Raw genomic sequence first — 66,945 nt, 5'->3', positions numbered from 1 at the left:
AAGCTATACGAAAGACACCTTTAGGAAGAACACGGACTATTTACCTCGTTAAACGGTAAGGAGAAAGTTAGGTTCGACTTACTAGTTAGCGATGACTTAGGAAAAGAGTAGATTCTCGTGGTAAGGGCAGCTAACGAGAATGTAACACGATCTAAGCCCTAGCGTCAACATTATCAACTACGGTGTTTCGTACACTAGTTACCGTATAAGGAAGACGACTATATGTAATAATAGATTCCGGAGCGAGCGGAAACTTTATATCAACATCGACAGTCACTCGATTTAAGATAGCTACTCGATCGAAAGAACACGGGTATGAATTAATGGCTATAGACGGCTTAGCCTTACCCAGAGTTATAAAGGAAACGGTACCTTTATAGTTAGTTACCTAATCACACTATAAGGACATCATCTTCGACGTCGTGGAAATGGCCAATTACTACATCGTCTTAGGAATGCCCTAGTTAAGGCAACATAACCTAATAATTAACTAGAAGTTATAGGTATTAAGGTTTAAGGAGTACGACTATATAGTCGGCTTATAGCCTACGTATTAGTAGCGTTCGATAGTAGATAAGAGGAAGGGTTATACTAAGACTAGAAAAGCATTAGTTGCTATTACCTCGACTAAGGCATTATTAAACAATTATAATACTAGCTCCGTAGGCACCGATCTTAGAGGTTAGACGGGCTACGAAGCGAGAGTTAGTAAAGGAAGTTACGTACCTTCTAATATCCCTAAGTAATATAGTAAATGGAAACGCTTATTTTAGAAAGAGGAGAACGCTAACGCGTTACCTAGGCATTAGCCGTAGGATCATAAAATACGACTTAAACTAGGGAAGTAACCTACATTTAGACCTATCTATACGTTATCTAAAAAAGAACTTAAGACGCTTCGAGAATACCTAGATAAGAATCTAGCACGAGGATTTATCCGTAAATTAGAATCCCCTATAGGTTACCTAATTCTATTTATACTAAAGAAAGACGGTAGCTTACGACTATACGTCGATTACCGAAAGATTAACGATATTACTATTAAGAATCGTTACCTATTACTAAATATTAAGGAACTATAGGATCGCCTATCTAAAGCGAAATGGTTCTTAAAGATTAATCTTAAAGGAGCCTATAACCTTATTCGTATAAAGGAGGGAGAAGAATAGAAGACAGTATTTCGTACGCGCTATAGGCACTATAAATACCTAGTTATGCCATTTAGTCTTACTAACATACTAGCTACCTATTAGATAATAATTAATAACACGCTATAAGAATATCTAGATATTATAGTTGTCGCATACCTAGACGACATTCTAATATATATAGACGGAGACCTAAACTAACATATTAAGGATATATAACAAGTTCTTATAAAGCTATAAGAACGGAGACTTAAGGTAAACCTAAAGAAATGTAAATTTTATATTAAGGAAACTAAATTCCTTAGCTTTATTATTAGAGTCGACGGCATTCGGATTAATCCTATAAAAATCATATCTATTAAAGAATGGCCTACTCTAAAGAATCTTAAAGAAGTATAATCGTTCCTTAGGCTAGCAAACTATAACCGAAAGTTTATAGTAGGTTACTCCTAGATAGCGTTACCGCTTATAGAACTTATAAAGTAAGATACTCCATTTATATAGAAAGAACGGTAATAGAAAGCTTTCGAAGCACTTAAATAGGTATATATCGACGGACCGACTCTAAGAATGTTTAACTTAGGAAAGCTAGTCTATATCGAGACCGATATATCTAACTAAGCGATTAGAGTATGCCTTACGTAAGAGTACGAAGGGAAACGACACCCTATAGCTTACTACTTACGTAAGATAACACTAGTAGAACAGAATTACGACATCTATAATAAAGAATTACTTACCATCGTTACCGCCTTATAACACTAGAGAGTTTACGCTAAAGGAGCACCGTCTCTTACTATTCTTACGGATTATAAGAACCTCTTAACTTTTATAACTACTAAAGTTCTTAACCGAAGATAGGTAAGATAGTCGGAACTCCTTAGATAATATTAATTTAAAATCTAGTACACGCCTAGTAAAGATAATGGCTAAGTAGACGCGCTTAGTAGGAGAATTAACTATATAGAAGGTAAAGAAGCTATCGTATATAGCATCTTATAAATAAATAAGGATAGAACACTTAGCGTACGGATATATAAGTTTAATGCCGTATTACGTATTATAAAGGATGATAAAGAGTAGTTTCCTATCTCTTACGATAAATACTAAGTGTCTAAACGACATTAGGAATAGTGCATTAAGGACTACTACGATAACCTAACATATAGTTACCCTAGTATTACGAAAACCATTAAGAACATATAACGTAACTTCGCATTCCCTTAGATAAAGGCAAAGGTTACGGCATACGTTTAGAAATGCCTAGATAAATAAGTCGTCTCGATATACAAAGTATAGCAAAATCCAATTTATAGACCTACCGCTATAGCCTTAGGACAAAGTCACTATAGACTTTATAACTAGCTTACGTAGTTTAAGCTCGCTAGACGACTTAAACCTACGTTAGTAAGATAATACTATAAAAGGATTACGTAGTTTAAAGAAGAACTTAAACTCGAAACTACGTTAGCAATAATACGACTCGATACTAGTTATAGTCGACAGACTTACGAAGTATATATACTTTATGCCCTATATAAAATTAATCACTATAGAGGAATTAGCATACTTAGTTCTAGATAGACTAATTAGGTATTACGGGATCCCTAAGTTATTTATTACGGATCGTAATAAGCTATTTACGTTAAACTACTAGAAGACACTCGTCTCTATAATGGGTTTTAAACATAAGCTCTTAACTGCTTACTATCTATAGACCGACGGTTAGACCGAAAGGGCGAACTAGACGCTCGAGGCTTACCTACGACATTACGTTAATTACGCTTAAGATAACTAGGTAATTTACTTACTAATGGCATAACTAGCGCTAAATTAACAGATTTCTGCTATAATAGGAGTTACGCCATTCTATACTAATTTTGGAAAACATCCTAATCTATTTATAGAGCCTAAATTATAGCACCTAAACGTAGATAAAGCATTAGTTACTAGCGACTAGCTAAAGGACTTATATAAGTAACTACGATAGAGAATACTATTATCCTAAGACGGTTTATAGAAGAGTCGACAAAAATTAAAACCGGATCCTTAGCTAAAGAAGGGAGATAAGGTATACTTACTTATAAAAAACTTACGATCTTAACGGACGATAAGGAAACTAGATTATGTTAAAGTCGGACCATTTTTGATTTTAGAAGTTAGAGGACTAGTTAACTATAAACTCTAACTCCCTAACGATACGAAAATATACCCGGTGTTCTATATATCGTTATTAGAACTAGCCGACCTAGAAACTCCGTTATAGATAACATTCTATTTCTAGACTAAAGAAGAAGACGAATTCGAAGTCGAAAGGATACTAGAATAATAAGGTTAGCGATACCTTATAAAATGGAAAGGTTACTTACCTTCGGAAAACATATAGGAACTAAGAAATAACCTTAGGAACTGCTAGAAGCTTCTATAGCGGTTCTAGCAGAATCGACATTCTAGAAATCGAAAGACAAGTTAAAACCACTATTAATAGCATTCTAAGTCTCTAGACCTAGCGTTAAGCTAGGAGTATTAGTAGAGAACTTAAGTAATGCCGCGTTAACCTCTTCTTATTCGATGCTAGCGTACTTAGTAGCTACTACTTCCTTCTCTTTCTTATCTAGAAGGTCTAGCTATTAACGAAGGCGTATCTTACGAGCAAACGCTATTTATTATCGCTCGCGTACTATATCCGCTTCTTTCTAAGCCTATTCTTACGTATAGTACGCATCCTTAATAGCGTCGCGTAAAGGCTTACGCTCTTATTTTAGGCGATCCTATTTAGATTGCGACATACGGATATCGTACCTCTAATTACGATAAAGACATTTACTACATTTCCTAGACCTAACGTAGACCCGATAAACGCGGCCGTATTTCGAACATATGGCGTAGGGTTTTACTATAATAGTTCCTTTAGATTCGATATATTTAGCGAGTCTTTTACGACGTTTAGTACTAGTGTCTTTAGGCATAGTGGAAAAGGTCAATTACTTACTAAGGTAGAAAGCCGGAGGTAGCAGCTAATTATATACGTTAGCGTCGGGACGACGCTAGTATAGAAGGGGATAGTATTACGATCCTACTAATAATAGGGTCGTATAGCCTACTCTATTATTCTCTACACCTTAGTATAATAGAGCACCTTATATAAAAACGCTATATGCTCTGCTCTACTCTACTACTCTACTCTATAGAGCACTATAGAGCATACGGAGTAACGTACATACACTTATTATCTATTAGGTATATAGGTAGGCAGGTCTTTACTAGGAAGTCCTACGTTTAACTTAATTAGTTATTCTAACAGTCCCTTTAGTATATACTACTACCTATACCTACTTTACTACGCTTAACACTCCGCTTTACGAGTCTAACCCTATAACTAGTTATTCTCCCTAGAATAGTTAGCTATAACACTAAGTAGGATCCGTTACTAGATGTACGGCTATAATGGGCGTACGTTTACCTGTCTAAAGAATTATAGGCGACATTATAAGTAGAGGGATAGCGGATTTGCTAAAATAGTGTATCCTCTATATAGATAGCAATTCTTACGAAAAATAGCGTAAAGGGTCTATCTTTAGAGAGCGCGATATAAGGTCTTTAAGTTAGATATAAATAGAGTAATTTTTAAGTAGTCGCTATACTTAGAGTTTCTAGAGAAGGAGAACGGTAATTATAATAGGAATTACCCTTTCCCTCTTTCCTTAACTAACTATTAAAGGGTTATTACTCGAATAGTATTAGTTAATATAAGGAAGTGTATGCTATAAGCTTAACGATAAATGTATACTTAAATAAGTCGATACGGTAATAGTAATAACATGTTATAGATATTAAGGCATCTTAAGAAAGACTAATAGAGCTATAGTCTAGATAAAAAGTGCCGCTAGTTAGCTACGATACGCTAAAATAGTCCTAGTTTTTAAGGATAGTAGATCGGCATACTAGAGCAAGCTAGAAAACATACCTACCCTTAACCGTGCTAGATAACTAGAGCTTAAGCTATATTAAGTAATCGGAAAAGATAATATATACTTAATTAACATTCTAAATAACATAATACGGGTATAGCATACTTTCCTAATTATCGGGGGCTAATTCTACTAGTAGCTCTATATCTCTTATCTCTTATTATTTCGTACTTCTAGCTTAACACTAATTACTTTACTTAATTTCGAAATTTACGATTTATAGTGCGTGTAACTACTAGTATTAGAGTAATAAGCTCTAGAACTTAATTATGCTATAGTCTTAACTTTAGATCGATAGCTATACCTACTCTTATTTCTTTTTGCCTAGGCCTTAGTAGAATAGGGGGACTAGCACTTTACACTATATATTACATCTAATTTTCGAATATTCGTAAGAGCTATCTTTACTCCTTAATACGGCTTAATATAAATAATCGCGTGCTTAGGACTAGGAAGTAATATACTAAGTTATAGACTAGAGCCTATCTAGAACGCCGGTAGTAAGCTTACTACCCGGTCTTAATAGGAATAACTTTCTATAATGCGATAAGGAAGGCGGTACGCTCTAGAGACTTACTATTAAAACATGAAATGCGGAGCTAGGAAATAAAAGCATATATAATCCTTCTATACCGATCTATCTCTAGATCCGACTATCTTAGGTGCTAGTCTTTTAAACGGTAGTATAGACGACGATTATATCTACTACTATAATACTTAATTAATTATCCTTACTAATGTAGTAGATACGTGCTCTAATAACGATTAAGTTAGTAAACCTAGAATGGAAGCAATTACTATAGATCGTATAAGCTTAGTATTACCTAATAGTAAGAGCCCTTATAAAACTAACACGACGAAGTAAAGTAGATCCTTACTGCTATTATACTTATTTAACGTAAGGTCGTAAAGACGGCTAAGCTCCCTACTATATAAGTAATATAATGATCTAGTTAAGCCTATTCGTTGTAGCTAGAGATAGCGGAGTGTTACCTAATTTATCGACTGCTATAGGATCTAAACTATAGTATAAAAGAATCTCTAACACATCCTACCTACTATATATAACGGTTAGATAAGCTATAGCACGTCCTTATACATCCTTAGTATCTATGTCTACTCCTAGCTATAGAAGAAGCTCTACACACTCTATATAACCATTTATAGATGCTATTAAAAGGGGGCGATAAACTTTCGTTAGAATTATAGACGTTTAAAGGTTAATTAGATCTAGAGCGTTCGTTATATAACTACCCTAGGGTTTTAGACCTAATAAAGCTATATATTAATAACTAGGCTTATACTATGCGATAGTTAGAACTAGAAAATCGGTAAGCTATATAGCGAAACTTATATAAGCTATAATAGAACCTTAAGGTAGAAAACCATTATTATCTAGACTCTTAAAATAATCTAGATTATTATAAGTTTCCTTAACTTTAGTAATATAACGTCTACTATACCACTTTAAGGTTTATTAGGCGTCTTACTAATTAAGGACGTTACATATAGTATATATGTATTAAAGTAGCTTATAGGACTTACTAATTACGATCCACTAAAGGATTATAATGCCGGACTACCATTACGTAACCTCTACCTAATAATAGAGCTTACTATTAAATCTTAGTAGCTATATCTATTTATAGGAAAAGTTTCTAGCTATTCCTTATTTAAGTTTAGTAGTGTTATCTTATTAAGTATTTCTAAGCTTATAATGTTAATCGCGTTTAATTATGTTTCGCCTTAGGGCCGCTAACTAATCCTTAAGTTACGTTCTATTTTAAAGGTTAGTTAGCTTTTAGATTAGGTAGAAGCGTAATGCTCTAAAGTAATCTTCTCTTAGCGAGTTAATACTAGGACCTGTAGTGTTCTCTATAATTATAGTAAAATCCTATGCTTACTACGCACTAAGCTATAAGTGTAGGGATCTTCTATTAGATAAGAATAGTAGGATAATCGACTTGTTTTAGAGACCGCGACTACCTACTAAGCTATTATCGTAATAGTCTATTTTTATATTATTGTTATCTATCCTATTATCGGCCCTCTAGGTAATCCTATACTAGGCGTTCTTTTCTAACCCCGATCTATACATTTTATAAAAGGTTAACTTTATTATACGGACGAGGATAAGGGTATTAGGACGTAGCCTAGGCCACTAGAGGTAGCGTATAAATCTCTCCGACCTATAGCTTCTAGGCTAACGATAATAAAATGACCCGCTACTTATAGTGCGCCTAATAAGGGGGCTTTATAGTAGGGCTTTATAAAGGACTAATTTTTATTACATATAGTAGGTATAATCGAAAACACTAACTTAACTACCCGGAGTTATAGGATCGCTATCACGTCCGTTACTAGTATATAGCTTCTATAAATCCTTTTCCTAATACGCGATATAAGACTTTATAAACTAGGCTAGTAGCTAAGGTCTAATGCTACTTAACGATTTATAGCATATAGACTATTTATTAATTCTTTACGACTTGTAAGTTAGAACATCACTATAGATGTTTACCTATAGCATGTTTTTATAGGCGTTTAACGATTAAGAGTAAAGGTTCCTACCTAAAATAGATGAACTAACTAGGTAAGAAAGAGAAAGACATTATTTAAAATACCTTAGTCTTATCTTATCTTAGTATACTAATAAAAGCTTAAAGGTTAATGTCGTTACTCCCTACTAGAATTTAAGTACTCCTTTATTCGGTTCCTTTATTCGACTCCTTCGTTTAACTCCTTCGTTCGACTCCTTTATTTAACTCCTTCGTTTAACTCCTTCGTTTAGCTCCTCTATTTAGCTCCCTTATTTAGCTCCCTTATTTGGCTCCCTCGTTCGGCTCCCTTATACGACTCCTTTATTTATCTCCTCTACCTAAATACTTGCTTATATGTATAGAAGTTTGCAAGATGCTAAGCAACCTACTAGCTATATAAGACGGATATTTGCGTTTAAGATTACGTAGAACCTAGCACGTTTCAGTCTCTAGTCTACTCTACCTAAGTCCCAATTCTGTACACCTCGTCTCTACCATCTCTTCTTTCCTGCGCTTCTAACATGAAGTCTGTTATATCATCCGATATGCTGATATTCATGCTTGGCGTAAGAGGCATGTCAACTCTAGTTGACGACAGCTTAGTCAGTGGTGATTATGTTTGTTAGCATGCGTAGTAGCTGACTGTTTACAGGCCAAGACCACCAAAACCTATGATTGCGTCCACGCACCGCCATCTGCGAAACTCGCAACAACCAGAGCAGTGTACACTTTCCCAAGCACGACAATAATCTCGACCAGAACCTTCCATACACCCTAGAGCCCTGTCCAAGACTCCACCACCGCGACGCCCTCACATCGACCGATTCTTCTGCACAAGCTCACTTGTTTACAAGGAGGAAGAGTTGGAGGAACGCGCAAGGAGGCGAATTTGGAGTCCGGTGCGGATAAGAAAGAAAGAGATGGGAAACAAGCGATGCTCGAGAGCAGGCCCAAAGGGTGACAGACCACTTGAGAAAGTTTCAAGATCTCTACGCCTGGCTGGAGCCCTACATGTTGAGTTCTACCAGCCTCACTGACCGGGCCCAGATTCGGCAAGAGATAGGGCTTTCGCTGGTACGTCAGACTCTCTGCGGTCACCATACTCCTCTCATCTCACTGACACTATCGAGTCCCAGTCCACAGACGCAAGGTCCTCGCTAGGCTACCTTAGCCACAAGCCCTGACACGTCCACGCCTCCTTCGATGAGTTTGGGTACAGTCCGAGACGGTAATCAAAAATTTCTGTCCAGGCCGCACATACCTCTCCATTGTTCAGTCAGTATCACCCCGAGGTCAGCGATAGCCTTTCCGCGAATCCGCGCTCCAGGGCTAAGACCAGAGACAGCCGTTCAACAGGTTCCTGCACCAAGTGTCTCAGTAAGATCTTGCAGCAGGTCCTGGACCACTCAGACAGCCCGAGCTCTTGAATCGCCAAACCGGGCAGAGAATGGAGAAGAAGATCAAGGTGGAAAGCACCAGCTGGTTGTTCAAGAGGCGCGTGAATGAGTACATAAGTGTGGACGATTGAAGTCAGGATGGCGACGTGGCCGCTTTCTGAGGTTTGACTACTGCTCTTGCGAAGTGGGACCTGTGGTTGGAGAAGACCTTTGTCAATCTACTGCTCATTAGACATCTATTGATCGTTCAATACCACTTCTTCATCGAGTCTCCCGCTCTATCACTTGGCTGTCCATGCCTTGTGACCCCGCCTCGACTATATTATGCATATTATAGCGTTCTGAACTGTCTTCCATTCTTTCCATTTACACATAACGGTCTCAGAGCTCCGAGCTAAGGTCTTGTAAGCATCCTTCACCTTCGTATTGGTCAACGGCCGACCAGCGGAACCTTAGAAAGGTACATCTGTCGATTGGTACACGAATCGAGCATTCAACCATGCTCATGACCATGCACAAAAGAAAGAAGGCCGCCGTGCCAGATTAGAGGTCAGCAAGATGGTCGAACCAACTGTGCAGAGATTCAAGGCGTGACTGTCAGTGGATATCACCGTGATCATATGCAGCTGCTTGCTGTCAGAAGTGACATTCATTCGGTCGCAATGGAATGAAGCGTTGGGCACGAAGGCAGACGCAGGGACGCCAGAATGAAAGGAAAATCTGCAGTGTTCGTCATGCCCCATTTTGACCGTTAATCGCAAAGGATCAACAGCTGTCTACAGAGACTGATTTTCTCAAAAGTCCAAGTTTTTGCTTAGTCATTTCTAGCATGAAGGTGTTGAGAAGAAACGATGAGCTGGCGACGACGGACGATCGAAGGTGGACACTATCGCTCATGAAGAGGTATCCGATTGATAGCGGCGCCCCCTAAGCGTACGACCTCCCATACACGACCTTTGGACCACGTTCATCTGCGCCTTGCTCTAACTGCTCTCCTGCGTCCATGATTGCCCTGTGCAACAACCATCGGCGCCCCTCCCCTTGCTCACGCTCCTCTCGCGTATCAGCCATCACTGTCGCCTCGAGTCTTTGGTCCCTAGCTGGGGCCGGGGACTCCGAAGATAAAATCCATCTCTCGCGCCATGGAGCTCTTCATCTGGACCAATATCGATCCATCGAACCGTCCACCTCTCGGACATCGGAACGCCGTCTCAGAAGTCCTCGCGACACAAGCAATCTGGTCCCAATAACTCGATTTCGAGGATTTCAGAGACCTCTATCTCAATGGACATCAGCGCTACAGTCGCGTCCGTCAGCACTTTGCTCGTTGCAATAACAAGAGTTTGACGACCGTCGCGAAGCACAAAAAGCACAACAATACTGTCCTCTGACGACCCTCCTACACCGTCTCCATCTGCCCACCTTCTGAATACGCTAATCGTCATCACACGTTCTTGACATCAGTCTTCTTGTGTCTAAAAAGCCTTTCCTCGACATGAATATTCAGCTGTTCAATGTGGTGCCCGGATGGAAGCACGACTTCGGCCCTAGCGAGCAAAGATACAAGAGCCAGTATAATCACTTCCAAATAATTGGTCTACCACTCCACCACCCATGGCTTATGTTGACAATGTCTAGCCTACCATCGTTGGAGACTTCTGTCTTGTTGAACATCGTAGGGACTCCAGGCTGACGTTTCTGCTCTTATCCAACAGCACGACCAGTCCTTTGCCAACTTGTTTTGCGGGTCAAGAACTGTTCCATGTAATGAATCCGGTGATTATCCTGTGTCTACCCTGTCGATCGTCTCCATTGCTATATACTCGACGACTACGTTGACTACAATCTCCCGTTTGTCGCTCACAGTGCTAGAAACCCGAGATCTTGACTGGCGTTCGTGACTCTGACCTTGCCATCTACCTTCCACACGAACAAGCACCTGGACCAAAAGTATTACTGCCGGTGTCTGGTATAGTATCCCTCACGGGAACTTCAGCTATGACCTGGCTCTGGGATATACTCGTTGCGTCTCTCGGTTAATGATTGCCTGGAGCACCGCTTTTGAATCGACAACGATAGGGTCGATTGCAGCAAAGACAAGACTGCTCACAACGATGAGATGTGCTTCATCGTGCGCGATGAAGAATTGTACGACATAAGACTCTAAAAGAGCGCAGCAGCCCTGAACAACCTCGAGGAGACAACAGCAAACCATTGCTCGTGTGGCACGTTCGGTTTCGGGCACGGCGAGGTGGAACCCTCTGATTCAGTAGTCGAGATCGTAGTTGTTGGCGCTCGGTGCCAGGTGGGTAGGTAGGAGGGCGTCGACTTCCGTGGTAGACATGCTGTCGTCAATCGGATGAGGCAACCCTCGACGCCGTGGTTGATATATGATCTCTCGGGAATGTCAACGAAGTTTCTGCATCAAGCAGTCAGGCATGCAGAGTATTGCATATTGAGCACATGTACCATTGAATGCTGCCAGCTGATTGGACGGCTGGACGAGACGGAGTTAATCTGGTCTAGATGCCGGATGGGAGCCAGCAGATAATGATCGATTGTGCTCCATACCTACAGATGGACGAGTAAACAAGTGGGCTACTGGTCGGTAGACACCGGACTACACATGAGCAATTGCAACCACAAAGGGATCAACTCTTGGCGTTGGCGTTGGCGTCGACCACATCTATGCAGAGCGAGAATTGTGGGCTGATAAGCGCCCTGCACCCTAGCCTCTTTGCCATATTCTGCAACATAAGCCATATATCTGCACATTCGAAGCAATTCTCTGCGACCGGCAGTGGCAAGATCATACGCCCTCGGATGCAACGATAGATTCGACGATGGACAGGACTACATCGTTTGTGCATGACAGTACGATAGCTCGGGACTAGACACAGGCTTGAGCGGAATAAGGACAGGGACTCAAGTTGGTATCATCGCTCTACACAGCCTTTGGTGATCGAAGAAAAATCGATCTATCTCAGTCCTCATGTCTGTCACTGCCTCAACGCTGATTGAGACTTGATCAACATAAAGACCACTACCTGCTAGAGTCCCAAAACAATGAGCATACCCAGTGCATAGACGGACAAAATGCACTGAGTGCCTCGCAATCATCGTTCGTTGGTTCTTTCTCTTGGTCACCCGAACCCTCAATGTCAAATCACCGAATGTATTTGACCTCAATCTTCCAAAACCAGAACACAACCTCACCGGCATAGATTCTGTCGTTGTTCTTCGGTATGCCCTGATCAGCGCCAATTTTTGCTTCTTGGCTACAACCATGTGTCCCCTGATGTTGTTGTGCCTTTTACTACTGAATCCAACCCAGAGATGTCCCGAACTTATGCTGCTGTGAGTTGAAATGCGGGATCCGCTCGTGGTACAGACGCATTGATGATGATGCACGTGCACATCGCTTTAGGTCATCAGTAGTATTCACTGTGTGGAGGGGATGGATCGACCTTTCGGTAATTGGCGTTGGTTTCACCGCTCTTTCTCTGGTGATGTCGGCAAGTGACAATTGTTGATCGACTGTTCGTTCATGCCCAAGTCAGTGGGATCGTTTGAACGAAGACTGTTCTATTACGAGAGTAGAAAGAAGGCTCTCGATAGTCCGTCCGTACGAGACCTTTGCATTGGAAGACGTTGATTGGTTTCACGTGGAACACGTGTGTAGTTCCGTGAGAGCCCAATATACCATGATTTGTGATGAGGGACCGAGTAGCCTTCGCGCCGACGCATCATTCATATACACTCTCTTGATCTCGTCCGATATGACCCACTCCGAATACGACAAGACGACACTATCGACCCACGTAGATTCCATCACACAGACTGTACAACAAAGACAAAGCAACGTTGATGGTGTGACAATTTACTTGGTGGCTAGCAGACCTACCAACATCATCCATGCCGCGTTGTAAGTTGGCGAAGAAATTACACTATCTCCAAGCCACCTTCTGATATCCCGGGACATGGTCATCTAGGAGTGGTAGTGTACTCCCGGTCCACTCGTCTCTGACACGACAGAGTCTGTCTGCGTCGCCCCGTCTTAGGGACCTTCCAGGAAAGGAAAGCAAAGCCAACCGTGAGACGAGATCACCCAACCAAAACTTGTCGTAACCGGATCCAGTTGATAGCGGGCAGTGTGTTGACGTTCCGTGATTCTGCGAGATTAGATCTTCTGTGAGCCATAGTCTTGCAATGCATACGTATACCAGTATCATCAGCATATCTACTGGCTTCATAGATTCTTGTCTCGACCGTCTAGAACATGTGGCGCTGCGATTCCAGCTTCCATACTTTAATCCTGTGTTGATATTTAGAATGAGGCATCTCGATCAAGGGGATAGGATCATATTGACGTTCTACTTCTCTTCGGCAGTAAGGTATTCTCCCGATCCGCAGACTACATGGGGTAGCCGCTCATCGTGGGTGGTTTCTTTAGCATACTCGGACACACCACCCCCGATAAGTTCCAATAATATACATGTGCATGTGTCGCCGAATCTTATCTTGCCATAAGGACAACTCTTGCCGACACCTTGATCAGAGCATTTTCAGCAACCTTCGCTAGCATTACGAACTCCTGTTGCTGTTTCAACCCGCTCTGAGCAATCTGAAACGTCCTCTCTCTGAACCTCTTGAATCTTGTGGTGGATCGAAAGTGGTAGAGCCAGTCTATGCAGACAGTCTGTCTTGAAGCTATGACGTTGGAATTATATCAGCGAGCTTGACGCACCTGTCGACAATCTGTACCACACCGTCAATTTCCTGCATTGTCATCGCATGGAGTTCCATCACATAGAGGAGATCTCCTAGATACTCTAGGAGCTGAGTCTGCCCAGCAATCTGGCGCTGGAACAAGAGCCAAGCCGTCCTTGCGACGAGGTTCGCATTGCCAGCTGCGAAATTGGGATTACCCGTCTCCCGAATTCGCCGATGTATGTAACGCATGTGCAGAAGATCCTCTTCGTCCAGAATCAGTTTCTCGAGAAACTGTACGCATCGTCCACACGCATAATTAGAGTATTGTGTCCTGTATTCCTCGACCTTTTCGCAAGTCAGTGTGGGATGGTGGAACAGATCTCGAATTCACTCACGCAAGACTTTAGTGCCTCGTTGCCGTGATATGTGGTCAGCAGATGTTGCTACCAGTATGTAAGTATTCAAGTGTGTTTGGTCCGGGACACAAAGTAACCTACGATGAGGATGAAGAACGATCCGAAAAGCTCATCCTCGTAGACTTTCGCCTCTTTCAAACAGCCTTCGTAACCGAAGATTCTCAGTGTGCAGAGACTATGGAATGCTCTCAACCCTTCATTCTAGGCTCATTAGTCCAAAGCGCTTTTCCATCCTTTCACCCATACCCGGTGAATCCTGGTGGGCTGAGTGTGCCGAAGAATGAATATGACACTTTGATACGATCAGACCATGATACGAAAGGATTTGATCAGCATCTGTGCATTGCCCACTTCAGACGGACCGCGCAAGGAAAGGGAGCGACGCCAATGTCAAGGACATGTTATCTGACCAACAGTGGTTGCAGCTCGAACATGATTGGTCGTTGGCCGGCCGGTCAGCGTTTTGTGATTCTGCAAGAGAATATTGTCTGCGAGCCACATTCTGGCGACGCATAAGAGTATCAGGTTTACTAGCATATTCGCTTACTTTGTAAACATCTGCACCTAATCCTACAATTCTGTGGCCAAGCGATTCCTAGCGTCTCAACTCGAAACCATGTTGACAATTGAGCACGAAGCAGTTCAAGCAACGAAGCAGGATCACGTCGAAGTTGCGTTTCTCTCTTGCAGTATACCCGATGCTCATACCCACATGGTAGCAGCTCACCAAGGGTGGTATTACCGGCATATCCGGACGCACCACCACCTCTGAGGTTCGATAACATATACGTGCGCTGCTTGTCATAGTATCAGCGCGATACAGCATCTGCTGGATCAGTAGTCCCACTGTCTAAACGACATGTTGCACGAGCCGAACATATGACAACATTGCATAACCATCCACCGGATTTAAGAAAAAACAATCCACTGACCAAAACAGTATGAAGAGAGGATGACGCTCATTGATTCGAAGTATCGTGAGCAGCATTATACCGCATTCTGTCCCTAGCTACATGCTCTATTACATGGGCCCCTTGCGACACTTGATAGATCATACAGCGAATAACCGCTAGCCCCGTACATGCCTGCTTATCATTCAGGACTTCAAGCGGAAGATCCGATATATATCCGTCCTGCCCCCAGAAGGACTGCTCGAGTCAGCGCTGAAGCGAGAAGAGACTTTCTTAGGAGTGTCAGTTTCGATATCTTGGAGGGTTTGTTCTAGACGATATACCTCTGTCGATGCGTCAAACATAGAGCCTCCAGCATGAATAGATTCCTTTTCTGGCTTGGATGAGGGTGGGCCACAGAAGAAGATGGACAGGTCGAGATGAAGTCAGAAAAGTTGCATGATGTTTGGTCGAGTCTGTGAAGTCCAGCTCCAGAAGAGGCAGAAGAGCATTTTATGTTGAGTTTGCCTGCCCAAGTTCTGCTATCGCAGTCTGAGAATCAACCGCAGTCGCTCAGGATCTGTCTTTATACCTGGGGGTGTTGGAACTATCGCTATGCGGATGCACCTATTCGCTTAACTGCAGGTACTACTGAACGCATGCAAAGACTCCACAAACATAATCACTACAGATATAACATTCACACTAACATGAGGCGAGTGACAGGTAGTGATAGCTACAGGAGACAAGGCGCGGGACGTTCGAAATGCCCGAGGCGAGGGTCTAATCGTATTCTTGCATGCGGTCATGAGCACCATCAATCGTGGAAGAATATCTGAGCTGTGCCAAACTTGGCTCAGAGTGTTCCGTACACCAGTGACTAGCTACGCGTATGTGATTGACTGTAGTGATGGGACCAATGCCTGGTTATCACATCTTATCTATTATAGCCTGGTTCATGTGACCCGTCAAACATACCATTGCTAGGTCAGATACCCCACCCCAGAATCGAGCATGTTGGGATCGCCAGGGTAATAAAACTAATCTTGAACACTTCTGAAGCAGTACTGTAACACGACAAATCCCTGGAGCAGAGATCCATGTTCATGATAGAGCCAGGATATCCTAGCTTGTGCCAGCTTATGCTGTACCTACTTTTCAGTCAGTCGTGATCAGGAAGTAATGAGGTGGGGGACGAAATGGACTTCGTGAGAGACTGGTATTCGTGTGGCTCGAAAGGGTTTACCATAATCGAAGAGTAGCTACTTGCTAGGGTATATAGCGTGGTGAAACCCTGTGACGGTGTCTCTTTTGCATCGCCTCACGGCAGCTAGTTCTATAACGCCTTCATCACTGCGAAAAAACCTCCAGCCCACTGTCTCTGATACGGGTACATCATGAGTTTCGGAGACAAGGATTGAAGTCATACTGCGAGTCTCGAGATTGGTAGTCTCGATCCACTTCTCATCTCTCCCTTAGCATGGCTCGATCGGAATCAGAGAGACACTCCATCTGGCCTTCATGAGGTCGAGCTGTTCCCACAACTCAGAGATAAACTCCTGAGGCATTTCCGGTCGCGACCTGGTATCGTACTCATAGGGCGAAAGATGGCGAGCACTGGTGTAGTGCCAAGAATGGGGATGGAGCTCGATGATCGAATTGAACTTGACAGGTTCGCAAATGTCCGTCCGTCTGTCCACTCGATGGATCATGATCTCGTTCGACTGAAGTTCGTGGTGGCGATGTGTGCGGCCGATGCCCCAAGCTTGATGTTGTTCATACTGGACCAAAGTCGCGCCGATCCGCAAAAGCTCTTCTTCTGTGGGAGCGGCTGTGCAATTCAGAAGGGGAACGGCATTGTGGATCTGATCAGGAGTTTCAAGTACGGACGTCATTTTCGGTTTGACTCGAACCTTTTGGATATTGGTCAGAAGAACGTATGTGTAAGGGATTGAGAGGAAAAGGATGAAAACACCGAGTATGAATTGCTGTCTTGGGATTTTTGCACCCCCTCACCGCACCGGCCCCACCTTATGACTGTGAGGGAATTCAGCGAATCAGAAGACGCCACGAAGCGGAGGAGGTGGAAGGTGATTGCTTATCATCTGTGGTCGACTACCTGACTCTTCTTCTACTGCACCTGATCTCGGTGTGGACTTCTCTCTTCTTGGTATGTCATCTATCGACAGCTCTTGTGCATTTATTCGGACAGGTGAACGCCTACCAGGAGAGTTGGTACGGCGCGCTTGGGATGCACTCCGCGAAGCAGAGTGCGAGGAGATCTACAAGAGTGTACGGATGCGCATGATAAAGAAGGATATGATCTGCTGACATGCATAAGGAACTACACAAGTTCGCGTTCCTGGTTTTGAAAGACAATGAGAACGTAGCCAAGTTGGTTTGTCGAAGAGTGGCTCAAGGTAATATACGACAAAGTCACATGTGCAGCCCTTTCCGATCCGCGCTAAGTCCTGTCCTGCGCAGAGTAGTGAAAACATCCATGCAGCATACACCAACACCGACCTCCAACCACCGGACAAGCTAAGTGAAGCACTCGCGAACTATGCAGTCATCAAAATTCCCGAGACGCCTGACATCTTGTCGTTCAGCAAGGGTCTGACACTCAAGGCACAACCGATGATCTTCATCCCCTTGCAAGATTGGAACTCAGATAACGGATGTCCTTGGGAGGATGAAATCGAGGCAGGCGAAGGGGTGGCTTTCTTGGGCTCCGAACCAATACATTTTCCAAGCTCTGGAGATTGTATCTTGATTGCGATCCGCCTGCATCCTTCTTAGACTGGCTTCTTCAGATCATGTCAATCAACACAAAAGTATTCACAAAATCCGATCCATCAGCGTAGCGACCAGGTACTTCTCCCAGCGTTGGGTCAGACGAAGAGTGAATCATGCCTTCGATGCCGCTTCGAGGCGTACATGAGGAGACTAGTGGGAACTCAGGTTGGGACTGTATCCATGGACCTGGTCGTGGGATATTAAGCGAGGGAGGTACTGCTGGGTCGAAATTTGCACTGCCTTTGTCTCGATGTGACTGTGCTTTGAGGACCACGTCTGACTCACCTGCAGGTACCGCATCGAGTGTAGGTCCTGCACCTCCGTTCCGTGGTTGAATCCAAGGCGATTCTCCTTCGATACATGGTGAATTTATTAGGGTGATGGTGCTCGAACAGCCAAGATAGGGACCCTTAATTCGATGTCTTTGAGACCTGAGTGACGTTAGCGACTTGGCCCAAGTAAGGGAATGGACATCCCAACCTCTCTCCAAGTTCTCGAGTAGCTTCTTTGCAAGTGGTTCGAATTTCTCTAGATACGGAGGGATGACTGCAGACTGCTTGAGCTTTGACACTTTGGCAAAAATCTTTTCCTCCGAATGGTTTTTCATCCTTGTGAAGGATCAGTTTGGAATAATGATGCGCAAGCTTACAAACTCACCATAACGGGGGTGCTAGCAGCAGTATGCTTGGAACATTGTCAGCAGCGACAACTATATTACGTGCTGTACTACCATATGTCCTCAGCTTCCTGACACCCTTGCTGCTAATGAAATGTTTCCCAGCCCACAGAGTTATCACAGTATAGGCCAGAAGCTTCTTGAAGATGTGACGTTGATGGGTATCGCCCTCAACCTGTGCGAAGGTATCCGCAAGTTCAGATATGGTTGCCTCAGAAGAGTCGTCTGAACTTCGTGTGACCATCGATGCCCTCTCACTCGAACCGGCAAGAGCGGTAAAAGTACAGCTTGACCTGATCCAGGCATCTTTGTGTATCTCAATCGTATCCACTATGCTCTGGATGCTGCACACAACCTTTTGCCAGGCTTTGTCTTCTGCGAGTGTATCGGATTGTTGGAAGCTGTGAGTGTCGTTCACTAAGTCTGTTAGAGTCGATGGCGATATGATCGGGACAGCCTGTGAACAAGTCTCATTTTCGTCATGGGATGGTTCATCTACATCGAGATGTCCTGACGCTCGTGGCGCAGCAAGTTGCTCCACACGGCAGGGTGCTTCGTCTATTTCTGTCACATCCGAGTTCGTCGAACGTGACGCAGTCGTCGAACCTCGAGATAGTCGGAGTCGTTTCGCAGATGGTGCTGTGTTGGCAGAGACACGAGACCGCTTTGCTTGGCCTGATGGACGAGCTCGTCGTAATTCCAGCCGCCCTGGCTAAATGGGGCGGATTGCGCGGTCCACAACAAGAATCTATCGCTATGTCAAAGGTGGAACGAAGATCCGCTCTCTCTTCGCACGAACCTCTTCGTCAGTCAACCTGTCATAGTCCGATGTCCTCAGACGCTTACAAAAGCAGTCCATGACGGTTGGAGGAACAGACTTTAGCGGAGAAGTAGGACGCGGGGGACCAACCCCTTGAAGTCCACTAGCTATGTCAAGAATGGAAACAAGTTTGCAATCTTGGCACCCACCGAGCCTGCAAGCCCCTATGTCATCACTATGCTATGATACCCAAGGATTGCCTGCGAATCTGACATGCATTGTTACATAGTTTTTGGTGGATAGATGGTACGTTATCAACTTTTTAGTAGTCTGAGCATCTACGATCCTCGCGCCATGCGTCAGTCGACTTATGACTGTTTGAGCTAGGGAGATGAACTACCTCAATTTGCCCAAGATCTCGCGAAAGGCTCGACGCGCGGACTACATGCGCATTCGGTTCGACAGCCGTCGCCTCGCGAGAAATCTGACCCAGAACCGCAATATGCTGTGCCGAGATGTTGTCTCTTCCGAAAACGAGAAATGGTGGATGCTGTTGCTATCGCTAGATCTTCGAATACCGGATATGTGAGTTTACGCTTGCCTTGTCGAGAGCCCAACACTCCTCGACGGAAGGTGGACTGGCGCTATCGCGTGTGGCCACTTCTTCAAACCACTGAACATATTCGACATTGATCTCCAACCAGTATGCTCCGCGCAAGTCAGAAGCTTCCCCAATCTTCCGCAGTCTTTTAAAGTCCGTCGCTTTGCCTTTCACAGCAGCCAATCTGCCCTCGGCGATCAGAACGATATTGATTGCAGGGGTCAATATCAGATGAGCACAATGTTCGATGTGTATATTGTTGAGATCAATGTCACGATGAGCGAGATGTTGATGCTTGCGTTCATCGCAAAAACACTGCAGGTGGTAGACGAGCACATCACTGCATCAAGTCAGCAATGGCCCGCGTATTGAGGAGGAAGTTGAACCTCTCTGTAGGACATCCGAAGTTCGCGCTGTTTTCCACGATCACTTGTTCAGACGGAACATTCATGGCGACTCCGAATTTCGGCCAACAATTCGGATCAATGTTTGAAGGAAAGAGGGAAGAGTCAGTTCCAAGATATCTGCCCACCAGTGGGTGGGTGATGAGAGCCTGCCCAGTCAGGAGTCCCTTTGGTCCTGGAGACTCCTATATCCCGAACGCGGAAGATGATTGATGACAGTCTCTGTGATATACCGCCAGGGGTAGCTCAAACAGTCACGCATGTGATTCGGGAAAAATAACTCTTGGGTCTCAGGGTGCCGTAATTTAGTCACCCTGCTACAGTATCCGCAAGAACGTGCTGATTGTGTTCGGAATCTACGGACAGGGCGCTTTCTGTGTTTGATCTCCATCCCTAGAGATATCAAGCGCTTAGCAGAACAACAGCGCACCAGACCTTACGAGATCACTCCCTGAACGTGTCGAACACGTGCACGCCTTCGATCGCCGCTTTTGTCCAACGGAAAGGTCCGTCCAGGACATGCTCGTTCACAATCCATTAGAGTTATGAATGACAAGACGCCTCTGTTTACCGCTGCATAAGCTGCGACCATCTAAGATCTCCGACTCTTATGTCTGGTTGGGTCAGCCAGGAAGAGACCAAGTCGGCGGCAAATCACAGTTTTGTTAACTTCCACTACATGTGCATTGTTTGTTGATGCGGCAATTCTGTACGCCTGGTCTTCTCGATCGCTTGATGACAATCATGGCACGCGAACTTGAGTGGTGGACGACACAGGCTTGACGCGAAGCCCGTTTATGCACTCCTGAGTGAATCCGACGCTTACGATCGGTTGAAGTGCTTGTTGTCTTCATCCACTTTTACCTCTCTAAGACTGTTGCGCCAGCTCTCTTGGTGGATAAAACTATCTGGCTAACACTTGGGCCCAAGTTGGGAACATAAACCGCGCTGGAGCTGGACCAATACTTCGATGTGACTGCAATCCTGACAGTCCTCACGACATTGTGCGATCACTGCTAGCCGTCGAGGAATATGGATCCGGTGACCGGTGACTCGGATTGCCTCAAATTATAGCACACACAGTGCTGAGGCCAGGCATTATAAGATGGCGAGCAGCACAACCAAGGCAAAAGCTACTGTAGAGCACATATGAGTGGCAAGAATGCTCGTTTTGATCAATCTCTGCCTCATTTCGGCGTGCTCTTTTGTTGAAAGACTCCCCTCGACAATACGGAAGATCAATCAATCACCGCAGGTTGTTCTGATGTTCCGAAAGACTAAAACATGCAATCAGTTGGCGTCTCGTTCCATCGTGTGCATCTTGCCATCATCATTATCATTATCCGAAAGCGTCGTTGATCTCGTATAGTATCAACCTGACATGTGTTTGAAGCCTCTCGAATCTAGTTGACTTCGAGACAGAAGGTGGTCGTGAGGTTGGAAGCACTGCTGACCTCAAGAATCACCATCTCCTCGCTTCTCAAGCTATTGTTCCCTGGCACTCAGCTTGCGTGCCTGGGAATAATGGCTTGTGATCAACTCGTGAACAGTATTTGGCTGTGTCTTCATACGATGTTTGATCAGCTCTCACCTTCATACGACAACATTTGCGCGCTTTGCGACTGATCCCAAAAACGTTTGGTCTGTACAAAAGAAGTCTTCTATCGGAGACGCTCTTTTAGTAGGACAGTCTTCCAACACGACGGGCTGAAGAGAGTATCCTTGAAGTTCAATTGTGTCACTCAGATGAGTCAAGGATAGAAAGAACACCACTGACAAGATGTAAACTTCCTAAGACCAGAACTTCAGCCCCACAAGCATTGCTCGCCAATTCCCCAGCCTTACGAAGCGCCTGTGCGATTGTATCACAAATGGAAATTGTAGACCGTTCTTCGAATACTTCCCAGGTCGATCTGCAACCCTCTAGAACGTTTGGGTTGTAACGTTTCTGCAGATTTCTTTCTTTCTCAACTGTCAGCGATTACATAGGACGGCAAAGGGACACACCTACCATTACTGTTGATATCGTCCCTTCCCGTGTTATAAGACGTAAAGATGACGTGGTGGACAAGTATGTCGTTTTTCTTGAGATGGTAAGCAACACAGCGAAGTAAATCGTCGACATTCCTCCTCGAAAAATGACTGAAGATCAGTATTCTAGTCGGATTATGTATCGCACTGCTTAGAAAATCAGACTCAGACACATATTCATGCCTATGGACTTACAGTCTAGAAATCCTCTCGGCGAACCATTCGATGGCGTGGGATACGCCCGATGCGTTGTGTGCTCCATCGATATACAGTTGAAGACCATCCTTCTCGATGTGTTGGAATCGGCCTGGCCAGATAGGGTCTGGGCAGCTAGCCAGGAGCTCAGCTGTCGATATCGACTGCCGGACACTATTAATGTTTGCTTCGATGTAGGTGCTCACCAATGCCAACGCGAGCGAGCAGTTTGTCTTCTGGACTTTCGGCATGCCTGGGACCGTCATCTTTTCCAGCATCTGGTTCGGTGTGATTATTTCCAGCGTAGTGTTTCTCTCTAAAGCTCGTTCCCGGAGGACTTTTTCTACCGACGTCGTTTGGGGACTTGAGAAGGCTGGCGCTCCCTGTTTGAAGATCCCGCTCTTATGCCAGGCAATGTTTTCAATGGTAGGTCCGAGTAGGTGTGCGTGATCCTCGGCAATCGTAGTCACTGCCGTGGCGATAGGATTCATGACAATGTTCGTCGCATCATACTCGCCACCGAGATGCGTCTCATAGATCGCAACGTCCACTCCCTCAGAGATAAAGACATGGAAAGAAAGAAGCGCCAACAGCTGGAGATATCGTGGAACATCTAAGTCCTCTGAAGATTTCTCCGGCAACTTGTTCCACACCTCGAAAAAGCGCTTGGCAAAGAGCTCTTCTGAAATTGGTGCACCATTGATTTGAAATGATTGACCCGCTCCAGCCATTTCACCATATCATCTGAACCACGCATCTCAAGCACACTCGACTTCGGGGCGGCTTTTCGCGAGTTCAAGCAACGGACAGCAGCCTACCATTCGGTTAGAAGGCACTGCGATTTGTGTCTTGCCATTTCTGTGTCCCGAGAGTTGCTACGCACCTGATAACTTTGATCCATGGAGGCAAGCGACTCCCCAAGTCTGTAAAATGTTTGGGATTAGAATTTGCTGGTTGTTCACTTCGCAATGAGATTATGTAGCCAAACACGCTAGACCGAAAAGGATCACACCACAATGCGGGGTGGCTCCTGTGCGGCACGACGAAGCAGAAATGCACCATGGTTGGAACCCCACCATGCATGAGCTGATGAGCTGATGACCAGAGTGGCGCGGAGCGCGCCATGTGATTTATATGTGGCTGGGCTCCATGACAACGAGACCACGATCCGTGTACCGTCTTTCCCTGATCAAGTGTCTTCTGCGCTAGCGCGTAATCTTTGGCGAATTTGCTGCGAGGCAGCAAATTCGCTTCGAGAAACGGCACAGTGGTCAGAATATGTATTCGCACCGCCTCTCCTCTCTCCGCACTGTTTATTACGAGTCAAGCTCAACCTGTGGCTGCCACGGGCGCGACTGTAGTCCTGGAACACCATCATGGCTACACGCTGCTTCTGCCAGTTTCTTCGCACGAACGATTACAGTGGCATTAGCGCCGATGAGGTATACATGTTTCATGATCAACATAGCACGGGCTAACCTTCCAAGTGGCAGATCATGAAGGGGGCCCTCGCAAGTCATCAGATCCAATCCGATCTCAGTCACGCTACGGAACAGCCAACTAGGCTGACGGAGTGCGAGCGACGAATATTGACTGACGAGGTAGTCGCCACGAGAGCGAGAGCTACGGTCGAGACGGATAGCGACGAGCCTGACCAGAGACTGCGCAGTCGTGGTACCCGCTCAGTCGTCCAGTCTGAAGGAGTTGTGCGATCAAGGAAGAGAGCACACGGCCTCGATCACATCACACATGTTCCTGCACAAGCCACTCCAGGCGATCCAGGTATCGCGGTACAGCCTGGTAATCTAAAAGTCGTTGCATCTATGGGTCAACGGGTTTCTGGGTCAAGAAAACGCAAAAGAAACCCTGAACTCGACACTGGAGGCTACAGAGTACACAACACCAACGAAGGATTTTTGAGCAAGCCAAGCATCGACGTCGAGCAACTCTTGGAAACATACGGCGGTTTGTCAGAACGGTCGGCGGCGGACTGGCTGTCCTACCCGAAAAAGTTTTTCCAGATGGACGATATCCCATCTGCACTTGGCAAAGTTAATCGCAGAGCGATCGACAGGGCCCTTTGCATATTTGGAGTCGCCGGGAGCTCTGAGCATCACAGCAAGATGATCCAGGTGGTGACGGCGTACACATTCCAGCAGGAACACGGTCGTAAGCACATCAATGAACCTGGCCTCAAGCAACTTCGCCAACGCGGAAGCAAATTCTCGACTCTTGTGCAGATGTTTGAGCACAAAAGTATTCTGTTGCTCATGCCGTGTACAAGGTATGTCGGTGTGTCGGTTGATTTGAATGAGCTACTGAAACCAGACCCGGTAGTCTTCTAAGGTTGGACAACGAAGCACTGGAACAGATGAAGTCACGAATGGAACTCTCCGATGACTTCGGTGATCTGAAACATCAACTAAATAAGCATGAAGTACTGGCTCAGAGCTTGATCACGTTCGTTAAGCAAGGTATGGAGTCTGGGACACGAAAGCAGGATCGGGCTGATAATCTAGTGCTTCTGTGTCATGTACCCGTCCGAGAGCAAACAAGTAGCGATGGCGCCATGGAAGTTGTCGTCAATGAGACAAGCTTGACACAAAGCCAAGGTATGCACTTGCCTTCTACGAATGACCTTAATACTACAGATTCACAGAGGTATTGCGCAACAGCGAGTGAAGTATCTTCCGAGGACTGCCACTCTAGACTACTGAAAGTTCTTTTTCTCTTCAAGGACCATCCAATCTCGAGAACAGCATTGTTTCGTGCGACACAATCGCAAAAAATGTGGGACAAGACTGGAAACGCTTCCTCGCTAAGTATAGCGGAGGCAAATTTTGATGAGGCTTGGACATCGGTCTTCTCGAATCGTTCGAGTCTGCAAAGCGCCTTGGAAAATTGTATCGAGGAAGGATCAATTATTGATCATACGCCTCAGGCTGAAGAAAAAAGCTATTCGTTAAGCCCATACCGTCAGGAAACATTACAGAAGTCCAACGCGCGAGAGACATTAGTGCTTCCTAGTGCCATGTTGGTGGCGCACATCTTCCCAAGGGAAGAATTTCTTGATCGAAGGTACGAACATACTGGATGTTTGAACTTCGTACTGACTATCATCAGTTACCACCAAATTCGCAAGCTTATCATGCCATACATTCACCTAGTACTCCTGAACGTGAACCTCGATGGAACCATGGATATGCCCAACATTGCGCGAGAAAGCCTAGTAGAATTGTATCTGGCTTGCTGTCGCACCAGAAGTCGCCAGCAAGTTTTCATGCCAGTCTTCTGCTCAATGACGTTATGCCAGAACCTGCCGGACTATCTCATACTAGCTATTGCAGAAGTCCAAAGCGTTGCGTATCGGGCTCAAGGTCGACTCGAAGACTCCAGCAAAATGATACAGCGAACCATCGAGAACACTCAGTGCGTAAGTATACGAGCTCACTGTCAAAGGGGACGACTAGCACTTTCTCCCGTAGAGAATGCACTGCTACGCGAATTGTACCAAGAAGCAGAATCGGCGCTTAGTGAGTGGGAGGTGAGGAGCGAATCACCAGCTCAACTCGAGTTACAGGTACTACGGATGAAGAATACTGTGGTTGGCAGAGTCTCGCGATACAAAGGTGATCTTGGACACGCGGCAGAATGTTTGGAGACGTGTCTACAGGGCGTTCAGACGGAGGTAGCCAGATACCACGTGGCCCATCATCTAGCCGATGTGTATTGTGAACTCAAGGATCCCAAAGCTGCGGAACGTGTTCTAGAGAAAGATATCAATCGACTTCAAGGAGAAGGAACTACGGCGTCAAAAGTAACGCGTCGATTGTTTCTTCCCTTTGCTGAGGCACTGATTCTACAGAACAGATGGGAAGACGCAGAGTCAAAGCTGACTGTTCTCACGCAAGCATTCGACCAGATCGCCTGCCCGGACTTCTCAGATCAACTAGGACATGTAAGATCAATCATTGGTCTGGCTCGCATTGCTCACCACAACTTTGATTATCGTAAGACCATCGAGAGAACGGAGAAGGCTTTAAATCTCGTAGACGAATACGAAACTTTCAAAGATCTTACATTCTACGGAGGATTCCTCCATCGACTCCAGGCGTCTGCATGTCGGAGGCTGAGGATGAATAGGGAAGCTAAGGAGAGTCTCGAGCACGCAGAAAGATACGATCAAGAACCAAGGCATTTCATGACTGGGATCGGTACTTATGTACTAGAATGGCTCAAGGACTCTGAGGGTATGGATGCTCAAAAAACAGATGCACCGGCAGACCATCACCCGCCGACAGGGCCAGATGTACTTGCCTTGCCGTGAGCATGAGAACTCTTGCATATGGAACGATGACCTCGTCTTTCTCTGTTGAAGCGTGCACTCACTATGATGATGCTGTGCTCACTGACGCTGCCTCGAAGCTGATCACGACGCATTATACAGAATTTCCAAACGTGATGACTCATGCGTTCATGTGGCCAAGTCTGCCACATGCGAAATAACGAACAATAACATCGGAGGGTTCTTCGTGTGAGCGCGATCTATCGATTCGAGACTAGCTTAAAGATCATGCGAGGATGGGTCGATTAGTCGATCGCATGATGTTCAGCATTGCTTGACGCGGACGACGGTGCGCTGTCCTTAGTGACTCTTCGTGCTCTGTGGTCTGGAGTTTGTCATATGTTATATTAAGATGATGCCTAGCGACTCCCAAGCCATGGCAGTACCAATTGTAGACCCACAGAACATTGGTGACGCGAGCACAGTTTTCTAGCTCAGACAATTTGACAACACTATTGTTTACTCAAGTAGACTAATCTTGCAATTCTCTGGTATCGCTAAATAAGTAAGCACTTGTTGACGGTATTCGAGGAGAGGCTAATTGAGTGCTCTGAAGTCCGTGCGTGCGACGGAAAGTCGATGCCGAGGGTCCAAGATCCCCCACCAATGAAATCTGCTTCACTGATAATGCTGAAATGGCGGCACCAGGACTATGCGAGCGCGGTCGGTCCAATCCGACCGCGTGCCGCAAGACTTCGTATCGAATCTCCATTCGCCCTGAGACCCACTGTATACTCAGCTCGCCTAGACGGAGGTATTGACCCATGATCTGTCGAAGGATAGATAGCGGCGCCTCAATGTAAGTGCTCCTATGCGGACGGGGCACAGCAGACCGCGAATTCTACCAGAGCTTGGGGTCATTGTATATAATCATGACGCTGCTGCTATCCATCGATCGCCTTTTGGTCTCTAGTACCGACTTCGACCTCGCGAAATGACCACCGCCACGCCATCTAACACAGTCTCGGGGTCTGTCAGCACTCTGACACCCACTGGGTATGACAGTTGCAACGACGACAGCTCAGTAGCGCACACTCTACAACTATCGCTACTCGAGCAATCGAATCCGCGTGGCTGGGTTCGCGCACTATTTTTCTTCAAATCGCTTTCTCACGTTGAACCTGGAGAGACCGTCGAACTCCTCCGCGAGGGATTGAAGCCGACCCTCCAGGCTATTCCATCGCTCGCGTGTGAAATCGTGCCTTGCGACGACGGGAAGAAACCGACTGGCAAGATCGCACTTAAGCACGGTGATTTTGGATCGCTTATAGTGAAGGATCTTCGTGGAACTGGTCTCGACTACGAAGAGTTGCAAGAGCAGAATTTTCCTCAATCGCGACTCGAGCCCGCTAGTCTTTGTGCCCGAGGTGTTTTCCCCTTGCCCAACGAACAGCAACCAGTATTCGTCCCGCAATTAAACATCATCGATGGAGGTTTTATCCTGACTCTACACAGCCACCATACAGTCTTTGATGCTCAAGGAATCAACGAGGTGCTGCGAGTCTGGGCTAAGAATTGTCATCACCTACAAGATAATACTGTCCACAGGTGCGATTCTTTGCCTGTCAGGTCATTTGACCGGACCGCACATAATGCTTCCCACGAGTCCACCGCTCAAATGGGTCGCCCAGAGCATCATCCTGAACTCATCGTCGCCCCCGAACCCATCACTTTTGGAGAGACGGCTACGAAAGACACGCATAGATCCCGAGTGTACAGACTGTCTCCTGAAGCTTTGGAACAGCTAAAAGATGACTGCTGTGAGGTTGGAAACCAGTGGACATCGACCAACGATAGGGTCACTGCATTGATCTGGCGCTCGGTGATCCGAGCGCAGGTTGACCTCGAACAGCTTCCGGACGACGACACATTGTCGCATCATATCATCAATGTCGATCTGAGACTTCGTTCAGAACCACCTTTGTCGAAGCACTACCCAGGATGTCCTATGAACTACGCTCGTGCGGCCATGGGCCTGAAGGATGTCTACAACTCCCCAAGCCTTGTCCCCATTGCCATCGCGGTCAGACAGGCGATAAACATGAGGACGTCTGAGTATGTCAAATCGCTCATTACCCTTCTTGCCAACGTTCCTGGCTATGATCACGTTGTGTCGGCTTCGTTCCCAAATCTGATGACGATCGACTGCCTGACAAGCACGTGGAACAAACTCGACATCTACGACCTCGACTTTGGCCCAAAGATTGGAAACATCGAAAGGGTCAGATTCCCTACTGGAGGGCTGTTCAATGGGCTCAGTATGATTTATCCGCAGGTCACCAGAGGGGAGGGTGTGGGTATGGAGATTGCAATTGGTTTGGACAAGTGTAACTTTGAGAAGCTGGAGCGGGATCCAGTCTGGTGCAAGTATGCAGAGCCGACAGATCATGGACATGACTGTGTGTAGCGGACAAAGGGATACCTTGTGTGTCTATCTCGAACGAGATCAAGTCGTCAAAACCAGATTGAGCAGCCGAGTGTACCCGCGGCGTTCTTCACTAATGCTTGGTTGCAAGCCTGCGCATAGACCTTAATCGATCAGAACGACGCCGTTGAATGTGCCGCATCGGGCTCGCTACCGAGAAAGCGACCCGCTGCCGATCGCAATCTTCTCCCCACTCAGTTCACGAATGATCGCGCCATCAGTGGTGTACGTTCTGCAATATACTTAACTCACTTCTTCATGTGCGACGCGTTTCGTCTAAATGCTAATGGCTGTTCAACGTCTGGGACCGACCCGTCTCTGGTGACCCATTACGAGCTGTAACTTTCACACAAGAACAACCCCAATCTCTAGGTAATTTTGAATACACGAATTGTTGTCAGGGCCTCTACTCCGGTTTTTTTCTGGCATCTTTTTTGACGCACGTCGTCGTCTCATTGGTACGCAAGGATGTTTGAGCTTCTCTCCCAGCCTTTACTAGATAGTCATAAGATTACGACCCGCTTTCGCCCGCCCATTCATAGGTATGCTACCCATTAGGTCACTTTGCAATGGGACAGAAGCGGCAAAGCTCCTTGCGATCCACTGTATACTACCGTCTCCTTATATCAAGCCGCCCATGATGGCGCCGTATCCTTTGAATAATCTCACGCACTTGATTTCGGCGAACCTCTCTCACAACTGCCAAAGATCCCACCACGAAGGTTGACTTTGCCCCGGCAGTCCTACAATGGTTCGATCGGTGACAGAACTATATGGAGATCCGCCCCCTGGCATTGATCTTGCGGCCAACCAGGAGATCCTTGACGACTCGGTCGTAGCAGTGCTTGCCATCCTCGCTACATTTGCGGTCGCTTTCCGTATCGTCGTCAAAAAGAGAAAGCGCGACCAATTGCAAGGTGATGATTGGTTCATCTTGATTGCTCTGGTATGATCATTCGTGGTACAACACAAAGGTCGGATGTGCTGACTGACTGGCTATCAAAGCTTGGAGAGTACGGCACATCTGCCTGCACACTCACCAGTAATTATTTCGGAGCGGGAAGACGCATCTGGGCTACCGACACACCATCACTGCGCAAGATGTCCATTGTAAGTGGTGCTTGATATGCAATCTCCGTGATAGATTCGTTGACTCGATGATTCCAGGCATTGTTCATCTATCCGTGGATCTACGTTGTCGCGACGGTCTGCCTCAAGCTCTCATTCTTATGGACGTACATGCGCATATTCTCACCCGGTACGATACGCAGCACGATAAGATGCAGAACGCTGTTCGATCGGTGCCTAGTCGCCTGCGCGCTTGCGTCTTTCTTGTATGCCTTTTCTGTCTGGTTACCAATGACGGTCGCCTGTCGACCCTTGAGCTATTTCTGGGATCAGTACACCGGTGCAAGAGGCGGAAAATGTATGGACTACCTGTCGATGTGGATAATCACCGGTATCTGTAGCGCAGCCCTCGACTTGGTAATCTTGCTCCTGCCGATTCCGAGGGTCTGGTCGCTACAAATGTCTTGGACAAGGAAGCTAGGTGTGATGGGCATCTTGGCTTTAGGCACATTGTGAGTACCTGCAACCTTCTTGATTTTCTATTTGTCTTGGAGACTGACCAGATTCCCGAAGCGCTGTGATTGCAGTAATTATCCGATTGGTTTACATGTCTCGAATGATACGCGAAACCGACATCATGTGGGCTCTGGGACCTGCTCAGATCTGGACATCGCTTGAGCCATCGTCGGGTATCGTGTCTGCATGCTTAATCACAACATTCCATCCCATATTGAGAAGCATTCGAATCATCTTTCGACTCGAGGATCACATCAAAGGCAACAGATTGTCTTACCACGATAGACAAACGATCGGTAGCATGGCTCAACGCAAGCTTCCACATCCAAAGCCAAAGGATCAAGAGGACGATGAGGAGGAGTTGACACTTTATCATGACGTGAGAAGATATAAAGTGTCTGTCACAACAGGAACGTTACTGCAGGGCGTGCAGGCGATATCGCAGGAGGCTGTCGAAGAATCATCGCGGCAGGAATGGCGGGACTCCTCGCGAAAAGGTGCGCCGGATGATAGAATTCAATTTGAGACTAGCGTTGTCGTCAAGAAGGAGTTTTGAAGTGATGCCTGTGGGGCTCCACGGCTGGGAAAGTGCGCTACTGTACGGTTTACAAACATCATTGGAAACCACTACCATATCACATTCACTCCTGCGACCAAGACCCGTGTTTGCAGCGAAATTGACACTGATCGATGGCGGACCCATACTAAGCTTCTGCATGATGCATTTGATTGCTGATGCGAGAGCTATTTTTGAGATCTTCAAGATCTGAGTTGAGAATTGTAAATATCTGCAGAATTCAGAGGGAAGACCTTCCTGTCAGCACAGATACCATCGGCATCGAGCGCTTAGAGTGTTGCGCGGTTGTTGGCACAATCATGCCATTCTGCAAGCGATACACTGCTCGAAGCGTGCGGCTGGGACGTCCAGGATGGCTCGACTGCTGGTGGGAGCACTTCTTAAAAGCCATGTGTGATGTATCGCCTACCTCTTGGGTCGTGTTGGGTTGATCTGAATTGCATAGAGCAAGGATACACGCAGCAAAACGAAGATGCACCGTGTTACAGTGGTCGCAATGGTTGCAATGATGATCTGGATTGCGTCGTTCCTGGTTTCCGTGCTACTGACTTTGTTCGCTCTGGACGAGAAATGTCTATCCTCTATCCCTCTTCGAATGACGAGCGTACGAGATATGTGGGATCGGCTTGTGGTCTTGTTGCGATTGCTATTGCTCGGGGGCATAAGTAGTGCGCCTAGCCATTGACCTTGTTCCTGTTGTTCTCAGTACGTGGAGCCAAGCATGGGCAAAAATGCTATTGTTGTAGTCAATTCGTGAAAGATGACCTCATCACGATGAGTCATGATCGCTAATCTGCATCCGGTTCTGCTGCGTGGGTTGAATGAGGACTGTAGCTTGAGCTTCGATCATGCTGTGACAGGCCCTGCATGACATCCAGGTGCCAAGGCGCACTGCCACCACAGCATAGGTGACGCACGGGCTTTCTCCACAGTCATGCTGCCGCCCACGATAACGGCCTTTCTCACGAGCTCAATTGCAAAGAGACACCACGGTTTGACAATGTGTTCGCGATTTCGAGGCGAGCAGAATGCGAAAAGGAAGTCGGGACGCTATGAATTCGATTCTGGGGTTTATTTTGAGATGGCACCTCATTCGCCGAAAGTAGTTGTTGTAGTTGTTGTGCTCATCATGCTGGGTTGTCAGTTAGCTTGCTCGCTGAAAAAGGTTGGACCTTTTCACTAGGATAGTTCCATTCCCTACAAGAAGTCGCATAGACTATATCTTTGATGGGATAAACTACGACACAAAATCGTTCTCTGCTGCTCGTTAGCTCCCGACAGGCTACAAGGTTAGTATGGCCATATTTAGGGAGCCTCGCGAAGAACAGGGTCTTGGTCACAGCAACAACGGCGTCAGAGATTTTGACAGGCAAAACTCTCTTTCTAGCGTCTTGCAGCGCTAGCGGTCGTGGCCTGTGAGACTCGAATCCTGTGGGGACACCTTTCGTACCAGTTTCGCGACGCTCGACGCCTTTTTGATGTTTTCCAGCTGTTCATTCTCAAGGTGGTCAAATTCGGAGAGCTGTGGTCTTAACGCCTATTTCCATCAAACTCTGGTCGACAATTGTCCGCTTCTATAGCCAGAATGAGTGCTTCGGACAGCAATGGCTTGCCGCCAGGTAGCGACGCGTCGACGCGGCCAGGTCGCGAGAGCGGACGCAAAAGAGGTGCGCAACTACGCTGCGCCGACGAGACTCATGTGGATTGTACACTAACTCAGCGAAGCGAGAAATTCTACCGGGACTGGGGCGCGAGTTGCAAAGCAAGCGCGAGCCGTCCATCCTTTCTCAACCCCGGGCCCCCCGGTACGGGGGTCTATCAGTGATGTGATCAACAACTCAGATGCTTCACCGCATCCGGGCGTATGGGAGGCCGTGAACAAGCAGAACGCCACCCCAATCGCCTCACCAAGTTTGGCCAAGAGCGAGGAAACCTTTGCGCAGCTCGCAAAGAATGTTCTGCTGGAACATCCAGAGGGTCGCACCTCTGAACAAATTTCTATAGCAGTCCACGAGACCGGTATAAAGGGAAAGGATCTGAGCGTGATAAAGCCAAACGTCAGCGCCGCCCTGAGCTCCCATTCTCGTGGTGACAAAGCTATCTTCAAGAAAGGCCCTCAAATTGAGAAGAAGCAAATATGGCTCTTGAAGAACCCGGATAGTTCTCCCCTTATGAGAGACGAAACGTTGGAAAGAATCTTCGCGTCTGGCGGACCTGATACCACCGTTGACGCAGGTACTATTCAGGCGCGTGGATCAGGTGAGCGGCATAGCACAACCAACGATTATGTCTCTGTACTTGGGGAGCAATTAGCCGAAGAACATTCAGAGACAGACAAAGGCGACGCTGCGACACTTCCAGACGCTGATTCGGTTGAGGTTACCCGGATGATTAACAACGTGATCGCAAGTGCAGGCCAAACTCCGCCTCCAGGCGCATCGGATGGACCGGCTGCAGCACTAGCAGTTGAGCCAAGCCAACACCCTCATCTGCATGAGTTGCAGCAGGATGGTCTGCCTTCAGTTGACCGGCTGGAAGAATCATCAGCTGCCGATCCTCAGCCTTCTGTGCTCGAGTGTGTCCATGCTGTCGGTACGCCCTTCTCACCCCCTCCATTCACGACGGGAGAGGGTACTGTTTTGGCACCGCAACGCGTCGCTGCAGAGACTGAATCCACACGTCCCGCTCCCATGGAGGCACAGACCGGTGCTGTCGCTCGGGATGTCTCCCCAGAGAGAGCCCTGCCTCTTCATCTAGCGGCCACGATTGGTATGCATGTCAAAACTTTCATTGACTGCCACCAACAGCAGCCGCTAGTTTTTGAAAAGTACCTCTCGTCTGGCAATCGAAGCGATGGTGACGCACAGGCAGCTTTCAAGGATATCGTAAGGCGGCTCGGGGCAAACACGACGCTGGAGCCAACAATCTCGCAGCCTGTCAATACCTTTCAAGATGCCCAGCAAGCATTAGACGATGTCAGGCGAGCAAAAGCTATTGAAGGACATATTGATGTGGCAATCGTGGATTGCAACATAGTGCAGGCCGCGATGAATGCTAAGATCGCTCGTCTTAGACATGTGGTCAGCGATCTCGACGCCTTAAAAGAGACGCTGCAGGAAACCAAGGGGCAAGCTGCAGCTAGTAGAGAATCTTCTGGAAGAAGAATCAAAGCTTTCATTGGCGGTCAGGACAATGACGGTCAAAACATCGATTAAGGGGAATCCCATGCTACATCCTGAGGGATGTTGTGATTGAATCTGGTGGTACACGGATAGTCACCACCGAGGATTTTGGATAGTCAGCTTCAAGGGCAGTCTATAAATGCTAAATGTAAAGTGGATGTTTCTACACTTGCTATCCTTTTTTATGCAAGGCATTCCTCCAAACGAATTCACACTGAGGACCGTTTGAAAACCATCCTTCCATCGCGGCAGCCTAGAAACTAGCCCACTATGTGTTTCACGACCCCGGACTCATCCCCGTGATCCTCGTTACTTTTCTCCACCCGTTGGCCATACATGACGGCCCCATCTTACGAATCTTTCAATCAACGCAAAATTGTCTTGGGTCTGGCGCTTGAGGACGGGCCAACTCTCCTCAACTTGTTCCACAAATCCCACTCATGATTTTGAACACATTGCGGGTCGGTTCGTCGTGACCAGACGCTTCGTATCCTGCAGGTAGCTTCTGATAGGAAACAAAGATACGGTCATGTAAATGCTACTCAGAGCAAGGCTTCCCTCGAAGATCGAGTCATCGCAGCCTGGGCAGCTCCGGCACGGGGTCGCGAGCAGGTAGCGTGAAGCGAGGGAAGTAACAGTCAACAGAATTGCAACTACTTGTTCGTCAGGATCTGAGATAGCCCAGTCATCCGAAGCAATCTACAGATGCAGACTTCATGATAGTTGGAGACTGGAACTTGCCAGATAGACCGGAATATTGGTCCTTTCGAGTGTCGAGTCAGCTCATATGATTAGTGGATAAGCATGCATTCAATTGTCAAACACTCGAACCACAATAGAATAGACAGCCGTGAAGACAGAAAGATCGATCGTTTGTTGCCTTTCTGACTTGAATGCGAGTCGGCAAAAGGGTCTAATGATTGGTAACGCAACCAATATTCTAGATTTCCAACCAGGTTACACATCGCTGCTTGCTACAACGGTCTGATTCTGTAACACATAGCCATTGCGCTCCTAAGTCGGCGGCTCTGTTCATTGCATTCCAAAGTGCTAGACTAGCTCCTGGAAAGCGGTCACCGCAGCGGGCTGTCAGGCAACCCTGCGATGTGAGCCTACAGTGAGCATCCAAATCCAGAAAAGTCTAGCTACCGGAACCATAGAGGACACCTAGTAAGGTCAGTGATTGGACGAGACGAGAAGAAATTCCAAGATAACTCACGGCCCTGCCGCTTGAGGGCGTGGACAACATCAATTGAAGTGACGGTCTTGCGTTGTGCATGCTCGGTGTAGACGACGGCGTCACGGATCACACTCTCGAGGAAGGTCTTGACAACACCGCGGGTCTCGTCATAGATTGTAGCAGAAATACGCTTGACACCACTACGGCGAGCAAGACGACGAATGGAGGCATCTGTGATGCCCTGAATAGTGTCCCGCTTACTCTTACGGTGACGTGCAGCACCGGGTTCCCCAAGGCCGTTACTGCCGGTCCCGCGCTGATCCCGACCAAGCGCTCTTTTGTGTTCCAACTTTCCTTTTCCGCCTATCGACATGAGACGTGTCAGTATGTTCAACTAGATATGACAAGGTGAGGGATGCCTGTGAAACAGTGCGGTGAAACAGGAGATGTGTCGCAAACGGAGCTGGGAAGACGAGTGCGTTATGCCGTAGCAGGAACAATGGATCATGCTCTGGAGAACAGTACTTGACTTACTACCCCACGCGTTCCTGGCCATTCTGTATAGAGAGATCAAGATTGAACACGGGAAGAAAGACATCACGGTGGTATGCCGGCATTGCAGGAGAGATTTATGAGCGCCTTTGGCCGTGGCGCGCAGTCACTGCAAGATGATCGAAATTACCTCTTATGATGCGATTTGTTGAGCGCAGAGGCGATCGATGTGTAAGTAGACAATCCATGACAGGAGTTACGATCCATCGTAGGCCAATAGCAAGCTAGCGGTATGCTGGCTGATAAGGCACGAGCTCAAGTGTGTAGCTGTTTCTCCTTCACTACTTGTCACCAGTGGTTAGTTGGTACTCCTGAGAGTTGAGTGGGATCAGATGTCTACATTAGTCTCCTCAACGCAGGCCCAGGACGGTGATGTGTGCGCGGGACGGCATAAGCAAGCTCATGAGTAAACAGAACATGATGGAAGAATCTCTTCCAGTAACAGGTGCGATGTGTAGATTTCTTGGGAAAGGCTTAGCTTGTAGGTATGACTTGGTGTTGAAAACAAAGTAGGACGCTCGACAGAGAGGAGACTTCTTGTAGTGCGGGTCCTACATTCATTGTTTCTCTTTACACTATATTATGCCTTGACAAAAGTGTGCCCCGTTATTGCAGCTCAGATGACGATATGTGGGTTACAGTGACTGCGCAAGTAGCACAGGCAGTCTTATCTTGTCCTTCTAGTTGTTCTCACCCGACCACGAACGAGCGACGGCTCACACAACCGTAAGCTCGAAGGGTATAGTACTTCAGCATTTTCTATGATCTTGAGTCTAGGCGCATAAAAGGAATGCAAGAAGCAAGAAGCAAGAATGTCAAGAATGGAATCTTCTAGCCACTCCGCGCCTGTTAGCCACAACTAATGAATCTTGTACCGAAGACGACACGTTTATAGATCTTAAGCAATATTATATAACGCACTATTATCAGTCGGTGGCGATCTCGTCAAAGACGAAGATCGTACCATCGTGACAGATCACACTTGTGTCTGCAACTTTCCTGTTGGACTCGGCTTGGCCCTCAAGCATCAAAGATTTGCTTGCTAAGACCGCAGACTCTGGAGGGCTTTCATGCGCGGGTGTGTTCGTGCAAGAACACCGATTCCAGATCAAATATGCTGTTCATGGTCTCAAAACTATCGTCGCAACCCTGCGAGACATGTTGATGAAGGATCCGGAGCTGCTCGAACTTGGCTCTATTGATATCAACCTCTGATTGTGCCTCATCTAGGTGGTATGATACCAAAGTTGGATTCCAGGATAGCCACTGAAGTTTAACGATATCTCGTTCGAAACCCTTGTCTCTCAGTGACAACTCCGTTCCACGAACTGTGCTGATTATCTGCGCGTATCTGGCTGCAAGTTCGCCTTCACCCTTCAACATTGCGTTCGAGATGTAGTACCCGACGATTGAAAGGTCTTCAAAGTTCGAGACGAAGAAGTCATCAAGAGCAGCATGAGGCTTCTGGATATCGTGCAATCCGGAACTTAGAATCTGACATAGGGGGTAGTTGGAAAGGTCAGCGAGATCGCGGTAAGCTTTCAAAGCGCGCTGTCTGGCCTCCTCCGCTGCCGTAAACAGCGAGAGAAGTCGGTCGTTTGGCGATTTTGCCTCGGGCATTTGCGGTCTGAACCGAGTAAGTCTTCGAGGAGAACATCTATGCAGTGGCTCGCAAAGCACGTTAAGAGCGTTATCGCTTGTACCTGTGCACAGCTGTAGGTGCCTGATGTCATCCAGATGTTTTCGAGTCCATAGTTTATTTCCTCCTCAATGCTGCGAGAGTGGGAAATTACGGTGCACGGACAAGAAACCAGAGGGCTCTCGTACCCAATCAGAGTTGCCAGTCTGATAGAGCTGCTTATCGGAAGACGTTCTCATAATCGACGCGAACAACTTGTGTGATGTTTTTATTTCTGATCGAGTACACGCATTGAATCAAGCAAGTCACGTGTATGGCTACCAGTTGATGGGTCCTGTGAGAATGTCACTCGCTCATTACATTTCGAGACTTCTAGTATGGTAATCAGGCTAGCTAACGTCACATGCAAAGAGAGTACGAAGTTGCGTCTGTGTCAATGCAAAGGTCATGAATCTCGAGCCTGTATCAGAGCCCGAACTTTGCTCTGCACTCTATCAGACCTGTCGCGTTCTGAATAGCTCGAGATGGCGTCCAATTGACTTGCCTCTATTCCAACCTCATTTGCAGTCACCTCGAAGCCTACTCACGTGATCTGGGCCGTTCCAAGCTGTGTGTGTCGAGAATATGATGATAGAGGACGTTAACATCATCAGCGACTTGAAAGATGAAGCCGATCTAGGTGTCTTGACCTACCTTGCTAACCAGCGTACACGTGTTGGACTTACGGCAATTTGTGATACCGTTCGATGAGGTTCGGAACAAAGTCTCATTCTCCCTCACGCTCAGAGCAGAACACACGCTAAGAGGCTCACCTGTTCCATCCCAGCACGAACAGAAGAGGTACTGCCTTATGCTCTTTAATCTTTTATTTCCAACGTATCCCCAATCTCTAACTCTTATCATACTACCACGGTACTAGTGGATGATCCTCAATGGCGATGCATAGTGGGGTACATGTCCAGGATGCGGTTCCCGAACTCCGCCATGACTCTATAGCAGTAAGGACGATAAAGATAGAATCGTCGAAAGTTCTTCGCAATCCGAGTCCTCACAAGAGTAGCCACGAACGGAAACTGAGAATTGAGCGTCCTTGTTCAGATATTGGTCCTCAGCTAGACGAGATCCATTTGCTCATGCATGAGGCTCCAGACACCGACTTTTTTCGCCAAGCAGATGGTTTGAAGCTTCCTAGGAGTCTTATCAGCATGATGGACAGTATCGAAGCTCTTGTGGAAAGTCAGACGCTTGATGGTCAAGAACAATCCAGGCATGCTTAGCTCTAGCATGTACATAGGTCTTCCTCGGAAGACTGCATATCCGCACAGCTTGGATCATCAAATCACTTGACCCATTCAACCAGCTACGATCTTAAGACTTGAGATAGATCAATTCTAATGACCTAGATGAGACCGATATTCAGATAGATGCAAGAATTGGACTAATCATCGCAAACAATCATATCGACGAAGACGTGACATGTTTCTCACACTCATTTGTACCTGATCCTGCGATGGAGCACAATAAGTATATTGAGTATCTACTGCCTTTGGATGGTTATCAAACTTAGCCAGTAACCTCCGACCAGACTCTAAGACACAAGCCTAAGTATCGGGCTTCTAGTCAGAACACCAGAATACCTTAGCTTATATCGAACAAGTTCAGGTCTCGATACGCGAGGGCATATAAAACCGATGCCATCACTAATGAAGTTGAGTGTTCTCATGTTCCTCTACAAGCAGATGTGGGCCGAGACGCCTGGATCATCTGGCTTCTCTTTTGAAAGTAAATTTGTACGCAACAATATTTCCGAATGTTCGTCGCTACAGCTTCAGATGGAACGGCCTTATGTAAAGAACTCCCTTCTGGTTTGAGATCGAAAGCTCGACTGATCGAGAGGGGCTCCGATGCCATGTTTCTCTATAGGACGAAGTATTCATTTTGAATTCGAGACTGATTGAAAGAGGGATGTCTAGCAAGACGAGACTGAGTCAGCGGCAGCCCTAACTATGATCTAGGAAATGGGCTCTCTGCATATCCGATACCGCCTGCCATCGATCCATATATGATTGAGAAAGCACGCTCATGATCGATGGCTTTTGATCTAGTTATAAGACGCGAGACATCCTCTTGATGTCCAACCATGTCCGGATTTTCTGAGCATTCGATTGCTAGTCGGCAGGCATGTCTACGCACATCAGACCCCCAACTCATGCCGCACACCCTGATCGTGTGGATAGACATCTGTTCCTCGTCGGACTACAACGCTAGTCCGTAAGGGAGAAAAGCTCGGGCTCCATGGTCCGGGCGAGGGGGAAAGAGTGGCGGGAGAAAGTTCTTGCTGCCTGTGGTGAAGCCAGATACAGAACCAAAGAAAGAGTATCAGTGTGAGAATCGCAAATATGCCGACAGTCACTGTTGCTGCTACAGATAACCCTAGGACATCGGGAGATCTGGAGAGCATCTAGGGCTTAGCATTATCTGCGGTAATGGTAGCGGACTGAAAATTGCAGATCGTGCGAGATCGGGAACACTTCAAGAAGCAGTTGTAGCTTCCAAAAGATCTCGCTCTGGTTCCTTACAAGAGCTGCAGTGGAGCTTGCAGCATATATATGATAAGCCAGATCAAAGATCCGGATCTCAGTATGATCATCGAAATGATACTTATGAGATCAGCCTAACCATCGGGAGTGCTTCTAGCTCGTGTGGTCACTCCTTTGGTGATCTGAGTTGCTTGAGAATAGATGATTGGCATGAGGAAGCAGCTCACGTCTTATGGCTGTCCCATTTCTTGGGACTACCTATCATCAAACCTCTGTAATCACTTTCGCAATTGCCCTCATGCTGTCTTAATGGAGATATCACATGTGGCTGAGGCGAGTCTGCTTACATACTCTTGAACTAAAATTCTCTCTCTGATTCATCCAAAATGTTGGCGCAGGAGCACAGCGAGACAGCGCTTGATGTCATGGAACATCGCCCTTGGATCCCAGTCATCACAAAGCTTTAGTACAAAGCGTTATCCTCGATGGACGAAACATGTCTCGAATATCCTTGATCTGGACAATTTCGGAGTGGGCACTAGCAGAACTTCATTTTGCACTCCCACTAACACGGTGTGCACATACCTAGGTAGACATAGAGCTACGTATCTCTTTGGAACATTTATGAGTAACCACTTTCCGTCTGCTTCCTAAGAAAGTCACCAGCTTCTACCTTATATGGATTGTGCTCCCTACCTTCGGGCGCTTGATCTTTAGGAGGTCATCAATGTGCTTTGTTCATCTGCAGGAAATCTCTTATAAGGAAACAGCAGTTGCATTCGGTATTTACGCTGAGCTATCCCACTACGATCGAAATGTTCTTATCATGGCAGCGCTGGGTTCTCTGCTATTGAGAGCAATCGCTCATCTTGTTGTATCTTGACAAACCTTGGTTTCGAGACTGGGTCTCAGCACCCTTTTAGGTTCTAAGCCAATGAATAACGAGTTTTTCTAGACCTTTTGATGATCATCGTCGCTATCTATCTCAGCGCCTTATATCCCCGTCCGAAGTTGCTGCAGGTTTGCCACTCGGCTGCCCAATCGGCTGAATAACACGATCCTGGAGACACATGCTTGTCGTCAGGTAAGCACGACATCTAGAACAAGCTTTTGCATATATATCCTAGACATCTTAGCAGATGCATCGGGCGATTAAATGAACCTTGGATAATCCGTACTCACCTTCTGACACCCTATTTCTCGCATTATCATCTCTATGTCTCGGGCCACCTCGATCAGCTTCTGAGAGAAGTTTATCAACTCTTCTCCGTGCCCTATTATACGCTCCTCTGTATAAGGATGTGCGAGTCGAGCAGTGAAGGGCCATTCTCCCGAGCACTTGTCAGACTCAACTCTCAACTTCATATAGCTATCCAAAGCCAACAAAAGAGGCTTGACTAACCTTATGAAGCCTGGATTGAGGTAGAATCTATCTTCGTCCTCGGATGATGATTGCAGTGACCTTTTTACTTTTCCCATCTCGGCTTCGAGAAGTTTTTGTTGTCGTCTGATCGGCTCGATTCTTTTGTTCGTCTCTAAGGCGAGTAAGCAGAGTTGGTCGATGCACCGCTGACTCTGGGAAAGCATGTCTTGAATTTTTCTACCTTTACTGATTCTGGCTCCTTTCCAGATCGCGGATAACACTTGGTTCCACGTTACGGAAGCGGACGTTCGGAGCTTTTAAGCAGAGTGAGACTTTCTATCTGTTCTTTCTGACGATGTTTCTTTTCCAGATCGATAGCCTTCTAGAATCTTAATAAACTCTCCAATGCGTTCAACATTGGTGGTCAAAGTTTGGTTGTGAAATCTAACACCAGCAGTAATCCTGCTCATGTTTGTCGCTACATTTCGCGTTTGACTGTATTCCTGAGACACTGCTCTGTCAGTCTCCCGCTGTTCCAATTCAAGGTCGGTCCATTGCGCTGCTGGACCGATCAGAATCGGGTGAGGCTGGTTAAAGTCCATCAACTAGGATGTGTATCGTAAAGAACGATCTCGTTCTAGCCCTGGACCCGTACGTTCCAACTACAGGTCTGAATCTGGGGCATTCTCTGCATCTCACAGATATCGAAGTGTTTCTTGTGCAGGCTTTCAACATGCCTTAAGCATTATGCGCGACTGGGTATCATCTGGAGACAACGACTCGTTGTGGTCGTCATCAAATTTGCTAGGCCGCAAAGAATCTTAGAAATCCTCTTTGCTGGCTTGTTATGTGCTAAGAAGCTTCAAAACCTTTACAGGATGCATCTTCATGCGTTAGCTATTCAGCTGCCAGGTGACCACACAAAGCTTGAGAATAGTTCCCATGCTTCGAAACCTTTGTTACAAATTTCTCGCCCGGTCCTCATGTGATCACGTTGATGATGAGTAGTTCGTTTCTAACCTGTTTTTGTGTATTTTTGCACCGTCATGCCAATCTGACAACAGGTCTCACTTCACGAAGGATCTATGATCTGCGCAATGACAGAGATCATCCGGTATCTCTGAGTACCTCTGGTGAGAATTGCTTGCCAAATTTGTCTGACCACATCCTCGCCAGGTCGCGAGGACGATTTGATCACGAAGCCAATCTTTCATGCCGTAAAGATCATGGTAACGCTGTGGAAGTATATAGAAACCCTTTGAAACATCATTGGCTATACTATGTGTGATCGTGGTCACTCCTGCCTCACAGTTTGTCATCACTGGATCGGCTCGCGTAGTTTCGTCTTAAACTTAGGAGTGCTCGTTCACGGGAGGCTTACACATTCCTTACGTGGTCAAAAGCATATATCAACTACTTGCTCCGTCACCATATTGCCTCAGAGACGACGCACGCTCAACATGAGGAACGACCAGATGAATTATTTGTAGATCGCTTTGCTTAGTCTTGCCGGATCCGCCGTCTCCGAGAAGGCCAAATGCGGGGACGGAGTCGAATTAAACATGCAACAAGGCGATCAATCGACCTTCAGTATCCCACTTAACGAGACCTGTTCGGCTGCTCTCATCACTTTCAGCGACGGCACAGATTTGACGTTAGATCTCCAGACTAACTCTTCGTGCCCTTACGCAAGCTCAGAGGCTCAGACGTTCACCACTATCATCGGCTCAGATACTCCCGAAGGTATCGCTACGCTCACTTTCCAATGTAGCGAACAAGTCTACTGCATGTCAATCGATGTTGTGACAGCAAACAACTCGAACTCGAAGACTTCCATACACAGCGTTTGTGCAGATGTGACAAACCCGGCTCGCGAGTCCGGTGTAGCTGCTAGGGCAACTCAGGTTTCGGGGGTCAGCGACGGACAGATGCACGCGGGAAGCATGAAGACTTCCGCTACGACACCCTTAAGCCCGACACAGGCTTCGCAAAGCAATTGGACTATCACCACGGCTCTGGATAGTGCTTTGACCGGTTTCAGCACGATAGCTGGGGCGAGTGTACTTGGGTATACCACAAATGCTACGAGTCTTAGTAGCCCCGATGGCGGTCAATCTCCTTCCTCTGATGTTTCCGCTATATCTACTGGAACCGACTCTACCGCGACCACCATGGCCGCAGCTTTTTCATCAGACACTTCGTACTCATCGACCTCGCAGACAGTCACGGCGTCGCCAGGTGGGTCTGATGATACGAATCCTACTCTTACCACGGTAGCAATGCTCCCAACTGCTACAAGTTCACTGGACGCCAACGGGACCACTTCCATCGAGACAGCGAGCCAGTTGCCAGGGGAGAATCGACCTACTGGAGCAAAACCTATAGAGAAACTAACAGCGCCGCCTGTTGCGGCGCAGTTTCTTGGTAACGGCACTTCCGCGAATCTTCCTACCGAAGTAGATGGTCAGGACCCTTCGACGTGCGCTTGCTACCCGCTTCCCACTTTCTAATGGTCTACACATTAGATTTCTAACCTTGTGATTAACTCAGCGTAGCATCCAGATGGTGACGGTCAAAAGTCGGAGTCATGTATCGATAGAACTGCGAAGCTGCCGTTTCCTTGTACCGTAACAAATGATGTCTAGGCGAAGAGCTTCTCAGCGGATGTTAGGATCTTGTAGCTAAGTCTGAATTTTATTGCCCTTGCCACCTCGGGATCCAGTTCCACCCCGTTCTTGTCGGTTCACTCCCGATATCCTCATTCATCGAGTAGATGCGCTTCTTACTAGCGTGATCGGAGGCTACTTCCGATGGTGAGGCTAAAACTCTCAATATACTGCTCGCTTTCATAACAATGTACTTCTGGGGTATGATTCATGGCTGCAGGTATTTCTTGTATTCCTACGATCCCAAATCCTAGATCCACAGACATCGCCACTTTGCTACTAATGGAAGTTGTTGCTCTGTCAAGCGTCTTAACGCTTGATTTAATGATGTGACATGTTAGACCCCATAGTCGACCCCTTATCCATTAACGACTAACAGTAATAAGATGGAGCAATTCGAGAAGAAGCTGGGAATAGACACAAGCTTAAATTTACATCGTTCCATCGAGTTGTTTTGGTAGTGATTCATCGTGAGCGATACAGAGAGCTGTAGCACAACTGTCGGTTTACGACGCGTCCGAAGTAGTTGCATTCTGTCTATATAGTTGGGCTCACACCTGCAGAATGGATTTTTCTGCTACAAGCTTTTCGATCTCTAAGGAGTGCACCATTTCACATCAAACACATGCAACTTCGAACTCCACGGTCTTCAGAATTCGTCCAGAGTCGTTGAATTTGTCTTCATCCTTCGCAGTTGCCGGGAATCCACACCGTAATTCGAATTGCTCGAAAGCATGTAGGGGCGCAACGAGATCTTCCAGACTCTCCGAGTTGACTCGGCTGGGCGAGATGACCTTTTTGACTTTTGGTTTCATCCAAACCATCGCGCTCGACATATACCCAGACGGGGACTGGATAAGAAAAGACAAGGTACTACCGATCCAGTCCAGCGTGATGAGATATATCTGGACCTGACTGCAGATAACTATCGGCAGAGAGGTAACTGGATAGCTGCTATCTTTCGCACAACTCTAGACATAGCATAACCTAGTGATTGTGGAAGTAACAATACTATCGCCATTCTGCGTCAGAATTCATACACGCACAATTATGGGTACAACCTACAGTCCCTTAAAGCCGCAAGCCTGTAAGCAAGTAATCTTCCGATGCCATGGATTCATCTTTAGTCTAAGCACGATGCGAAGGAAGAGAGAAACGGTCATAACCTCGCCCATAATGTCGAAAAAGCAGAATGCGGTCCAAAATATAGGCTAGAAATCTCGTTAGTCTAGTCCAGCATAGGGAAAATATTCATATGTGCCCTATCATACCTGGTGGATACACATTTAAGAATGCAGATTCCATAGCGGATGACTGCATTGGAAGATTGCTCTAGTTACGAATGAAATCGCGCCGAAAAGAGTTAGTACGAAGCAGATTCTTAAGCTTAGTGCTCTCTTCTATAAAGGGCCGATCTGTAGTAGAACCAGACAATACCGGAACTTCGAGACAAAGGTGGCAACTACGAAAACCAACTGGCCCAGGTATTTAGTCTAGAATTGGGTCAATAAGATAGATAGAGCATGAAAGGAGTCGCTTTACCATTTAAAACACTCTCCGCTACGCATTTAAAGAGAAAGAAGTTGCATAACCAAGACCTGACCGAGCCTAGAGTACGGAACATATCGTTCCCGCGATGATGAGGACCTTCATAGCCGTAAGTTTATCCATCTTCGACTGCTCTCTTACAATATTCTTACAATCATGAAGACTAAGCCTGCGATATCTTTCTGGACCGGTCCTTCCAGTCTATTTTTCCTTTTCTAGCATGTAACAACACCAGCTAGCAGCACCATTAAGAGGCCGCAAACTAGCGTCGCGATACTAAAAGATGATCCTAGACTTAGGACCTCATAATTGTCGTGCGACATTGCCGAGTCTTAACTCTCGGGCTAATGGTAAGGGAGAAGTTATTAGATTAGGATACGACGATGAGGAACGATTGTTAATAAACTCTCTTAATCGTATACATAAAGAGGTATAGCATGGTTACATTTCTTTTCTCGCTTCTCGTTGTCCTATGTCCGTGGTTAGCTAGCCATTAGAGTGATATAGGGCTTGTAGGACATTATATTAACAGCGCATAATTCGTCTTAGAGGCTTGGCATGGTGATCTTAGATCTTCCTCGTGGCTTCGAACCGGTAGGCGCTCTAGCAAAAGCTCGAGGAGTTAGCCCGGGGCCGCTAATTGCAAGCGTATAGATTTGTACGTCTAAGTGTTAGATAACATCTACATATTGGACCCCGGTTTTCTTTTGGGGCTAACGTTCGTGCCACCAGTGGCACATCATAGCCTTCACATCATATTATAGAGTCACCATCGATACCTAGCTCACTTATGGCTGTTTGTCTTAGGCGTTTTTTTCCTACTAACTCGAGCTGATCACTCTAGTCTCCGGCTTATGATCATTGTCTACTATCACATTTCCTTAAGTGGGGATGCCGATGACTCGCACTTCTTATGGCCTGCTTAGACCCTAGTCTAGTTAATAAAACATGCACTTGATTGTAGAACCGCGCTAGTGTAGTCCCCTAGCAGGTGCTTCTACTAATTGACTGGAATAACGTTCATTAGTATACGGCGTATGTCTGTTAGTTACCGAATCTTAACGACCGTAACAAATATAACTTAGCAGGTTAACAAGCAATCTCACCGTCATTGCCCTCTATATCACGTATATCTGGAATGTCCGGCTAGCTACACCTATAATTCGGAGTTTCGTTCGGATGATGGTAACTTAGTAAGAAGTCTTAATGACTAATCTTATAGGGATGTATTTTTCCCTCGCGCATTAACTACCGCTAATCGACATTACCCCACTACCGCATTAAAGATTGTAAACATCCCCTAATGAGCCAGTCCGCCTTCATCTTGCTATAAAGGTGTAATGCCACTAAGCCACATGCGATAATAATTAATACTAGTGTAATTCCATCCTAGCTCTTTAAAGATACTAATAGCATATGGATTTCCGCCCTATACTTCTACCGCTACGTAAACATCGGAACACGGCATTCCATTCGATTCTACATAGGTAGAAGCCTAGACCGTTGCAGCCTATATCGCTACTCTAATTAGCGTACGTAAGGCCGCTACGTCTGCTACGTAGACAGGGCCTAGACGATAACCTTTAGAGGCTCGACGAACAGCTACCCACCTATAAACACTTTCCTTATCGAATGCTTTTCCCTTCTTAGTAAGTGCTAGTCCGAAGAAGTCGGCACGGTTCTAGATCCCGATTCCCTAAAGATCGCCTCTCTCGAATCTAGTGTGGTTATAGTCGCTCTACGAAAGGATCTCGTAGGGAATCTCTCTTAGATTTACTAAGTAAAGTTTTAATAAGTCGGAATCTAGGGCCGGGATTATGACGAGGCTAGAAGAGGGAGACAACTTGTAAGACATGTATCGAATTGTACCTAGTGGAGACGCGACAAATCCTCGCCACTTATAAGATGATTTCTATTTAGCGACACTGTCTAGTCCCACGTAAGCGGTACCGTGTATTCTAAATTGATCCATAGCAGCGTCGAGTAAGGACCTCCTAAAGAATCTTCTACGATACTATAACTTTATAACTACAGTATATGTTTCATTAGGGTAATCGCCTCGTCTGCGGATGTTAATGCTCTCCTACCGAAGAGACCGACCCATCCGGTCTTGTTTTTATAGATGGCGGCTAGGACATGCCTAATAGGTATACTATCGAGGTCCCCTAGTAGTATAGCATCCGTTCGTAAAGCCTTAAGGTAAGTTGCTAGGTCGTCGGACTAACGGTTCTAGTACATAGGCTTAGCCTTAGTTCGGAGTGATCGAAAGTCGAGAAGAACCTACCTATTTAAGGTCTCTTATAGATTCCCACCATAGTTTAAAAGCTTTACTATGCGATCTCTCTAATCTAATTAAATATCGCTACATGCCCATCTCCAAAAAGTAAGGCATATGTTAACGGATATCTATTAGAGGAATCTCGCTTCTTTTCTGTTCCCCCGTCGGCAAAAGACCGGAGTTTACTAGCCGCTTGTTATGCACACGTATTGCTTTTCTACTAGAGCTAAGAATTTCTCCGCTATACGTTCCTATACACTAGGTAAGCTAGCTTAATCCGAAACAAGAACACGACTTCTATCGTTACTATATTAATGGAGCTACGATCACTTACAAATCTCATTTTCTCTATTTAAAGCTCGCTAATCCTTATCTTATAGAGGTGCTAGTAATTAAAAGCAAAAAAGAAGTAAGAAAAAATAGGAACAGCTCTACACCAGCTCGGCGAGCGCTTAAAGAGAAATAGTAAAGCATAAAGGATAAAGATAAAACGACTATCATAAGTCATTCTAAATACCTAATGATCCGATAGCAACACGATTTAGGAGAGCTAATCTACCGGGCTCTCTAATCTACTAGCGCGGTAATGCCTTAGATAGATAACTCCGGCTACTGGCTATGTCGATTAGTTAGGCCTTAACACTAGCTCGACTCGACCATTGCTTATGCAGTAGCCTTTTAGAGTTTTGCTAAGGTCTCGAAATATCTACGTTAACGGATATAAAGTAGACAGCCTAAGACAAAAGTTCCTCCCTAGAGCAGCACCGCCTAATTCATCGTCTATAGGGTAATAGAAGACGAACTCGGCTAGAACGAAAAGATAAAGACGATAGTCGTCCAGATTATGGCTATAATGTTAATCGCTAATCTAAAGCGGCCCATATGCCACCGGCCCACTTGCAACTCTTGCTTCGTCCACCTCTTCTAAGCAAGTAGCGCAATGGGGAGCAGATACGATGCTAGATAAGTAGCAACCATAAGTGAAATTATAGCGTTAAAAGCAGTAGCGGAGCTAACGTTAATGAGACCTAGGAGTAGTGTAATAACGAAGGAGAGTGCGATGGACCAGATTAGAAGCTTGGTTCTATCATCTATCTTTAAGTTAGTTAGCAATTATGTACTATGTCGGATTCGATCGTAGGACGCTTACCTCCTTAAGATATAAAGAACTAGGGAGCCCATCGTCGCGAGCGAATGCCTAGGTCACCCTTAACGCTATAGCAGTAACAGCAACGACTGCCGACATAAGCAATACCAAAAGTAGAGATGTAAGACCTGTGGTGAAGGCAGTCGAATTAGGTAGTGCCTACTAGAAGATCTAGATGAATGGAAATCCGGTTGGTAAGGTTAAGGCATCCTACACGTCACTAATACAAAACAGCATTATTAACATCATCCCGATACCGAGGAAGCCATTAATACATATACTGACTACTAAGCTCCTCGGTACTTCGACTTCTAGATCTTCGACCTCTTTGCACATGTGGATTACACCGTCGGCACCTGTATAGACATTAGGCATACCATCTAACTTATGTGTGAATTTCGAATTAAAGCTTACCGAGGAATGCAAAAACACTCGTCATAAGCCCGACAAAAACCGAAGTGCCGGGTAAGTAGCCTCCTAAAGTGAATAGAGTGGTAAATACTTCACTTACGGTATTATGTTTAGCGAAATAAGAGACCGGGACCGCGATTACAATAAATCCAATGATGTGGATTAACAGAATCATCCATTCGATGTAAGGTAGGAAGCGTATAAGCACAGTGTTAAATGCTAAAGCAAATAGCATGATGGCGTAAAGTACTAAAGTGACTTGCTAGCCCTTCGGAATATAGCTCGGGATGTTAAGGTTGACTAAGCCTAGCAAAACTTCGCTAGCGAGATAAACAGCACTCGCAATATCCGCTTGCCAAGCCAGGAACTGTTGCTAGCCTGTCTCGCACAATTAATTTGCTCGTCTCGAAAGTTAAAAGCACTCCGGAAGCTAACTTACCTATAATCCAGCTTAGAAATTTCCCGTATCGTGGTGGTGTAAGAGCTCCCACCCAATAGTACTGCCCTGCTGCATTTGGCATCCTACACATTCAGCACTCAGATACGTCACTATTCGTGTTGCACTCACATGGAAACCAGCTCTGCGAGAGACAAAACGACCGCAAGATATCCGATAAAGCAGAAGATGAATCCGTAGAGGAGCCCGGCGGGACCGCCGTTCTCTAAGCCATACGTGAACACGCTGCGACAGATGGACTGTTAACGTTGTAGTCTTTAGTAAACCACGGAATATGCGTACAACAGCAGGCCCTCCCACGTTATCATGATTGTGCATGAAAAGCCTATCATCTGCCATCCATGGAATCTTTTCTAAAACATTTGGTCAGGATGTGAATCGCGGAACAGAACCTTTAGGCGACATACCTCCATCTTAGGTTGCACGGTTCGGGGTTCCCCATTATACTTAGACTCCGAAGCCTCGACACAGATTCTCTTCCTCTCAGTAAGCTCGATAGAATTCATCCCGACTAGTGGCAGAACAGAAGGCTAGACAGAAGGTCTAACGGCGAGTGTGACGAGAGGGTAATGCGTCCAACTTATAGTGCTATCCATCTTCGACTATGGGAGTTAGAATAGTAGAGTGATTTACGGGCTTCTAATCTTCCGCTTCTAGCGGGTGCTCTACCGACAGCATGGCTCTGCCGTCCCGTAAGTCTAGGTATCTAGTATGGCTATTAAGGTCTGTACGTGCGAAGAACGGCATAAATATTGACCTAGCATTAAGCGGGGCTATGGGATTTGGGGGCCTAGTTCTTCCGGTACGACTTCCCTAGATTGATGTGGGGCTTAGTATTAATTATAACTAACTATCTGTTCGGTTCCTTAACTCGATCTACAGGCTTGCTTTAGGACATGAAACTAGCGTTTAAGGTCCATACTATCTTACAAACATAATATATTCCTACTAATTTTTAAATTTAGTCGTCGTGTATTGTAGTGTTTTCGCGATGACTAAATTACCTTCGATACGGCGGAGTTAGTAATCTAATATGAATCTTCGTAATGCAGAACTGCTTAAATTGATTGTGTTAGCGACAAACGCCAGCTATATTTAGTACGAATACGGGCTTCCGCATGCCGATATATTCACCTTTAAGTTATGGAGTTTGTTTAGTTTGCTAGGGCGTAAGAGTACCTAACGTTAGTTAAACGAACCAAACACTACTTACGTAGAAACATACGGGTTAATGATTTTCGGCTTAACTATTAATGGCGATCCCTTAGAGACCATTAATAGGTTTGCGAAAGAATTTATAACATAAGGATAGTCTTAATATAGCCCTAGAGCACGGCCTACTCCATGCCGTCTAGAACGATTGTAGATGGGGCTTTTTCTATAACCCGCTACTAGTTTCCCCTATGGTCGACGATGATAGATCGAGTGTATAGCTAATCCTTTGCTCTAAGGCGCTCTTGCACTTCGTTAAGGAATCCATCCTTAACTAGTTCTCCCGGCGTGCATTCTAAAGAACATATTGGACAACGCTAGTCGTTTAGTGGCAGACGATCTATGTCGAATGGCTTAGATCGAGTTTCGAGGAACACTTTAAGATCGAAGGCATTATGGTATAAACAGTTTACCTCGCGAATAGGTATATCGAAGATCCGAGATTATGAAAACGGCTCGTAGAGATTAATCTTAATCACCGGTAAGATCCTAATGACATTAGTAGCAGCGCTACAATTTAGTACTAGGGAGGTGGTCATAGAAGCTAGGATTTTGTCCTTTAAGATTGTCTTACATCTTTTAACAATCTCTTACCTACTCTAGATAATCTAACGTTTAATGGCGATAGCGAAGCGCGAGATTCTACCCTAACTAGCGCGGATTATCTCGATCTTAACCTCGAGTCCATGGTATATCTCGAGCTAAGACGTGATATCTCTAATAAGCGATCCATTCTCGGGTTTAATTAGAAATTTGTTAATCTTTATATAAAACCCGCTAGGCAGATTTCTACCTAAAAAGGCTACTACTGTTTCTAAATTAGGTCTATAGACGAGCTTTAGTAAGGTCCTTAATTCTGTTAAGCGTAGACGGGATTAAAGATCTAGTATGTTATACAATTAATCTCTATAGAGAGTCTTAAGTTATGCTATTAGTATGACAATGGTCGGCGATAAGCCCCTAATGCCTATCGGTATAATGTCATAGTATTCGACTCCATCTACTAGATGTATATAGTTAGGGAGATTAATATAGAAGATCTGGCCGAGAGAACACGAGGCTTCTCTAGTAATCTCGAGGACGTCTAGACTCCTAAGACAGACCTTAATCTGTGATTTAAGCTTGTTAACCTAAGTAAAGTCGATTATGTTTAAATCGTTATAAATCTTTACGAGGAAGAGAGATAAGAACGATCGTGTCCGATCGCTTAGCGCTAGAATTTAAAGGAGGTTACGAACTAGATCTAAGCTATACGCCACCTTATATAGGTTAAACGAGGAGGAAACCATAGTAGGTGGAATCACTGCATAGTAGATCTAGGTTTTCGATACCTTATTAATACTCGTCTATGTTTAAACAAAACGTAACGACGGTTTCTTACTAAGATTATAGCGAATAAGTCTCTAGTCGATAGTGCCCCTCGTACTAGATCTAGCGCTACTATGTTAGTTTCCTATAGGGTGTTAAATCTTCTATCGTATCGGAATCTATCGTTAAGCTCTAAGATATAAGTAGTAGGGGAGAAAGAAGACATGTTATAAAGATAAGACAGCTTATCTCTTAAGAAATGAGAATTGTTATTAGATATAGTACCGGTTTCTAATCTAATTTGTATAAGTGACGCATAGGCACTAGCGTAGTTCCTCGTCTTTTTCCTTTGTTCTAAGACATAGACGATGATCGCTATAGTTACGATCTAAGTTTCCGTCCTATGACCTGTCTTATAATTTTTACGGTCGTTACATTTCTGCCTTCTAGATAAGATTCTAAATGCTTATGCAGTTAAGATCACCTCGTAGAAAGCACGGTATGTCATAAGAAAGCTGTTAGCTAAGATTAACAGTTATCGAATCATTATAGCCATCTTATAATGTAGGTTTCTAAGCATAAAGGATATCGCGAGGCGACATTTAAATAAAATGATAGCGAGCCACTATTTTTTTTTCTGTATAGATGAGCTTTATACTAAAAGATGAGACATCGGATTACGAATGATACCGTTTTATTATTAAATAGTCAAATGTTTACATTGTTTGCCTAAGCATGTGGAACTTATAAGATTAAGCAAATAGTGCAAACTAAGAATTTACCATAGAGCTTATAGCGTGTTTACCTGCTCGAAATAGAACTCGGACAGAGTTGCTTCGAAAGCATTCTACGTGTAACTTCGAGCTTAAGAGTCTTCCTATACGATGCCCTGCTTTGCTAGGGCTATTCGACCTTTACACCTGCTAATGACCCGTCTAGTCTGCTTAGACAGCATAAAGTCGTGACTAGAACACGGCTAATAGGTGCCGGAGAAAACAGGTTAATAATCGCGTGCTAGGGTTTATTACTCTATGATAAAGCAGCTATAGCAGTCTAAAGAAAGTTCGGTACCTATTCACCGGGTCATCTTAGCGGAGCACGGGATTATTAATCCCGAACGATAGACCCTATAAGCCACAATCGCAAGCTAAAGCTCCGGGTTCTTTTCCCTATACTATGTGCTATCTCGCTACTATTACGGTGCTATGTTATCCTTAACATCGAATGCTAGCATTTTCAAAAGTCACGCTAGATTAATAAAGCCGACATCCTTTAGCTTTATTATTTAGGCTTTAGAAAATATAGGTGTTATAATTTCCACGAATAAAGTTCTAGACCCTCCTAACGCTATAGCCTCTATAGCTCGGATAGAGCTCGAAGAGACTCGAGCTCTATTCGCTAGTCACACCATGCCGAGAATCATACATCGACAAAAAACTATACGATGCGAGCTAACTAAGGAACGGATAAACTAATGCTATAAATTAAAAGTTCTTAACAGTCCGTGTTCTTAACATTTACACCTTAGATAAGGTTCGCTACCGAGAGTGGACCATATATAGACATAAGAATTTTAAACATGCATACTTTACATGCTTACCACTTAAGCTGTTAGTTAACATGCAGATTTGATTTCTATTGCATATAAACCGCGTCCCTACTGCTTAACTAGCGTCTTTTCCTAGATCGTTTCGTGACTCGACGTATGCATATATGTCACTTACGCTATTAACGACCATTAATTAGATTCTTCCCTTAGTAGCAATGATATATCGTGATTAAGATCGCTATTTAGGATAGAGGCGAGGGCCTCTTTTAGACCTAGAGTTGTGATTCGCCGCACATACTAAACTCTAATCATTCGACGGTAAACGCTACGCTTTTTCCTATTAAACATCTAATTTATTTCGTCGTGCCATAGAGTGGAGGAGTTTTGACAGTATGACAGGCTAAAAACTAGGCTAACTAACACTAGTGATTAGAGCTGCGCTATTAATACAAGGTCTAAAGAGTCTGTAACTACTGCTTAGTAGACTTGTAGCCTATCGTATTTGTTACGGACGCCATTACAACTTATGAACTAATGACTGTGCCTAATTCGAACAGAGCTTCGATTTGCGACCTACCCCATCGCTCTTATACCTGTTTAGAGCTTAACGCGGAGAAGACTATGGCTCGTCGGAGTGTAGCAGCCTTTAATGAAGATACTCACCCTTAGAAGTAGGACTAGTCTTTAACGGCAATATTCGTTTCGACGTATATAGCGACTACTAGTGACAATTTAGAATGCACCTAGCTATCTCCTAAAGTGAGTCCATGTTGTGGCCATTAACACCTAGCGGAAGAACTTTTGTTAGCCAGGACATAAGATAGACCGCTTAATGCCCTCGACAGACCTACCTTATTCTAGCGTCCACTACGGACGACGTTAAACAGTCACGACGGGGGGATCTTTATGACTTTAGTACTGTAACGACCACCGTCATTATGAGATGTTATGTATCTTAACACTAATGAAGCTAATGACACGTAGCAGTCTCTTTAGCCGCATCACGAGCGGATCGTGCTACGTACGCGATCCGTAGCGAGCGATTCCATTTGTAGCTCGACGGTAGGTTCACCATTTAGCGGCTAGAGAGCGGTCGGGGCGCTATAGTAAACCTAACCACCATTAAACTCGTCACTATTGTCGAGGCTAACGCTAGGAACTGTTAATTTAAGCGACGAGTCGGTGGTAAAAGACAGAGTTCTTTGCCTCTTTGTCGTTACTCCTTAGTATGTAATATCGTAGCCTTCTTGCCGTAAAACTACGCTATCGACACCACGTTTAAGCTCTACATTATGGTCGGCCTAGGCTGTTTCGCTCGTGTTACCATTCTTCGGAGCGGATTAGGACTAATGACCATAGCGTAGAGCTAAGACGGCTCTAGCAAAAACTCTATTAAAGAGCGCGTAGCTTACATCCTAAGGGACAGGTAGTGACGTTATGGTATAGCGCAGCCTGATTAGCGACTGGCTTAAGGAAATGAGCGACGAAAGTGCCGGGGTACTTAGGAAAGAAGGCCTAGTCTCCGTTCGTAAAAGGGTGACGGAGGTTAGCGTCGAGGTAAACGTACTTAATAGCACTAGGACCTAAGAAATCCACGGCCGGGTTAATACTCTAATTGTATCCGTGTAAGTCGTTGCTAAGGTAGACCGGATTGCTTTCCGTAGGCAATAGAGGGTAGGGCATTACGGCAGTACTATAATTGCTAAGTCGACATATCTTGCTATAAGACGATACGCTAGGAGTATGTTCTGCTAATGTAACATAAGATGATACATTATCCTGCTCTAGCTAAGTCTAGGCGAACGGCAGCGAGAGCGGATCGTGCTAGAGGTTAAAGGTCTAGACGATGGAATAGTTAGACTCTCCTAGGACATAGTAGAAGTACGCCTCGGACTGTGTAGGAAGCAACTCGGCGTGTTTTATAGTGACGCGCGGGGCTAAGGCATTTGTCGATTAAGAAAGATAGCCGTTATGTCGGTTGCCGGCAATGATGGCGTAAGCGTTATAGACTAGGCTAAAGTATAGAGCTCTATCTTCGTGATCCTAGGCAGACAGACTAATGAGGACTTCGAGGGTGCGAGGGTGACGGACATATAGTGTGTGATTAGGGAGCGGTCTACGAACTAGGAAGGCGTATTCGTGCGGAAGCGGCGGTGGGAATATGTCGCTAGGTTAACAGAGCACTACCGAGCCTATAGGTGCAGCCATACTATGCGTTTGTGTCGATAACCTCTACGATCGAGTAGGCCGTTACTTCTTCGCTGCTTATCCGTAGCATGTTAGCTCGTTAATTAGGTCGCTAAGATGACTAAGTAAATCCTGGTGTTAGTAGGCTAACTTGCTTGGCACATGGCCACAACCCGCATCCGCGCGTCCGCATCGCGTTACTAAATTACACGAAGAACGTAACGCGACCGACATAAAGTAGCTCTACGTAGCTCTACCACTATTTAAAAATGCTCCCTACTACGTAGAAGTGACCGCCATTACTCTACATAATGCAACTACTGTATCATTAGTCCTCTTCTACGCTACATACACTGTCCTTTAATACACACAACGTAAAGAATTTCTTATACTCCAAGTTAACTATAATGGACGATATTATGAGCCTCGGCGAGGCCAACGCGCTCGGGAAGCAATGGCGCAATAAACGTTAGGAACACCCAGTCGGTGTCTGGAAATCATGAAACCAGAATTGTATTTCCTCATCACCGACCGAAAGCAATGCTCCATCCATGCTTCAACCATGATCAAAGCATAGTTGCACCTCTCATGTAGTATGTACTTTAAATGGTCTAAGATCCGGAGACGTCGTCTCAGACGAGCTCACGACCCGTTCTGGCTTGGTCCGGGGCAACTGCAAGCGCAACGCGAGAGGATTCCTGCAAGCCTGAGAATCTACTTCCAAAATTTACCCCGGTACCGGTACCGGTACCGGGCACCGGGCACCCTGGCCCAGCACTCGCTGCGCAGATGACCCTGGCACATATCTAGAAAACCATCTTCCAAATGACGACCTCGAACTTCTTGATATTGTAGGAGTCACATGTTACGAGTGTATCCTAGATTGCCTTACGCACAGCTAGAGTACATCTAAGTGTCTAGGCTACTCTAAAGTTGCTATACAGATTAAAGTCGGAAAGTTTAGATATCGTTTATCGAGGTAGCCACATCTTTTCTATCTCCGATGTCTGTCTACATCAGATTTACTATAGTGTCAAATATTAGTTATATCGTAAGTATTAAATACGAGGAGATCTATAGTCTTAGATAAGTAGAAAGTCGAACGTGGTCGTATGTGTGTCGTAGAAAGTACTGACCGAACGCCCTAGCCTCTAACCTAATTAGCTATACGATCGGCGGAGCTTACTCGGTAATGTCACGTAGGACGCACGAGATAGGGACCGGCAGCTAAGTTAACCTTTTAACGGCTCCTAGGGATTCTAAGCATTAATTTCGGACTCTTACTCTTACTCTTACGCTCGAATGACATGCCTTTAGAACATAGTTCTACTAATATGACGGACAACGCTACAATCTCTTATAAGGTTACCCTAGAAGAAGAGGATAATACTTACGCCATACGCCACTATAATGTGTTATAGGCAGCTTGTTACCGAGGTCACGTAGACATCGTACGACTTCTACTCGATAAGGGTGCTAACATTAATGCGTAAAGCGATCGTTACGGCACCGCCTTATAAGCAGCTTTATCGGAGGGCTATAAGAAAATAGTAGAGATACTACTTAAAGAGGGTGCGGATGTAGAAGCGTAGAGCTCTCTCTACGGTGCGGCGATATACGTAGCTGCACTTAAAGGCCACTATAACATCGTATAGATGCTCTATAATGCTAGTGCGAATGTTAACGCGTAGGGCGGAGAGTATAGCGACGCCCTATAAGCAGCATCGGCTAGAGGCTATAGCAAAATTGTGCGGCTACTCCTCGAAAATGGTGTGGAAGTTAATGCGTAAGGCGGATACCTTAGCAACGCACTATAGGCAGCTTCACTTAGATGTCACAACGGAACCATAACTTAGCTAATGTAGGACAGCATAGAACGAGACGTATAAAGCGGTAGGTATAGAAGTATGCTTACGTAGACTTTCGTAGACAGCTAAAAGAAAGCAGCGTGCATGTCACTTAACAACAGCGTAGACGATAACGTACAAAATCTAGTCTACGACAGTACGTAGCTAGGAACTTCGGCTAAAGACTATAGAATAGTCTAGATGCTTATCGATAAGGGCGTAGACGTTAACGCGTAAGGCGGAGAGTATAGCAGTGCACTATAGGCAGCGTTAGCTATAGGTCTTTATAAGACGGTGCAACTGCTACTTTATAAGGACGTAGACGTTAATATATAGGGCGGGCTCTACGGCAACGTACTAAAGGCCGCTTATTTTAAAGGGGACGAGAAGACTATACGGATACTCCTTAACTAAGGCGTAGATGTCGATGCTTAAGGCGGACCATATAGTAGTGCGCTATAAGCGGCTGCATACGAAGGTCATAACAAAATCGTAGGCATATTACTAGAGAAAGGCGTAGACGTAAACATGTAAGATGGTTTCTACGGTAACGCATTATAGGCAGCTGCCTATAAAGGCAATAACAATATAGTACGGATGCTACTCGACTATAGTGCAGAAATTAATACATAAGGCGGATTCTACGGTAGTGCGCTATAAGTAGCTTTAGCTAGAAACTACATCGCGATTGTTTAGATCCTGCTTAAAGCGGCCGCAGATGTTAATATGTAAAGCTAGGATCCTAATGCTAATCTTAAAGTCACTAACTTTTAGGGACGAGAGAAGACAGCTTAGATAATGTTAAGCTAGTAAAGCCTATTAGAGGAATTAAGCCCGAAATTAGACGATAGCACGTAAAGTGCGTTTTGTTATAGTGCATTATAGGTAGCGTCGTCGTAAGGCTTCGAGGATATCGTGCAGATGTTACTTAATAGGGGTGTAGACGTTAACGCCTAGGGCGGACTTTACGGTAACGTACTATAAGCCGCTTCGTCGTAGGGTCGCATAACGGTTATATAGATACTCCTTAATAGAGGCGCCGATGTTAACGCGTAGAGCAGATTTTATAGTGACGCCCTTTAAGTAGCTCTAGCTAGAGGCCACTATATAATAGCGTAAGCCCTTATCGACCGTGGTGTAAACGCTTAAAAGTAAGGTAATATTTACATCAATCTGCTATATAATCAAATAATAGTAGAATTCGGCATCTAGCGATATATTACCATTATGCTAGATTGTAACTAAACGATCTGTTACTAGGCGCGAGAAGCTCTATAGGTTTAGACAATAAGAAAGTCGAACTAAACACCTTATCTCATTACGATGTACGTTATCCCTACTTATGTCTTAGTAACGTCTATACCTATCTAGCTTCTTATAATGGTCTTTAAGATGTCGATACGAACTATAGTATATTAAAGCGGGTAACTAAGCTCGTAGTAGATCTAGAGTTCGAAATCGCTACCAGGAAGAGAGACCCTATCGCACCTCGGACTCCTCTTATACGATAATGTGAGGACTGTCTTTTAGAAGCCGTGGCGTATGCTTCCTTATATATTAGAGTAGTAGCATGTACGGAATAAGGCTCGACCTTAGAAGAGTCGTAAGCGAGATAAGTTAGCATGGTCACCTACGTAAAGATCTAACATCTCGGCGAGCGGCTATAACGTATATTACTTAAACGGCTCCTCGACGCTCTTCTAGACGAATAGTAGTAAGGAATAGCAAGGCTTAGGCGAACCTTACACCTTTAATGCGTATACGCTACTTGCGCGGGCCGGCGTTATACGCTCGTTACTACGCCTCTCGTCTCGCTATAGTCGCCTTATATACCTTGTTGTTCTTATAAGCCCCCCCTTATCTCGATATTCGCACGCCTACCTACTAAACTCTTTCGTACGACACTATCGCCTCGATCTTAGCCGTCGAGCAGTACATTAACTTATAGAGCTTCTCCGCGGCCTTTTCGATGCTACGAGAAGTCGAGTCTATAGTCTTTATAGTACTGTTAAGTTCGACCTCATAGCTATTACTAAGGGTAGTATAGCTGCTTCCTACTAGATAACGAGTGTAGGTCCTAGCTAGAACCCCTATAACGGCCTAAATTTAACCGATTTTCTCCTTCTTCTCTATACTAATTAATGCACCCTTCTTAAACTTACTTACTACGGAATTAAAGGTATAGTAGGTATCTACTTACACTCTACTAAGCTAATCACGTTTCTAGCAGGCCGCTTTCCATTTATCACTTACGTTAAGGTCTTACAATCGTTAGTAAGCTTTACACATTACTACATAGTGTAATCGACCCTACGTCCTTAATGGGATTAATGATCCTCCTAACCATTTTCGAGTTAGACACGGTACCTAGCTAGATGACTCGGATCATATAACTAAAGCAAGTACCTCTAACTTATTAGGAGCGGTTAACACTATACTTTAATCGTCTAAGCTGTTCCTATTTAATAGCTTCGTATGTAAGTCCTAAAAAGCAGTAAAACAACCGAAAAATTCCTATTCGATCTCGGAAGCATTTCTAGGAAAACTATTATATAGTCCGAGGTACGAACACCGATGCAATCGAAGAGCTATATAGAAACAGATTATAAGTGGTTCTAGCGCTTTTACGACCGCCGAACTTAGGAAGGATTTTAGCATCCTACCATTTTTTAAGTGGTAATGGAAAGGCTATTAGAACCTTCTAGCGGTCGATGAACCTACTATTCTAGGGGAGATTCCGGTCTAAGGTAGATGCTTATAATTAAGACCGTAGGATATTAATCCGAAGGGGTCACTAAAGCGGATTTTGCCAGTTCCATCGTCCTTATAGGTTTGATTTTTAGCCCCCTAGATGGTCACGTTCTAGCTCGATGAATTGATAGGCTTAGAATAGCTATGTCCTTCGCCTTTAGTCTTCTTGTCCTTAGTTTTCCACTCCCGGCCGGTCTTTCGTTTAAACATCTTCTTAAAATGAATTACAGATTGCTAATTAGAGTCGTAATAGTAAGTTCGCTACCGACCCTTTTCTTCTTTACGGTCCGATCTAATCTTAAGCGAACATGATCCCGAACTTATGTCTATAAGAATCTAGGTAGTAAATTCGATTAGCTTCTGCTCTTTTGTTCGTAGATCACATTTAAGCCTATAAGCCTTAAATAGGTGGCTATAACGAGATTATCGATGTAGTCGATAAAAGAAGTGTAGTAAAGTAATAAGAAGTGGTAGCGGGCGAACATATAGTTACTTACTCGAAGATGATAGAACTTATTAATGTTTTTAAGTGGTTCTTAACAATAGAGCATAGCATCGTATAGAGTGTTACTATTCGGATTAACGAGAATCTTAGGCGGGGTGGACGAAGCACTGTCTCTATTATTAGCACTTTGTTATATCATCTGTAAAGAAGCTTACTAAGTGATGCTAGATCCTAATCTAGCTAACGTCGTATGCCTAGACGACGCTTTACTTACTTTCGGCTGTTTAGTGCGGCTATAGCGGACTCGATCTTACTACGAAGTTTTGCTAACCTTAGCAAGTGAATTTCTTTAGTCCTTACTTGCCTTAGGTACTATGTAGGCTTTTTCGATGGCTTTAATGAGCTTAGGTTCTAAGGGGTTCCCGTGCTTAGCGAGCAGCATCTTTAGCTTAGCCAACTTCTCTTCTTCGTCCCTAATCCTACTTTACTTCCGTCTTATTTCTGCTAGAAGCTCGAAGAGGAACGATTTATTCTTCCCGTTAGGAACTGGAACTCCCTTCTGTCTAAGCTCTTCTTTAATCTTATTAACTATGATTCTGTTAATCGTAATCTTGTTAGAATTGTCGTTAGCTTCGATGCTTACCCTAGGTGTCTTCGCTATACGGAAGCCGCTTCCGTCCGTCTTAGTGACGATAGAAGAGGGCAATATGGATGGTCTAGTAATGCGCTTAGGCGGTGACGCCTTACTAGGTCTCTCCGGATCGCTAAAATTAGGTCTCGAGCTTATTTAAGCTCTAGATCGAGATTTTGTCATCCCCTAGTCTCGCTATTAGTGTGGATCTTAATAATGGAGTTCTTAGTCAGAGCAGGATCTTAAGCGTGTTTACCTCGAGATATAGAGACGGACAACAGATTGGTAACCACGACCTAAGACTGCTTAACAGAGGAGTAAGACTAGTTATAAGAACCTATAGGTAATAACTTCTTTAAACGCTATAACAGATAGAAAAGCCACGTAGTAATGTAAGCCTTACATAATATCTCACTTAGTAGGAATAGTGGATGTAGAGTTGTTTAGATAGGGACAGCTAAAGATGATGCTAGGAAAACAAACGAATAACAGAATGCTAGGCAATTCTAAGCTACGTGTCGAGAGGTCAATAAGTAGAACCATTACTAAGAAGTTTATATAAGTCTATGTCTCGCGTGGGATTAAGAGAGTAATATGAAACTAAAGTTAAGTGGCAGCCTAGTTATTTAGTCTAATCTACACTACGACCTATGCAAAATGATGACGATATGTGCGGATGCTATCCTATACTATATACAAAATCCTTAAACATTTCCACCCCTTATATAGTAACCTTACATGATCTAATTTACCGCAAATACTTCGTCCGTAAGCTAGAAAGGACTGCGATCTAGCTAATTCGTGCTAGGTAGCAACCTACTAATACGTTATAAACCGGCGTCGGTTAATATTAAGTTCAGGTTTAAAGCGCGTAGGAGTGTTAACTCTCTACTATACCTTATATATCGCCTAGAAGCTCATTCGATAAGAATCGAACGCAATAATAGCTACATCTTATAAGTAATGACATCGCCGGTCTAGTATCGATAATCTTAGGCCTAATCGCGTATCGAATCGCTAATATGCACTATGTTATATTAATGAGAATAGAGTCTCTACCTAAGGATGTTCGCCTTAGAACTCGTACTTTCCATCATTCTTTATAATACTTGCTCTACTAAGAGTCGAAATGTTCACAGCATATCGAGCTTAGGCCTATAAGGCAAGATTTGTAAATCGTGGCGGTTTTAAGCTAAAAATCTATTCTTCCCTACGTAAAAGACATTTTCCTAACGGTTAGACGCCCGTTTCGAGAGGCATGTTAAATAGACTAGTACATTATAGAATGACGGTAGCTCCTGTTTCCTGGGATTAGTACTCGAGTGCTAAGAGTTAACGGCTAATAAGCACACTCCTCGAGGTTGTTAGGCGATCGCGTCCTTAGACGCAATGTTTTAGGAACCTTATAATGTATGCTATCCCTACGGCAGAGTCATAGACGGCATTACCCTAATTAACAAAGAGACGAGTATTATATAAAAATTTAGTTTAGCTTATAGCCCCGTAGCTGTACGGCTAGCTTATTAACCTCGCCTAATCTGGATGGCTATAGCATAGCTAACTTACGGCACGTGACAAAACAGTCTTAGAAAAAGAAAAGTACTAAAGGGTTTCCTAACATCCTGTTAAAGTCATTATTAGGAAGTGACCGGTATGAAGATAAGTAAGTCGACAAATTTAATTCGTAGCAATCGAGAAAGGCTCTAGGCTTCGGATTTCTGGAGTCTAGTCCTCCTACGTGCACGAAGGCTAGTTAGAAGCATTAGGCTCGATACCTAATAAGGATGTGGTGCCTACGCCTTATAGGTTAGCAGTTCGATTTTGTGGTTACGCGATAACAGCTAATCGATAGCCGAGTAGAGTTAACTTAAACTATTATATACATGCTGTTAGACCTTCTAGCACTAGTGAAAGTCATGAGCCTACAGATTCTACATAAATCGTTAATACGCTTAGTTAAGCCAATCAAACATAGTCTATATCATCATAAACTAGTGATAGGTAGTAATTTTTACGTTAATTAATTTCTTTGTTAACTATTAACACATTATGTATAGGGAATGTTTAGGAAGCATATCTACACTGTCTAGTAGTCTCGATGCATTTCCTGTTTTTTAACTATATAAAAATCGTTTAACCTCTCTAAGAATCCGTCTAGATGCGTATATCTACCTATAGTCATTGCTACGCAAGATTTATATATGCAAACGCTCTTACTTTCGTAGTAGGTAAAGAAGACTAAGGAAAAGTTACTAAAGTTAGGAGCACTTAATGTCGTAATAAAGACTTATAGACTAATCTAAACGTAATGTGCATACTCGATAAGAATGAATAAACGCTAGCTAGTATGTTAACTATAGGGCTTACATTCGCATGCCTATAGCATTAACGTTATTTAGTCGGAATCGTAAGAGGCGAAAAGCATAGCGTAGATAGAGTTCGTAAGTATGATACGTTAAGAAGACTATTCTCTTAGATGCAATATCTGCCATATAGCCTTACACTCGACTTCTCGTAGCATATAATAAACAAGTATAGATAAGGATAAGTCCTTAACGGAAACATTTGCTCCGGAGAGCTACATGTAGCTTATAATACGTAGGTTATAGATGAGCAATGGCTTAGGACACTACCACCGACTAGCTATGCTACTACATGATACACCTACCGACACTGTTCCCTAAAGAAAAGCTATAGATCTTTCCTAATATGCATGTAAGATTAATACTAGGGAGCTCGGTACGGCTTAGCTTAGAATTTTTACCTGTAGTGTCCTTTAATAATCCTTTACTAGGTCTAATAAGTGTTACTTAACTAACAAAGGGACGAGTCTTCTTATAATCTAACCGGTCGTCTTACCGGTAGTCTGCTAGGATATTAGGCAGAGGAAAAGGGTATTACCGCTTACGTCTAAGCGAGCTCTATGACCTACGCTTAAATGATAAGCTTCCTTAGAATACCTAGGTAAAACACTGCGATAAAGATGTGTTAAGCTATTAAGAAATGCTCTTAGCGCTATTAGGATATAGGAAACTGGCTCCGCTACGTAAAAGGGTTCTTAGTTAGTATAAACATTATGATTAAAGATAGGCCGATGATTTCGCGCGACTTTCTAAGGAGATAAGTGACATCTAATTTATTATAGATAACTATAGGCAGCGATCTTTTTTCTCGCACTTATAGCCTTAATCCGGACTTAAATGTAGCACTCTATATACGAGTGACTCTTTCTATGTCCATGGTCGAATATTGGTCGTCTTAGTTAGCGATATTATTAAGGTCTAGGGAAGTTCTCTTAGACAGGTTATATAGCTCTTACGTAGCTCATCACCACATCCTTTCCGAGCTGCATAGTGAGTACTATGTATAGTCCGTGCATACTTTACGCTTACATTAAATGGATCTGTGCATAACTATGCGCCTATTCTTTATAGCCTCTAGTTAATATGCACCTAGACTAGCTTACACAGAAGCGTGCTAAGAGTCTATGACCCGCTCGGACATTACTAAAGATCGGACAAGTCGTCGCACTCGGGCTTTAATAAGTACATAAGTAAGGGAAATTTACATTGACACGCTACTTCTTTCACTCCGCTTCTTTTGATTTCTACCTCCGCACCAAAATATTCTCTAACTACTATAATTCTTAAGATGACCACATAACCATTTAACGAATTTATTAGAGGATGTAAAGTACGCCGGATCCACTATCATCGCCTTAAAGGCCTAGGGTTTGGCACCACCATTTTGCTAATTACGTTACTACCGACAGCTTTAACGATCTCGAGCTGCTCGAAAAAGTGTTGACCGCGAAGCTCTAGAAGATCTTCTCTAATATCTCTCTAACTGCCTGGAAAGACTTTATGACTGGTTTAGAAAGTCTAGAAAGTATCCGTGATCTAAAGATTGCAATCGGAGAAGTGAAGCAGAGTCTTTCTCCTATGATATAGAACGACTTGCTTAGCTCGCCTAACTTTCTACTCCGTTCCCTAATGACAGTTAATTGTTAAGATGAGTTGTCTCTAGAGCAATCGCTATCACCGTTACTGAACAGCATTAGAAAGGCTCTTTAAGAAGGATTATGCATAGGTAGTCACGATGACCGCCATGGAGATAGCGAAAAATTGCGTCATCTAGAACAAAGAGCAAATTATCGAATGAGTGTTCTTCGAATCCGACTTCGACGATTATGTACGAAGAAGACTTAGGAATGCTAGGACAGGTTGGACGACACGTTCTGGACTTTGTCCCGCCCACAAGTGAGGAAAATGGCAGAGAGCCTATTAGAGGCGTACTCTGCTGGCTTGAAATCCTTAGGGGATCGAGGGTCTGGAAGTCAATCGAACCGTGGAAGAAGCGAACTGGACATGGCTCGTTTGTCGGACAGAGTACATGAAGCCATCATGGCCGCGACTGAGAATAAGGATATCTACGAGCTTTTAGCCACAGTAAGGAACAACATCACTTTTCGATGGACTCCAACTAACGATGCAGTGTTTGGCTCGTAAAGGAAACAACGATTTGTATGCCGCGGTGTCAACGGGGATACGGAGAGCCATGGCGGAGCTGACGGATGCTAGCGA

General features: G+C 45.0%; 14 protein-coding genes across 14 annotated transcripts; 7 read left to right on the top strand and 7 right to left on the bottom strand.

Moving 5' to 3' along the window:
- Window positions 1-8,180: 8,180 nt before the first annotated feature.
- Window positions 8,181-8,437, top strand: M436DRAFT_86578 (uncharacterized protein; the record flags this gene model as incomplete). Its single annotated transcript, XM_013566987.1, has 2 exons — window positions 8,181-8,261; window positions 8,312-8,437. The coding sequence occupies 2 exons, from the start codon at window positions 8,181-8,183 to the stop codon at window positions 8,435-8,437; spliced, it is 207 nt and encodes a 68-aa protein (XP_013422441.1).
- Window positions 8,438-13,572: 5,135 nt separating this feature from the next.
- Window positions 13,573-14,619, bottom strand: M436DRAFT_68323 (uncharacterized protein; the record flags this gene model as incomplete). Its single annotated transcript, XM_013566986.1, has 5 exons — window positions 13,573-13,759; window positions 13,804-14,060; window positions 14,165-14,212; window positions 14,267-14,386; window positions 14,596-14,619. 5 exons carry the CDS (start codon window positions 14,617-14,619, stop codon window positions 13,573-13,575), a joined length of 636 nt encoding a protein of 211 aa, XP_013422440.1.
- Window positions 14,620-16,682: 2,063 nt separating this feature from the next.
- Window positions 16,683-17,383, top strand: M436DRAFT_68322 (uncharacterized protein; the record flags this gene model as incomplete). Its single annotated transcript, XM_013566985.1, has 3 exons — window positions 16,683-17,012; window positions 17,129-17,245; window positions 17,288-17,383. 3 exons carry the CDS (start codon window positions 16,683-16,685, stop codon window positions 17,381-17,383), a joined length of 543 nt encoding a protein of 180 aa, XP_013422439.1.
- Window positions 17,384-17,884: 501 nt separating this feature from the next.
- M436DRAFT_68321 (uncharacterized protein) lies at window positions 17,885-19,406 on the bottom strand (the record flags this gene model as incomplete). The annotated part of the gene is made up of 3 exons (XM_013566984.1): window positions 17,885-18,479; window positions 18,529-19,259; window positions 19,347-19,406. The coding sequence occupies 3 exons, from the start codon at window positions 19,404-19,406 to the stop codon at window positions 17,885-17,887; spliced, it is 1,386 nt and encodes a 461-aa protein (XP_013422438.1).
- Window positions 19,407-22,089: 2,683 nt separating this feature from the next.
- On the bottom strand, window positions 22,090-23,254 carry M436DRAFT_9237 (Mur ligase; the record flags this gene model as incomplete). Its single annotated transcript, XM_013566965.1, is given in 3 exon segments — window positions 22,090-22,274; window positions 22,324-22,526; window positions 22,539-23,254. Coding segments are annotated over 3 exon segments (1,104 nt in total), but the record flags the coding sequence as incomplete, so codon positions are not given.
- Window positions 23,255-23,914: 660 nt separating this feature from the next.
- Window positions 23,915-25,220, top strand: M436DRAFT_86575 (uncharacterized protein; the record flags this gene model as incomplete). Its single annotated transcript, XM_013566983.1, has 5 exons — window positions 23,915-23,980; window positions 24,026-24,822; window positions 24,876-25,012; window positions 25,058-25,150; window positions 25,198-25,220. The coding sequence occupies 5 exons, from the start codon at window positions 23,915-23,917 to the stop codon at window positions 25,218-25,220; spliced, it is 1,116 nt and encodes a 371-aa protein (XP_013422437.1).
- A 751-nt stretch (window positions 25,221-25,971) lies between these two features.
- Window positions 25,972-26,592, top strand: M436DRAFT_11014 (uncharacterized protein; the record flags this gene model as incomplete). Its single annotated transcript, XM_013566966.1, has 1 exon — window positions 25,972-26,592. A coding segment is annotated over one exon (621 nt), but the record flags the coding sequence as incomplete, so codon positions are not given.
- Window positions 26,593-27,817: 1,225 nt separating this feature from the next.
- Window positions 27,818-29,290, top strand: M436DRAFT_68318 (uncharacterized protein; the record flags this gene model as incomplete). The annotated part of the gene is made up of 1 exon (XM_013566982.1): window positions 27,818-29,290. One exon carries the CDS (start codon window positions 27,818-27,820, stop codon window positions 29,288-29,290), a length of 1,473 nt encoding a protein of 490 aa, XP_013422436.1.
- A 778-nt stretch (window positions 29,291-30,068) lies between these two features.
- M436DRAFT_32454 (uncharacterized protein) lies at window positions 30,069-31,121 on the top strand (the record flags this gene model as incomplete). Its single annotated transcript, XM_013566969.1, has 4 exons — window positions 30,069-30,254; window positions 30,314-30,418; window positions 30,476-30,888; window positions 30,950-31,121. Coding segments are annotated over 4 exons (876 nt in total), but the record flags the coding sequence as incomplete, so codon positions are not given.
- Window positions 31,122-33,054: 1,933 nt separating this feature from the next.
- Window positions 33,055-34,684, top strand: M436DRAFT_68316 (uncharacterized protein; the record flags this gene model as incomplete). The annotated part of the gene is made up of 2 exons (XM_013566981.1): window positions 33,055-33,136; window positions 33,195-34,684. The coding sequence occupies 2 exons, from the start codon at window positions 33,055-33,057 to the stop codon at window positions 34,682-34,684; spliced, it is 1,572 nt and encodes a 523-aa protein (XP_013422435.1).
- A 1,108-nt stretch (window positions 34,685-35,792) lies between these two features.
- M436DRAFT_77060 (histone-fold-containing protein) lies at window positions 35,793-36,387 on the bottom strand (the record flags this gene model as incomplete). Its single annotated transcript, XM_013566980.1, has 3 exons — window positions 35,793-35,818; window positions 35,871-36,164; window positions 36,366-36,387. The coding sequence occupies 3 exons, from the start codon at window positions 36,385-36,387 to the stop codon at window positions 35,793-35,795; spliced, it is 342 nt and encodes a 113-aa protein (XP_013422434.1).
- Window positions 36,388-37,451: 1,064 nt separating this feature from the next.
- Window positions 37,452-38,003, bottom strand: M436DRAFT_68314 (uncharacterized protein; the record flags this gene model as incomplete). The annotated part of the gene is made up of 1 exon (XM_013566979.1): window positions 37,452-38,003. One exon carries the CDS (start codon window positions 38,001-38,003, stop codon window positions 37,452-37,454), a length of 552 nt encoding a protein of 183 aa, XP_013422433.1.
- Window positions 38,004-41,542: 3,539 nt separating this feature from the next.
- M436DRAFT_68313 (uncharacterized protein) lies at window positions 41,543-42,149 on the bottom strand (the record flags this gene model as incomplete). Its single annotated transcript, XM_013566978.1, has 3 exons — window positions 41,543-41,659; window positions 41,745-41,931; window positions 41,965-42,149. The coding sequence occupies 3 exons, from the start codon at window positions 42,147-42,149 to the stop codon at window positions 41,543-41,545; spliced, it is 489 nt and encodes a 162-aa protein (XP_013422432.1).
- Window positions 42,150-49,487: 7,338 nt separating this feature from the next.
- M436DRAFT_68311 (uncharacterized protein) lies at window positions 49,488-50,845 on the bottom strand (the record flags this gene model as incomplete). The annotated part of the gene is made up of 7 exons (XM_013566977.1): window positions 49,488-49,508; window positions 49,568-49,615; window positions 49,850-49,920; window positions 49,979-50,041; window positions 50,415-50,497; window positions 50,544-50,671; window positions 50,840-50,845. 7 exons carry the CDS (start codon window positions 50,843-50,845, stop codon window positions 49,488-49,490), a joined length of 420 nt encoding a protein of 139 aa, XP_013422431.1.
- Between the last annotated feature and the right edge of the window lie 16,100 nt (window positions 50,846-66,945).

The sequence above is a fragment of the Aureobasidium namibiae genome, assembly GCF_000721765.1.
Source record: "Aureobasidium namibiae CBS 147.97 unplaced genomic scaffold scaffold_32, whole genome shotgun sequence".
Lineage (NCBI taxonomy): Eukaryota > Fungi > Ascomycota > Dothideomycetes > Dothideales > Saccotheciaceae > Aureobasidium > Aureobasidium namibiae.
Note: the sequence above shows the minus strand (reverse complement) of the source record. Positions and strands in the feature narration are given on the sequence as shown.